This window comes from Lathyrus oleraceus, chromosome 7 (assembly GCF_024323335.1).
Source record: "Lathyrus oleraceus cultivar Zhongwan6 chromosome 7, CAAS_Psat_ZW6_1.0, whole genome shotgun sequence".
Taxonomy (NCBI): Eukaryota; Viridiplantae; Streptophyta; class Magnoliopsida; order Fabales; family Fabaceae; genus Lathyrus; species Lathyrus oleraceus.
Window position 1 is genome coordinate 489,762,806 of NC_066585.1, and position 64,664 is coordinate 489,827,469.

The 64,664-nt window shown below is 37.7% G+C and overlaps 2 protein-coding genes across 4 annotated transcripts; both read left to right on the forward strand.

Annotated features, from left to right (window-relative positions):
- The first annotated feature begins 41,236 nt into the window (after positions 1–41,236).
- On the forward strand, positions 41,237–51,256 carry LOC127104497 (uncharacterized). The gene is made up of 4 exons (XM_051041682.1): positions 41,237–41,350; positions 41,831–41,924; positions 48,355–49,547; positions 51,206–51,256. Exons 1-4 carry the CDS (start codon positions 41,237–41,239, stop codon positions 51,254–51,256), a joined length of 1,452 nt encoding a protein of 483 aa, XP_050897639.1.
- On the forward strand, positions 51,203–57,700 carry LOC127106407 (DNA repair protein RAD51 homolog 4). Of its 3 annotated transcripts, none has more exons than XR_007795381.1 (10): positions 51,203–51,398; positions 51,492–51,571; positions 51,663–51,778; positions 52,387–52,468; positions 54,315–54,449; positions 54,539–54,652; positions 54,744–54,834; positions 55,777–55,851; positions 56,016–56,086; positions 57,102–57,179. XR_007795381.1 is itself a non-coding variant. In XM_051043700.1 (10 exons), exons 1-10 carry the CDS (start codon positions 51,311–51,313, stop codon positions 57,441–57,443), a joined length of 969 nt encoding a protein of 322 aa, XP_050899657.1. In that variant the 5' UTR covers positions 51,205–51,310; the 3' UTR covers positions 57,444–57,700. The 3 variants fall into 3 exon arrangements, 1 of the variants encoding a protein (XP_050899657.1); XM_051043700.1 differs by lacking the exon at positions 55,777–55,851 and adding an exon at positions 57,402–57,700 and having other exon boundaries at positions 51,205–51,398; positions 57,102–57,251; XR_007795382.1 differs by lacking the exon at positions 55,777–55,851 and having other exon boundaries at positions 54,744–54,866; positions 57,102–57,251.
- Positions 57,701–64,664: the final 6,964 nt, after the last annotated feature.

Genomic DNA, 64,664 nt, shown 5'->3' on the forward strand with positions numbered 1-64,664 from the left:
AGACCTTTTTGAGTTTCTTCTTCTGAGGAGGAGGGGGGATTAGCTCTGGAGATTCGTCACCAGATTCTTCATTAGGAACATTATCCTTTTCTTTCTCCTCTTCACTCTTTCTCTTTTGGACTGTTGGGGGTTTTCGACTTACCTAGTCATGCAGACCAAAGCCAGTTAGTTTTAAAAGGAAAAAATAAATGAGAAGAAAAAAGGATTGTACCTTTGTCGAATGTTTCTTAGCAGCACTTGGTGATGTTTCAAAAGAAGTTTTCTTGGCAGGAATCCTCACGGCCAAGGAAAGAAAGAAGATTCAGAAACAGATATAAGAAACACATGATAATACAGTTAGAATAACAAAAGAAAATTCATGTTTTCTGTGAACACCTTCAAGAATGGGATCTTCCACGCGAACGTGTTCTATTCCAATATGAAGGTGTCCTGGGTATTCGCTCAGATGATACTTAGTCGGAACCACATGCTCAGCAGGTTTTTTGTACTGTTGATGAAGAATTTTCATGAAATCCCCACAAACGAACCAATCTGGAAATGAAGGGCTAAATGCCATGCAAAATTTAGCAGTTGGTAAAGGAGGAAACTTTGGTGGATGACAACTGAAAGCCAGATTATAGCGCGCCTCTGGTCGAATATTTGAAGGCAATGACAATTTTTCAAACTTCTCCGTCAATTTACATTTTAATTCTGCTGCTGCTTCGTGTATGGTTCGACTAAGATCATCAGGTCTATACGCAGTTTCGAAATATTTTTGAAATTTTTGTATCTCCCTAATGTGTCTTTGAATACCTTTTTTGGTCCGATCCTGCACAAAAGCGAAAGCATTTGTTAATTGTGTAGCAAAGGCAGCTACGTCGAAAAATCGGTTGGAATAATAATCTTTCCACCATTCATCGAACTCAGGAGTACATAGGAATGATGGTCGAAAGATCATTGGTCGGATGTCGAGAGAGTCATCAGTCAGTTTCTTCGACAGTTCTTTGCCCTCACCTTCAGTATGAAGGGAGTTGTAGAAGATGATGGATCCTTTCTTGGGGAATATAGGTCGAGGTTTTATCTGGATCAGGCCAAACTATCTAGAAACAAGGTTGGGTTGATAAACTATCAAAGCAATTTGGGTTTTAGTGGCGTTACGGTAAGAAAAAAGGAGCCTAGGGGTTAAGAATGATTCCCAAACATTCAGAAATATATTTTCATCCTTCTGCATTTCCAAAGGCAGTTGTTGGGTAAACCATTTAGGTCCAATTTTTCTATCAGCAAAAGGTGCCATGGTCGAAGTAAACTGATACCTCTTGGCAAACATCATGACATAGCTTTTGAAAGCTTGTCGAAGGCTAATCCCTTCATCAGTTGGCGTTATTTGCACCAACCTTGGTCATTCGACAGTCCTATTTTTCACTTCTTCTTCTTCTACCTCTGGCTCTACAGGGAGAGAAGCTTCAAATGTGGCATTGAGCCATAATTGCAAGAGCCAGAAAGGTCTTGATAAGTTGATTTTACCTTGGGTTTTGGCGTTTTTCAAAAGATGTACGCTCTCACTCAGAGATTCATAAAGGTTCGCCAGAATCATTTCGCTCAAGCATAGTTTTGTGCCTGCATGAAGCTGATTGGCTATGGTGATGAATCTCTTGGCAACTTGGAGGGAGCGAGAGCAGAACACATATTTGGATAGCCACAGAGTCAAAAAGGCTATGTGTTCGACATCTGAGACTTCCGTGGTGCTCTTGTCATGATAATAGGACGTAAATAAAGAGTACGGGGCGAGGCTAGTTTCGAAAGCGATGGTATCTTCGTTCAGGATAGTGGGATCGAAATCTATACCGTTGGGGTGAAGGCCAACGATGGCTGCTGTGTCGAAGAGAGTAGTCGTAACCATCCCACAGGGAAGGTGAAAGGTATTATAAGTACTGTCCCAGAAGTAGAGAGAAGCCAAAAGCATATTTGGGCAGATATTGGGTCCTACTCTCGACAACTGAATAAGGTCGAAAATGCCTACTTCTTTCCAAAAATCCCCTTTAACCTTTTCGATTTTATCTAACCAAGATAAGTAGTCAGAAGGGTCTTTCAACCATGGACAGGTTCTAAATATCCTATTATAATTCAAATAGTTTAAGTTCAACTCTCCAGCATCCGTCGAACTCGATGGGTCATTTTGGTCTACAATTTTCTCCTTAGGCTGAGGTTTCACTCCAGCGCCTATGGGTTTTGTATGGAAATAAGATGGAAAAAATTCTCTTAAACGATCTGGTTTAATTTCTGGATTTGGAAGAGGACCTAACATAGCGTGATAGTTTCCAGAAATAAGAACAAGAATTAATACCTGGGATTTATAGATGCTTTCTTTCTCTTTCTCATTTGGAGGTTCAGGAACATACTGTTGATTTCCAATAGTCATTGGTCCTTTCAAATCGTGCACAGGAGAGAAAGTTGGATCCTGTTTCTTCTTGGAATCTTTGCTGCTTGAAGGTTTTTGAGGAGCCAACAAAGGATTTTTCTCAGGAAATATGAAGGTTTAAGAAATGGGTATGAAGAAAGGAGATTCTGAAGCGTAAAAAGAGTTCAGAGGAAAAAAGGTTTATGGGTATTTATAGGAGGAAGATGATGAAAAACGTTTTAAAATGTTAATGATGATAGTGGGACACGTGGCCGATTTTCATGGTGATGTTGAAGAGGTGGAAGTTGAAAAGAAACCATGATGTGAGGAAATGATGGAAGTAGACTCTGAACGTGGGTTAAACGTGACATTTTGGAGAAAGTGTAATGATGAAATTTGTATTGGAAATTGAGATTACAAAAACTTGGGAATAATGAAATTAAATGACATGACATCAAAACACTGGTTGACAACAAATGACTGTTTCTCCAAAAAACGGTCGAAACATCTTTGCTGGGGGGCAATTTGTATACATGTGTTTTTGACGCCATAGGATTAGTATGCAAAATGGTTCCTTCGACGAAGGACGCCATAAGAGTTGTTCGACATTTCGACAAAATGATGGTTCGACATTTCGACAGGATAATTGCAGATGGAAAAACATCTTTGACAAACACGGATGATGCTATAATATTTCAACAATTCGACAGAGTCTGGAGAAAGACGTCATTTCGACGTGAGGTGTAAATTCGAATTCAAAAGAGTTGTGACGTTTGGCAGAAGACGCGTGGAAGCATCTGGCGAAAGGAAGATAGCCAAGTGTCACAGTTTTAGGATTTGTTCGTTAGTAACAATTGTTTTATTTGTATATAAATAGGATAGTTGTTATCTGAAAAAGTGTGTGAAAATTTACTTGTACAAAATTCCTGCAAACACTCAAAGTACCCGTGTGAGAGAAAAGAGTCAGATTTGGAACATGTATGTGTAAACAAACACCAATTTTTTTGAGGTTTTATTTTATAAAGTTTAAAGTTCTTTACCAATTTCTCTTTACATCTACTAGTCAAGTATCTTTCTGCATTTCTTCTTTCGACACTTTATATTTTGTCAGTTATTTTCTGCCATTTATCTTATCTTGTCAAATTTACATCTATTTAAACGTTTCTAATCAACACCTTTCGACATAAAAAACTTTATAAAGCCAAATGAAAAGTACAAAAAAACCGTTCTAGAGATTTACGAAGTTATTTAGATTTGCACATGTCCTAGGACTTGTGTGGTTGATCCTGCAAGTAACCCAATTCTACAAGTTTTGGTAAATCAGAGGTTGTTCGCCAAAATTCACAGCGAACACATAGTCGGAGCGAAGTGGGCTATTGCAGCAGGTACAGTTGTAGTAGCTATCTCAAATATGACCGTCCTCCCAGGAGGAGTTGCAGGAGTTGGCGAAGCTTGGCTCTATGCGGCCAGGACTGACTCCATCATGGCAGTCAGCCTAGCAATCTCTTCCTTTAAGTCCTTGTTTTCTTACTCGATATGTTCCATTATCTTCGGATGATTTGCCCTGGTATCCACAAATGCAGTAAAGTTGTCCATTGCCTTCCCATCCATTATTTGTGGTATTATCCTGAGCCAACAACCAGGCATTCTGAGTACTAATGACATTCCAAGCAGAAGAAAGCCCCCACTATCCATTCATTATAAGCTGTTGAAAGAGAATTGGGAAAAGAGGTTGTTGAAGTAAAGGAAGTCATGGAGTTAATTAAGGTTGCTGGTCTTATGAAAACTGTTGTTGGTTTACCCCAATGCTATGAGGGCTTAGTAAAAGAGTTCATTGTGAATATCCCTGAGGATATTTATGAAAAGAGCAGCAGGGAATTTTGCAAAGTTTTTGTAAGGGGTAGGTGTGTGAGATTCTCTCCAACTATTATCAATAAGTTCCTAGGGAGAGGAACTGATGGAGGAGTGGATTTAGAGACTACAGACAATGAGGTCTGTAGAACTATCATAGCTGCCCAAGTTAAGGAATGGCCTAGTAGGAATCACCTATCAGCTGGCAAGCTAACTGTCAAGTATGCCATCTTACACAAGATTGGTTCAGCCAACTGGGTGCCTACTAATCATGTCTCTACCATCTCCATTGGTCTTGGAAGAATCATTCATGCAATTGGAACCAGGATAAACTATGACTTTGGAAGGTTTATGTTTGATCAAATTGTCAGACATGCCTCCACAAATGCAGTAAAGCTGCCCATTGCCTTCCCATCCATTATTTGTGGTATTATCCTGAGCCAACAACCAGGCATTCTGAGTACAAATGACATTCCAAGCAGAAGAAAGCCCCTACTATCCATTCATTATAAGCTGTTTGAGGGAAGTCATGTTAATGATGTTGTCATGACATCTGCCAGAGAGGAGTCTGCATCTCAAGGGAGTTTAATTGATCAGTTGAAGGAAACCTGCAAGGAACTGGAAAATGGTATAAGGGTGGCCAAGGCAAGAAAAGAAGCCTTGGAGAGTCTTATTAGGAGCCTAGAAAAGGAAGAAATGGAGAAGGCAGATTCAGATGCAAAAACCTCAAGTGAGAGGTCAAATGATCAGTCTAGTGACAACTCTGAAGGCTTTGAAGGTGAAGATGATACTTCTTCCTCTGATTAGTGGTTCCCCCTTTTGTGTTGAAGTCTGGTATGTAGACGGTGTGAGGTATGTTGTGGTGAAGTTGTGATGGGTGTGTTGTGTTTGAAGACTGTTCTAGTGTTGCTGTTTGGAAGCTGAAGTTTTTATTGTTTTCTGTTTAATTGTGTAATTTGTGGCAGTCTTCATTGATGCCTGTTTGTAATATGTTGGGCTCTTAATGAGTTCCTTGGATTTGTTCATTATCTCAGCTATCACAGTTCTGTGTGATGATGGTTTGTATCTCCTGAATAATTATGTTTTAACATTTTTAATGTTATAACATCTGATCTGACATTCTCTACTAGGCTAATTGACATTTATTTTATCTAATTGGTCACCTTTGGTCTATTTTGACTAAAAATGGGGAAAGTGTTTATGTGGAGCTGGAGTTGTGAGGAGATGTATGTGGTTGGACAGATGGACAACTATTGTTAAACAGAATGTTGTTCTGTTTACAGATGTCAAAGGGGATGTCACAGGTGGTGATGTTGAAGCAGATGTCAGAATGACATTCTGATTGTTACAGGTATTGTGGTTACAGGTGTTATTATTATCAAAGGAGATGAATGCACAGATTTAGGGGGAGAAGAAGTACCCTTGTGCATTTGTGTGTCTTACTAGTTGCATCCATAACTAGTAATTCTGTTTGTGTTGCACAGATTTAGGGGGAGGAGAAGTACCCTTGTGCATGTGTGTATTACTAGTAGCTATAACTAGTAATTGTATTTGCTTCTACTGCTGATTAAACTACTGTTATGTTGTTTAACTGCTGATAGTTTTCTTGTGAACAAAAAGGACAGATATATGGTTTAGCCAAAATTTGCCAAAGGGAGAGTTTGTTGGTTCTAAGTGTTGGCAACAATTTTGGTAAAACAAAGAGTGTTCACAAGATGTTATGTGAGATGTCTTAATATGAGATATCTTATGTACCTGTTGGAGTTCAAGAACATGATCATGCAGGATTGTATCAGAATGTCATAATGACATTGCATCTGATGATATGTACCTGCTGGAGTTCAAATGGGAGACATGATCATGCAGGATTGTTTCAGAATGTCATAATGACATGACATCTGATATGGTTGTACCTGCTGGAAGTTATAAATGGAATTATGGAGTTATGCAGGAATTGTTCCAGGATGTCAGACCCGATGTCATGACATCATGTACACAGAACATTCAGTATGAATGTCTGGTGTTTTGTGATTGCACAATTAATGGCAATCTATGTATGATTGAAGATCTGATTTGCAGGCGCATTCAATCATGGATTACAACCTGATTTATTTATTTTCCAAGGAGATCTAACCAGCTGTCATGAGAAGATTTGATTGGAAAATAGATTTAGGGTTTTCAAGATGTCCAAGCCCAGCTGAAAGTTTCTATAAAAAGGGACTTGGAAAACCTGTTTTTACACACAACCAGTACTGAGCGAAATACTGAGAGAGAGCTAGGGTTTGTGTCTTGTTTAGTCGTAAGACTTGTAAGCCATTCAAGTCATCCATTGATGATTGAATTGGTCTGATTTGTGGTTGTAATTTGTCACTCTAAAGCTGCTAAGCAAGAGTGTGTGTCTACTTGATCAAAGTTGTGAAGCAAGATCAAGTGTGTGTCTTCTTGATCAAAGCTATTAAGCAAGATCAAGAGTGTGTCTTCTTGATTGAAACTGTGAAGGAAAATCAAGAGTGTGTTATTGAAAAGTGATTTCTTTTCTCAAGGGATTGTTGTTTAAAGTCACAGGTGTGATTGTAAGGAAGTGAGTGGGTTCTCATATCTAAGAGTGCTTAGGTAGAAATTGCATGGGTAGAGATTAGGTGAGAAAGACTGTAACTTGTTGAAGTATACGGAGAGTCTTTAAACTGATTCTATTTTAGTGAATTTCCTTCCTGGCTTGGTAGCCCCCAGATGTAGGTGAGTTGGACCGAACTGGGTTAACAATTTCTTGTGTATCTTACATTACTATTCTCTATCTTTATTCTGTTTGCATTACTCAGATATTAGTGTCATGACATTACCTTCGACATCTCATATCTGATACCAGAATTTCAATTGGTATCAGAGCAAGCATCCTGCTCTGGTTCTGGGTGAGATCTAGGGGAAATACTTTCTAGTACAACGGAGAGAGATGGAGGATCTGTTCACAGGCCACCAATTTTGGATGGATCTAACTATGACTATTGGAAACCTCGAATGGTAGCCTTCTTAAAATCTCTGGATAATAAGGCTTGGAAGGCTATGTTAACAGGACGGGTTCATCCAGTAATTACTAAGGAAGGAGCAACAACAACTAACAAGAAGCCTGAAGAACAATGGTCCAAGGAGGAGGATGATCTAGCCCTTGGAAATTCTAAAGCATTAAATGCCATATTCAATGGACTAGACAAGAACATCTTCAGGTTGATAAACAATTGTGAAGTGGCTAAAGATGCTTGGGACATTCTCAAAACCACTCATGAAGGCATAACTAGGGTTAAAATGTCTAGACTACAGCTGCTCACCTCCAAGTTTGAAAATCTAAGGATGGAAGAAGATGAAAACATACATGAATTTCTAATGAGCATTCTTGAAATTGCTAATGCCTCAGGAGCCCTGGGAGAGAAGATGTCAGATGAGAAGCTGGTAAGGAAAATACTCAGGTCACTCCCTAAGAGATTTGCTATGAAAGTAACAGCCATAGAAGAATCGCAAGACATCTCCAACATGAGAGTTGATGAGCTAATTGGTTCCCACCAAACATTTGAGATGGGATTAAATGATGGTTCTGAAAAGAAAACCAAAAGCATGACCTTCATGTCAAACACAGAAGATGAAAACAGTCAGGATATTAATGAAGACTTGTCAAAAGAAGTAGCAATGTTGGGAAGACAGTTCAACAGACTGTTAAAAAAGATGGATGTAAGGTCCAAGGCTAATGTCAATAACATCTCACCTGACATTAGTAGATCCAACAATGCTGAAAAAAGAGCAAGGTCGGATGATAAGCCCAAAGAAGGAAAAGAAGTACAGTGCTATGAATGTGATGGGTATGGACACATTAGAACTGAATGTGGAACCTACCTCAAGAAGCAAAAGATGAGTCTTGCTGCCACTTGGTCTGATGAGAGTGAAACAGATGAAGCTGCAAATCTGGTAACTGCCTTGACAGGAAGATGGGGTTCTGATGAAGACTCAAGTGATAATGAAGTAATCTTTGAAGAGTTGGCCTATACCTACAGAAAGTTGTGTCACAAACGTGTAGAGCTATGTAAACAGGTTGAAAGCCAGAAGAAGGAAAGAATTCAACTTGAGAATGAGAAGGTAGAACACTTGGAAACCATCTCTAAATTAAGAACAGAAGCAGTGGTTCTGAATGCCAAGCTAAAAGTTGAAAGTCAGAAGATAGTACAGCTGGAGAATGAAAAGGCAGACCATGTGGAAACCATCTCCAAGTTAAAAACTGAAGTTGTGTTCTTAAATTCAAAACTAGAAGAGATGACCAAGTATGTAAGGATGTTAAACAATGGATCTGACTCCTAAGATAAAATTCTCCAAACTGCATTAATAACAGGAGACAAATATGGCATTGGGTATAATAAATCTAAGCCTGAGAGCAGTTACACTGGTTGCAAACCTCAAGCCAAACCTAAGTGCAGCCATAGTAAAAGAAAACCTGTGATGTCACATCATATGTCACAACATTAGAGGAGAAGACAGCAGAAAGGGAAACATCAAAGATGGAGATGCCATTACTATGGGAAATTTGGTCACCTGAATCCCTTCTGTTATAAGCTGTATGGTTATCCTAGCCCTATTCATCATCAGATTCACTATCAACCTAGACCCAAGCAGCACAGGCCTATCAACAAGAAGCTATGGGTTCCTAAGACTAATATTACAAGTCTAATAGCTCACATTCCCCTCAGAATATTAGCCAAAGAAGAGTGGTATTTTGATAGTGGATGTTCTAGACATATGACTGGAAACATAGACTTGATAACTGATCTTCATCCTCATGCCATAAGCCATGTAACCTTTGGTGATGGAGCAAAGGGTGAAATAAAGGGGATAAGCAAGCTTAACTGTCCTGGAGTTCCTAAACTTGACAATATCCTACTTGTTAAGGGCTTGACTGCAAAGCTAATAAGCATCAGTCAACTATGTGACCAAGGTCTGAATGTTAACTTCACCAAATCTGAATGTCTAATTTCTAACAAAGACAGTGAAGTAATTATGAAAGGAATCAGGACCAAAGACAACTGTTACATGTGGATCTCTCAAATTGATTATTCCTCAAAGTGTACCAATGTCAAAGAAGAATGGATGAAGATGAGTATAGCTGCTAGAGGAACTCTCAAGAGTGATGAAAGACAAGTCTGTGGGAAATGTCAGACAAGGATGTCACACCAGAAGCTCAGACTTAAACTCACTTTTCAAAGGAGAAAAGGTCATGATGACCCAAATAGTTGAGAAGTTAGATCAAATAAGTAGACATGTGACTAGTCATATGCAGTCTGAATTTGGAAAGAGCTTTGTTGGAATTGGGCTACCTGACAAGCAGATAGAAGGGCCTATGTATCTCTCTAAAATAAAAAGTGCCAAGGGCAAAGTTGAGAAAATTGAGATGGAGAGTGAAAGGACACGTGCTCCTGCATATTTGAGAGATGAAAATGGAGTTTATGCTGAAGATATAGCAGATAGTAGCAGCTGTTCTCAATAAGGATGGTTGAAACTACTAATGATTGCATACAATGTCACACACGATGTCATGACATTGTATTATGACAACCAGAATGCTACAACTACGTCCAAAAATTCTATTCAGCATAGTTGGACCAAACACATCATTTGCTGTCATCACTCCATTAGAAAATCTGTGGAAAACAAATTCATAACTCTAAAGCATGAAATGCATTCAGGTGACAAGCTTGCAAGAGATTTGAATGATAATCAACTTGAATATGTAAGAAGGAAATTAGGGATTTTGATTCTTAAGAAATTATGGCAATTAATGTGGAGTGGAAAAGATAACAAAAATATTGTCTGCCCAATTAAAAGAAAGAGCCACATTAATGATGAATCATTCCCTAACATTGGAAATAGTACCTATGTCATTTGTACACGCTACATGAACACAACTCTTTCCATCTTCATAAAACTTCTCAGAGAACCTCTGCTAGGGCAAAGAATTTTCTCTCAAAAATCCAACAATATGTCTTAACATCCTTCATCGTCTGGATCAAAACCCACTCAGCATGCAAGGACTCCCTCCATGTAGTTTCTAGATGATGACGTGATAGGTGTTATTCCTCTCAGCGTGATACCAGGTGACGCCCCAGATTCTTCTTACATGGCTGGAAGTAAGCAAGGTAACACTCCTAAAAATTCTCCTCATAAAGATGACATACACTTTACTGGTCGTACTATTAGAAACCTAGTTACTAGGATTCTAAATGAAGAACAAGCAGAAAAGGGTGCTTCTACCCTTTTATCCAGAAGGGACCCCTCCCCTGAGGTGAAAACCCAAGCTGAGAAAGACGATGACTCATCCAAGTCAAAAAAGGAAGTAGCTGCTGAGGGATTATGTTCTCTTGGTAAAAACTTACCTAAAAAAAACCAGCAAGAATGTCTCATGAAACTGTTGAGGAGATTATTGATTTGGAGGAAGAAAGTTCTAAAGAAGAGGATGACACTTTGGTCAATCTTGTAAAACCAAGTGTAGCTAAGAAACTGAGAACCAGAAAAGGGAAGACTATGGCTGAGATGAGGACAACAAGAAGAGAGAAAAAGGTGGCTGGTGTAGGACCCTCCAAGTCTTGGAGTAAAGTTGAGGTTAGAAAGAGGAAAGAAAGAGAGAGTTCTGACTCTGAAGAGGATGTCGAAGAGGATGTCTCAGACATCACCCCTGCTAAAAAGTAAGCTGTTAAGAAGTCTCCAGGCAAAATTGTTGCTGTCCACTTAGACAATATCTCCTTTCACTTAGAAGATGGTGCTGCCAAATGGAAGTTTGTCATTCAGAGGAGGGTAGCTGTTGAAAGAGAATTGGGAAAATAGGCTGTTGAAGTAAATGAAGTCATGGAGTTAATTAAGGTTACTGGTCTTATGAAAAGTGTTGTTGGTTTACCCCAATGCTATGAGGGGTTAGTAAAAGAGTTCATTGTGAATATCCCTGAGGATATTTATGAAAAGAGCAGCAGGGAATTTTGCAAAGTTTTTGTAAGGGGTAGGTGTGTGAGATTCTCTCCAACCATTATCAACAAGTTCCTAGGGAGAGGAACTGATGGAGGAGTGGATTTAGAGACTACAGACAATGAGGTCTGTAGAACTATCACAGTTGGCCAAGTTAAGGAATGGCCTAGTAGGAATCACCTATCAGCTGGCAAGCTAACTGTCAAGTATGCCATCTTACACAAGATTGGTTCAGCCAACTGGGTGCCTACTAATCATGTCTCTACCACATCCATTGGTCTTGGAAGAATCATTCATGCAATTGGAACCAGGATAAACTATGACTTTGGAAGGTTTATGTTTGATCAAATTGTCAGACATGCCTCCACAAATGCAGTAAAGTTGTCCATTGCCTTCCCATCCATTATTTGTGGTATTATCCTGAGCCAACAACCAGGCATTCTGAGTACTAATGACATTCCAAGCAGAAGAAAGCCCCCACTATCCATTCATTATAAGCTGTTGAAAGAGAATTGGGAAAAGAGGTTGTTGAAGTAAAGGAAGTCATGGAGTTAATTAAGGCTGCTGGTCTTATGAAAACTGTTGTTGGTTTACCCCAATGCTATGAGGGGTTAGTAAAAGAGTTCATTGTGAATATCCCTGAGGATATTTATGAAAAGAGCAGCAGGGAATTTTGCAAAGTTTTTGTAAGGGGTAGGTGTGTGAGATTCTCTCCAACTATTATCAACAAGTTCCTAGGGAGAGGAACTGATGGAGGAGTGGATTTAGAGACTACAGACAATGAGGTCTGTAGAACTATCATAGCTGCCCAAGTTAAGGAATGGCCTAGTAGGAATCACCTATCAGCTGGCAAGCTAACTGTCAAGTATGCCATCTTACACAAGATTGGTTCAGCCAACTGGGTGCCTACTAATCATGTCTCTACCATCTCCATTGGTCTTGGAAGAATCATTCATGCAATTGGAACCAGGATAAACTATGACTTTGGAAGGTTTATGTTTGATCAAATTGTCAGACATGCCTCCACAAATGCAGTAAAGCTGCCCATTGCCTTCCCATCCATTATTTGTGGTATTATCCTGAGCCAACAACCAGGCATTCTGAGTACTAATGACATTCCAAGAAGAAGAAAGCCCCCTACTATCCATTCATTATAAGCTGTTTGAGGGAAGTCATGTCAATGATGTTGTCATGACATCTGCCAGAGAGGAGTCTGCATCTCAAGGGAGTTTAATTGATCAGTTGAAGGAAACCTGCAAGGAACTGGAAAATGGTATAAGGGTGGCCAAGGCAAGAAAAGAAGCCTTGGAGAGTCTTATTAGGAGCCTAGAAAAGGAAGAAATGGAGAAGGCAGATTCAGATGCAAAAACCTCAAGTGAGAGGTCAAATGATCAGTCTAGTGACAACTCTGAAGGCTTTGAAGGTGAAGATGATACTTCTTCCTCTGATTAGTGGTTCCCCCTTTTGTGTTGAAGTCTGGTATGTAGACGGTGTGAGGTATGTTGTGGTGAAGTTGTGATGGGTGTGTTGTGTTTGAAGACTGTTCTGGTGTTGCTGTTTGGAAGCTGAAGTTTTTATTGTTTTCTGTTTAATTGTGTAATTTGTGGCAGTCTTCATTGATGCCTGTTTGTAATATGTTGGGCTCTTAATGAGTTCCTTGGATTTGTTCATTATCTCAGCTATCACAGTTGTGTGTGATGATGGTTTGTATCTCCTGAATAATTATGTTTTAACATTTTTAATGTTATAACATCTGATCTGACATTCTCTGCTAGGCTAATTGACATTTATTTTGTCTAATTGGTCACCTTTGGTCAATTTTGACTAAAAAGGGGGAGAAGTGTTTATGTGGAGCTGGAGCTGTGAGGAGATGTATGTGGCTGGACAGATGGACAACTATTGTTAAACAAAATGTTATTCTGTTTACAAATGTCAAAGGGGATGTCACGGGTGGTGATGTTGAAACAGATGTCAGAATGACATTCTGATTGTTACAGGTGTTGTGGTTACAGGTGCTGTTATTATCAAAGGAGATGAATGCACAGATTTAGGGGGAGAAGAAGTACCCTTGTACATTTGTGTGTCTTACTAGTTGCATCCATAACTAGTAATTCTGTTTGTGTTGCACAAATTTAGGGAGAGGAGAAGTACCCTTGTGCATGTGTGTATTACTAGTAGCTATAACTAGTAATTGTATTTGCTTCTGCTGCTGATTAAACTACTGTTATGTTGTTTAACTGCTGATAGTTTTCTTGTGAACAAAAAGGACAGATATATATTTTAGCCAAAATTTGCCAAAGGGGGAGTTTGTTGGTTCTAAGTGTTGGCAGCAATTTTGGTAAAACAAAGAGTGTTCACAAGATGTTATATGAGATGTCTTAACATGAGATATCCTATGTACCTGCTGGAGTTCAAGAATATGATCATGCAGGATTGTATCAGAATGTCATAATGACATGGCATCTGATGATGTGTACCTGCTGGAGTTCAAATGGAAGACATGATCATGCAGGATTGTTTCAGAATGTCATAATGACATGACATCTGATATGGTTGTACCTGCTGGAAGTTATAAATGGAATTATGGAGTTATGCAGGAATTGTTCCAGGATGTCAGACCCGATGTCATGACATCATGTACACAGAACATTCAGTATGAATGTCTGGTGTTTTGTGATTGCACAATTAATGGCAATCTATGTATGATTGAAGATCTGATTTGTAGGCACATTCAATCATGGATTACAACCTGATTTACTTATTTTCCAAGGAGATCTAACCAACTGTCATGAGAAGATTTGATTGGAAAATAGATTTAGGGTTTTCAAGATGTCCAAGCCCAACTGAAAGTTTCTATAAAAAGGGACTTGGAAAACCTATTTTTACACACAACCAGTACTGAGCGAAATACTGAGAGAGAGCTAGGGTTCGTGTCTTGTTTAGTCGTAAGACTTGTAAGCCATTCAAGTCATCCATTGATGATTGAATTGGTCTGATTTGTGGTTGTAGTTTGTCACTCTAAAGCTGCTAAGCAAGAGTGTGTGTCTACTTGATCAAAGTTGTGAAGCAAGATCAAGTGTGTGTGTCTTCTTGATCAAAGTTGTTAAGCAAGATCAAGAGTGTGTCTTCTTGATTGAAACTGTGAAGTAAAATCAAGAGTGTGTTATTGAAAAGTGATTTCTTTTCTCAAGGGATTGTTGTTTAAAATCACAGGTGTGATTGTAAGGAAGTGAGTGGGTTCTCATATCTAAGAGTGCTTAGGTAGAAATTGCACGGGTAGAGATTAGGTGAGAAAGACTGTAACTTGTTAAAATTTACGGAGAGTCTTTGAACTGATTCTATTTTAGTGAATTTCCTTCCTAGCTTGGTAGGCCCTAGATGTAGGTGAGTTGGACCGAACTGGGTTAACAATTGCTTGTGTATCTTGCATTACTATTCTCTATCTTTATTCTGTTTGCATTACTTAGATATTAGTGTCGTGACATTACCTTCGACATCTCATATCTGATACCAGAATTTCAGATATTGAGAATGTACGAGAACGGATCAACCGCGAATCAAGGGTTTGTTGTAAATCACGAGCATGGAGTCTCAGTTAAGAACCACCCAAATGAGAGTGTACTATGGTTAAACCTGACAATCATGTTCTAAAAAAGGGTCCCCATAGTCATCATCTCATCTTTCGGATATTATCGGATAAAACGACTACTCGTTCTCCAAAAATATTCTCAAGAGGGACTCTTATGAGTGTAGCATCGCGTAACAATCATATCAAATCTTACACTTGAACGACCTTCACACTTCGTCCTAAAATAGGCCAAGATGGGCTAGGTATCTAAGGTCCTTGGCTTCTAAGGTTTATATTGGAAAAAGTAATGCCAAACCACGACTACTCGTGTGACATTATTAATCCCAATAAGACCTCCACCAAGTGAATCGGCTTGCAAGTCAACTTGATAAGGAATAACTCCACACAAGTCAACAAGACTATGTCATTCTCCTATCACAAGTTCACTCAAGTTCGGGTATAGAACTCATCTCACAAGAAACCACCAAGCATACAAGCAATTTATATCAAGCAATTCATACATTACAAACAATACAGTCATCCCAAATTTGCACAAAAATATGTCACCAATAAATATAAACATACAACACACATAAGCAAAAAGTAGGCTAAACCCACTAGAGAATCTTCCCCAGCAGAGTCGCCACTTTTCTGTAGCGGGGTTTTCGTTACCTTTAGGTTTATTGACTAAACCAAAAGTAAACATACAATTCGAGTCGCCACCGCACTTTTATTTGTCCAAAGGAAAGGCTAAAAAGCGAACAAAAGCCAAGGTAAGAAGTTTTATCAAATCAAAAACTAATAAAAATGTCAGAGATCTAGGTAAGGGGATTGGTTATGAAATGGGAAGGTTTTACGCACCCAAAACATCCTTAGTACTCTAAGGGAGCCCTTTTTGCAAAATATGTGTTGTAGGTTGGTATTTGTGAAAATATTTGTGCAAAAGATTGGAGGGATGAGAAGAGAATAGATTATATTTACAAATTTGATTGTTTGAATGGATGAACCCATTGCCTACATACCATCACAAAGGAGGACCAAAACCTCGTAGTTCGGGGTAAAAATCACAAAGATTGGTGAATTGATTTAATCAAAAGCCTTAAGGTCTTTTGTTATCAAAGGGAGAAAACTCAACCTAAACCAATAATCCACCATGTGAGGAAGGCTTCAACATACTAGTGAGGGGTTAACCCTATAATAAGCATGGAAGACTTATAATCCAATCACTAAGGATGAGGTGAGATTTACATCAACCACTATGATAACTCAAACCTATGACTAATGTTTATGAAAAGTTTTAACAAAGGTGGCCTTTGGAACCACAAAAACAACTTGAAGTGAGCTGTATTTACAAGTTAGAGGTATTTACAAAATGAAGTCAAAGTTGGATTAAGATTCATTCATAATAAGTACTAATGAAAAGATTTTGAAAAGTCAAAGGCATAAGGCCTAGGTTTCTAGTTTGAAACAAAGTCAAAGTTTGCAAGAAAAGATTTTGGCTTGGTTAGAGTGAGGAGAATAAGAGAAGGGCTAGTCCTGAAGCATATAAAGATAAAGGGAGAAAGATAAACCCTTGGAGTTCCTTTTCTTGAAGTCATAGAGATGACTCAAGATGCTCCTTTCCTTTGGACTTAGCAAACAAACAAGCAATCGCATAATTTGGATTCAAGCTCCTAGGATCTCCATTTGGCTTGTCTCCCTTAACTTGGCTACTCATGACAATGGTCCTTTTACACAATCTCAAAGTGGAATCCCTATCACACAAGAGCAAACATCAAAAAGTTCACAACACCATAAGAGGAATAGACAAAGAATAAGTTTGGATGAGAAGTCTTTTAAAGTCAACTTTGAAATTTAGCATTCTAAAGACACGAGGCCTAGTTGCTCTTCAACAAGTCTAGCATTCTAAAGGCATGAGGCCTAGTTGCTCTTGAACTCCTTTAAGCATGGGTATGTCCTAATTCTAAGTCTTTTCTCCTTTTTGCATTGGGTTCACACAAAACAAAGACAAAACAATCACAAGACAACAATATATTTATATACAATAATGAGCTCAAATGAGCAAAAGAAAAATGGCATAAACATAAAATATGTGCTCAAGTGAGCAAAATGAAAAGCAATATGAATAAATGAGCAAGAAATAAATGGCATTAAAAGTAAAGGGCAAGAAATTAAATGCTCAAATTAAAGTTAGTAATTAGTGAAGTTATGTTAGTTTGTCATAAGACAATGTAGCGCTATGTTAAGCAATCGTAAGTAGACTAATGTAGTAGTCACACCTATCTGTGGCCGGTCAATAAAACTATAGGCAAATAAACACAAGTTAGAGGTTATGACTAGTAAGCCAAGCTCCACAAACTTGCCATGCCAAAATAAAAGGGGGACGGACCTTGTATGGACTTTAGGTTTTTTGCTTGACCAAGAAGCAACCTATCTTGGACACAAAGCAACTCACTTGATCTTGGATCAAGTTGAGTTTGGTTTGGATCAAAGAAGGTTAAACCTCTCATTTGTCAAGACCAACCAAAAGACATTAACTCATTGGCTAAATTATGAAAAGAAATGGGATGAAGATGAAATGGATGGAAAGAGAATTCAAATGTCAAACTCAATTGATCAAATGTGAACCAAGTCATCATCAATCAATGCCAAACACAAAAGAAATGAAGATTACAAGTCAACAAGTCAACCATAATTTTTTTTGGTAATTTTTGAATTAAAAATAAATGCAAAATAAAATAAACAAAATATGGTCAAACCTCAAATTTAATTCAAATCAACTTCAACAAGTCCAATTAAATTCTCATAGGTCTAACATGGTTAAACATACTTTGACAAATTTTCTCAATAATTTTTTAAATCAGAAACTATTTTAAAATAATTAAAAACAATAAAAATAACACAATATGAATTAAAATCTCAAATAAATCTCAAATCAAATAAGAAATTGATGAGACTATTTTTCATTGACTTGTCATGATCCATAGGTGTTAGAAAAATATTTTTTTGGATTTTTCAAATATCAGAAAGTAATTAAAAATGAATTAAAACTATTAAAAACCAAATAATTCACAAAAAATATTAAATGAAGTCACAAAAATAATTAAAAATCAAAATATGAAACTAGATTTTTCAAGAATTTTTTTGGCATTGGTCTCATATTTTTGTGACTTCAAATAAAATATTTATGAATTTTTGAAAATAAAAGGAATTAACTGAAATTAAAAGAAAATAGGAATAATAGAAAAATCCAGCGCCACAGGATCAATTCATTAATTGACGTGGCAAGGGATCAAAGGCTCAGAGGTGCGGATGCATGGTGAACTCAAGTCAAGCGCGCAACACATTGCATTAAAATAAGTAAACACATTGGATGGTCAAGATTATAACGTTGAGACACGATCCAAAGGCTGGGAAGCATACACGTGGGGATGGTGGTGGAAACCACCATCTTCTCCGGTGATCCAACAAGTTCCGGCCACCACGCGCAGGGAAAAAGTTTGTAATAAAAATGAAATTTAAGGACATCAAAATGAAGCTCAAGTGATGTACATCACCACTGTAACCATGGATCATCCTCACTCTTCCTATTTAGAGAGAAATGTGAGATGGAAGATCATGGTATGTCAACTGGAATGGCACAATTTGAACAATTAAAACCACCACTGGCCTGCCTCAAGTGAGAGGACTTCAGAAAACCACACAAACCAAAGAAAATCACATTGAATTGCAAGATCTAGATCAAAAAAGTTTGAGGTTCTACCTCTGAAATGGAGCTTCAAATGCCACGAATTCCTCAAGATCTTGATCTGCTTTTGCTCTGGAAGTGTGATGGAGATGATAGGTTAAGGAATTGAGCTTTGAAAATCAACTAATGATGTTGAATTTCAAGCTTGAAAAAGAGAATGAAAACTGAAAATTCCTTTAGTGAGGGTTGGGATTTCAATTTTGCAGCACTTCAGGTCTCCACTTGGTTGAAAACTGAATAGGATTGAGCTCTTATTTATAGCTGAAATGTGGCTGAGATCATGCTTCCCTCGTGTGCATGGGATTTGAATTCTCCTTGCATGGGCCTGTACAGGCACATGTAAGGCCCAATGATGGGTGATACACCATGTTGAGATCAACTGGAATTGAATTGTCCATGCAATTGTGATGGAAATAGCTTGCACATGAAGTTACAACATGAAAAATGCAAAAATGACCATAAAGAGAAAGCTCTTTGAAACTCACACATGGAAAGTCCAAAAAAGTAATATGAGCAATGGTTGGAAAGCCCTTGAAATAAGGAACAAAAGTCATGTTGGGCAAAAATTCATTTGGCATTTGGAAATTAGTGAAAACTGGCTGTGAAAGTTTGGGCACAAAACATGTCTAGGTCACCCTTTGAAAATTTTCACCAAAAGCAAACCTCTTCAAGCCCCTCTGTTTCTATGATGCAAGATTTAAATGGAAAAACTTCCAACATCAAAGTTGTATATATTTTCAAGATGATAAATTTAGACTCAAAATTTGCATCATTTGGATTTTTCATGAGAAAGTTATGGTCACTTGAAGTTGGGAACTTTTTCAAATTCAATGACTTAGGTCCAAAGTGACCTATAATGTTTTGTATTATTACATGTATTTATTTTAGGATTATGAAATTTTGTCCAACATAGCATTTGAATTAGATATCTTAAGATTTACAATGCATTTGGTCTCACATTAAAATTATAAAAATTAAGGAAGCTAGGTCCTTGGGAAGTTGACCTAAAATTAGGGTTTCAGTCAAAATGACCTATAATGTTTTGAAATGAATGATGACCTTAAAAGTTCCAAATGTACTTTTGATGAACATGAAAGTTGTTCATATGGTTCTTAAGAAGATTGTTTATCTTGGGGTCATCTTCATTTGACAAATATATTAAAATTTGTATCTCAGTGACCTTCAGTTTAGTCAGATGACTTGACTGGTCAACCTTTCAAGGCCAAACTTCCAATCTTGATGAATAAATGACTGAGGGGCCTCACATAGGCTCATATATGCATAAAATAATGAATGAAAGAACTTACCTTGATTAAATTTGATCATAGGTTGAGATTGCTTCATGAGTAAGGCTCAGTCAAAGCATAGTTGAATTAGGGTTTCCTTGGGAAACAATCCTCAAGCCCTTTGGGTTATCTTGATCAAATTGGAAAATTGCGATACTTGGGAGACATATATGATAATTAAGAGCTTTGTGGACCATTTTCATGCTTGCTTTCATCTTCATCTAGCCATTTCATTGAGCTTAGGAGCCTCCTAGGAGCATGGGAGCACATGATCACTTGAGCTTCAAAACAAAAAGAGTTAGTGACATATTTTTGTGCTTTTGGTTAGTAAACAAATAGGAAAAGAAATAATATATAATACAAGCATGCTTGGTGGTCTCAACACACTCAAATAAGTCCCAACCCTAGGGTTAAGAAGCCAAACATGTTATGATCCTTGAGGCAATGCACTTGTGCAATAACATGATGCCATGAGGGATCTTAGGGTCAAAATTAGGGTCTTACAATTTGCATCTTAAAGGAATGAAGAGGATCATATCTGTTGAAGTTGTCAGAGGAATCCCAAAATTAAAGAGTGATGAAGGAATATTTCTGGGCTACTCAACAAACAGCAGAACCTTTGGAATTTTTAATTCCAGAATAAAAGTTATGATGGAATCTATCAATGTTGTTATTGATGATCAAGAGACTGATGTCACAGACGACGTTGAAACATTTCTGAATGATGCCCCAGCTGATCTCCTGGACAAAAGTAATGAGAGTGAGTTCACTAAAGCTGAACCTGAAGCTAATAAAGTTAACAAGGGACCCTTTATCAGAATTCAGAAGGATCATCTTAAAGATCTCATTATAGGAGACCCAAATAAAGGGGTCACCACTAGATCAAGGGAAGTGATCTCAGATGCCTGTTTTGTGTCCAAGATTGAGCCTAAGAATGTCAAAGAAGCCTTAACTGATGAATTCTGGATCAATGCCATGCAGGAAGAGTTAGGCCAATTCAAGAGAAATGAAGTGTGGGAATTGGTTCCAAGACCTGAAGGAATAAATGTTATTGGAACAAAGTGGGTTTACAAGAATAAATCTGATGAAAAAGGCGTGGTGTTACCACGAAAAATCTCTAAGGCATACTGAAAGCATAATTAATGAAGGAGTCCTGGGAATTTGGGGGTTATACCCCATCAAAGGATGAAGAGGTATGGGAGGAAAATGTAGCGGGGTATTCGTTACCATTAGAGATATTGACTAAATCCAAGGTAAATCATACAAGTCGAGTCGCCACCGCACTTCTATTTATCCAAAGAATGGTTAGAAAGCGAACAAAAACCTAAAAGTTTTAACAAAAACTAGTAAAAGAGAAACAGAGATCTGGGTAAGGGGGTTGGTTATGTAATGGGAAGGTGTTAGGCACCCAAAACATCCTAGGTACTCCTAGGGAGCCCTTTTCACACTTGTTGTAAGGTTGTTGTTTTGTGAAAAATTTGTTTGTGCAAACATGATTGGAGAGATGAGAAAAGAATGTACAAGTTATTTACATTTTGTGTTTGGATGGATAAACCCATTGCCTACGTACCATCTTGAAAAAGATTAGGATCAAAACCTCGTAGTTCGGGGTAAAAATCTCAAATGAGTTGGTGAATTGATTGGTCCAAAAGCCTTAAGGTCTTTTTTTATCAAAGGGAGAAAACTCAACCAAACCACAAATCCACCATGTGAGGATAGCTTCAACATGCTAGTGAGGGGTTAACCCTATAATAAGCATGGAAGACTCATTGTCCATCACTAACGATATATGTGAGTATTACATCTACCACAAGGATAACTCAAACCTAATAGCTAAAGGTTATGGAAAATTTGATCAAGAAAGTGGCCATTGGAACCACAAAAATACATTTGAATGGGTTATATTTACCAATTAGAAGCATATACAAAAATGGTCAAAGTTGACTTAAAAATTCAATTCAGAATAAGTGTTATGAAAAGAAGGTTTGAAAATCAAAAGCATAAGGCTTAGGTTTCTAATGTTTGAAAATAATGGTTGAATGTTTGCACAAAGAGTTTTGGCTTGGGTTAGAGTGGAGAGAAGAAGAAGAAGAGCTAAAGTCCTAAGCAAAGTAAAAAGAGGAAGGATAAAGAAACAAAACCACAATGGAGTTCCTTTCTTGAGATCATATAGATGATCCAAGTAGCTCCCATCCTTTGGAATAAGCAATCACACAAAGCATAAGCAATCATTAAACAAGCCTCTTAAGAGATCCTCAATGTGTCTTGTATCTTTCACTTTGGATGAACATGGCAATGGTCCTCCAATTTGAGCTCTCATAGAATTCCCTAGCACAAAAGCACACACATCAAAAGTTTCATGAAGTAAACCAAGGATGGACAAGAGTGAGTTTAGAGATTTGGTCCATATTCATCATTAAGGTCCTTTTACTCCAATTTTGCATAGGGAATGTCCTAGAATCTAAGTCCATTTCTCCATTCTTTGCATAGGGTATGTCCTAGAATCTAAGTCCATTTCTTTGCATTTGGTTCTCAACAATCAAAACAAAACACAACCATAAAAAATATATACACAATTATGTGCTCAAGTGAGCAAAAGGCAAATGGCATTAACATAAACATGGGCTCAAGTGAGCAAAGAGAAAAGCAAATGGATAATATGTGCAAGAATAGTAAATTGCATAAAAGTAAAGAGCAAGAAGTAAATGTTAATTGTTAATGGTTAGTGTTAGTAGTTAGTGTGCCATAAGGCAAATTTAGCGTTATGTTAAGCAATCGTAATTGGACTTATGTAGAAGTCACAACTATCTGAGGCCGGTCAATAATAATGTAGGCAACAACACAAGTTAGAAGTCTTGATTAGTGAACCAAGTTCCAACAACTTGTCATGCCAAAAAGAAAATGAGAATTGATATTGTATTGGTTTAAGCCTTTTGCATGATTTAGAAAACAACCTATCCTTAATGCAAAGCCATTCACTTGATCAATTGATCAAGATGAATTAGATTTGAATCAAGGAAGATTAAGTCTCCCTAATCAATGCTAACTTATCAACCCTCAACTCATTGATAAAAAAGGAAGAAGAAAGAAGAAGAAGAAGATGAAGAATGGATAAGGAAATGGAAAGATCAAAATGCATAAAATGAAACAACATGTACCAATCCATATGTATTGACCAAATGACATTGAAAGTCAAAGTCAAACAATGATAAATCAGAAATGAGATGAAGATTGGAGATCAAACAATAAGCAAAATATTTTTGGCATTTTTTATATTAAAATAAACTTGAATTAAAATAAAAGAAAGGTCAAACTTCAAAATTACTTCAAATCAACCTTGAAAGGTCCAAGTAATTTATCCCAAGTTCAACAAGGTCAAACAAAGTTTGACAAAAAATTTCAGCATTTTTAAAAGTCAGAAACTAATTTTAATCAATTAAAAATGAATAAAAATAGCCTAATTAAACTAAAATCTCAAATAAATCTCAAATCAATTAAAAAATTGATGAGAATATTTTTCATAGATCCATCATCATTCAAATAGGTTAGGAAAATATTTTTGTATTTTTTGAGTATCAAAAACTATTTAAAATGAATTAAAAATAACCAAAAAAGAGAAAATTCACAAAAAATATCAAATGACAAAATAAAAAAAATAAAAAATCAGAAATAGAAACTAGAATCTATTTGGAGACTAATGCAATTGGTCCCATAATTTTTGGATAAAAAATGAGAGAGTTATGAATTTTGGAAATAAAAAGGAATTAAAGAAAATAAAATCAGAAATTAGAAAATATGGAAAATCAGGAAGCGTTGGATCACGTTCATTAATTGACGTGGTCAATCTGATGGTCCTGAAGCGCGCGCTCATGGTGAACCTTGGTCAACCGCGTCACACAAAGAATTAAAAAAAGTCATAACAAACAAAGGCTGAGATTGAATCTGGAAATGAGATCCAACGGTCCAGATTCAAACTGGCAATGGGCGGCCACCGGAGCCACCTTCTTCTCCGGTGAGCTTCCAAATTCCTGCCAGATTTGCAGGTTTTCAAACCTTCACCATTTTGCACGATCTTTATACCAAAATGAAGTTGGGGTGATGTACATCACCCCTGTAACCTTGAATCACACTCAAGATTCCTATAGGTTGAGAAATCTGAGGTGGAAGATTCAGGTATGAAAAATGCAGATCAAAGGAAAACAAAATTGAAGCTACCACTAGCTTGCCTCTCAAGTGAGGACTTCAGAAAACACTTTGGTCAGGCAAATAGATCAAAGAGATGAGAGATTCGAAGCAAATACCAGTTGAAGAACAAACTTGAATTCTGGAAACTTGAGCTTGATTCCTTACTTTCTTTGCCAAAATAGAAGATCAATGAGATGCAGGATGAAGGTTTAGAAGCTTTAGATCCAAGGATTCAACCAGATGTAGTTGAATTTTGGATCTGAAAAATTTGGAAAAAAATGAACTAGCTTCTTTGGTAATGGTTATGGATTCAATTGTGCAGCATCTTAGGCGCCATTAGGTTGAGAATTGAATGAAGAGGAGCATGTATTTATAGCTGAGCTTGAAGCAATGCAAGGCAATACTCGTGTGCATGGAATTTGGACCCTTCATGCATGGGCCTGTACAGGCGCGTGCAAAGCCCAAAAGCTTATGCAAATGAATGTTGAACACAAACCAAGTTGAATTAGACGTGTAGTTTGAATGGCATTTGCTTGTGTATCAAGATTTCATGTGAATTCCATATTTGAACCTAAACATTCACCTCTTCGAAAATGCCAATTAGAAAATCCAAACATAAGCATGTGGGTAATGGTTGGAAAGGTCTTGATGTAAGGAACAATTGTTATGTTGGGAAAAAATCCATTTGAAGTGTGGAAATTGGTGAATTTTGAGTTTAAAGTGTAATGTGCAAAACATGTTAATGCAAGGTTTCCAAATTTGGCCAATGTTCAAGCCCTTCTGTTTTGATGATGCAAGCCTCAAATGAAAAAACCTCCAACATAAAAGTTGTAGATCTTTTCAAGACAATCAAAATGGACTTAAATGTTTCATCATTTGGATTTTTTATGAAAGAGTTATGGGCACTTGAAGTTGGACTTTTTTGCCTTTTAATGCATTTGGTCCAAAAGGACCTATAATGTCTTGCATTATCACATGTATTTCCTTTGATATTTTGAAATTTTTTTCAACATAACATTTGAAGTATACATCTTAAGATTTCCAATTCATTTTATCCCACCTCAAAATCATAAAAAATGAATGAGTTATGTCCTTGGGAAGTTGACCCAAAATTAGGGTTTCAGTCAAAATGACCTATAATGTCTTGGAATGAGAGATGACCTTACAAGCTTCAAATCAATTTTTGATGAACATTAAAGTTGTTCATATTGTCCTTAAGAACATTTTTTCTTTTGTAATCATCTCCATTTGACCAACACATAAAACGTTAAATCTCAGTGCATTTCAAAATAGTCAGATGAATTGACTGATCAACTTCTCAAGTCCATGACTCATATCTTGATGAATTGATGATTGAGGACACTCAAATAAGTTCAAATATGCATTAAATGATGAATTAAAGAACTTCCCTTGATTGTATTTGACCATGGGCCGAGGTTGCTTCAAGAGCAAGGCATTGTGGTGCACAAATGAATTAGGGTTTCCTTGGGGCACAAACCTCAAACCCTTTGACTTGCTTTGATCAAAATGGTGAATTTAGATGCTAGGGAGGCATATTTGATGGATGATAGCTTTGGGAACCATTACCATGCTTGCTATCATCTCCTCTTTGTCTTATCATTGCACAAAGGATCTCCTTGAAGCTCTTGACCTTGTGATTGCTTAAGCTACAAACAAAAGATGTTAGTGGCATATTTTTTTGCTTTTGGTTAGTAAACAAAATAAGAAAAGCAATGATATACAATTCAAGCATGCTTGGTGATCTCAAACCACTCACAAGAAGTCCTACCCAAAGGCAAAGGGAACCAAGATGCTAATGATCCTTGAGGCAATGCAAATGCCATGTTATGATGCCATGAGGGATCTTAGGGACAAAATTGGGGTCTTACAGAAAGCAAGAGTGGAAAAAACACAAATCAAAGGATGAAGTCGACAGGGGTAGCTGGCCTGGTCGACAGGTCATTTATGTCGACTAACATGAAGTTTAGGACTTAGAGAATTAGAGCCAAATATGCAGAAGACAACCTCGCACTAACGTATGTGCGGGAGAAATTTGAAATAACCAGCAGTTACAAAAAGAATAAGAGCGCCAGAATTTAGAGCAGTTAGCAAGACATGGGTGCAACGGTTATGTAGATCGTGTGCTAGTTTCTAGGAGTTTTTAGTTTATGAATAGTTCCTTTAGTATTAGTATAAATAGAGTGTCCCACGAGAAGCTCCAGGTGTTCACCTTGTACTAAAAAATCACTTGTAAGAAAACTTCACATTCCCACCATATTTATTTCAATGCAACTTCCTTACTTTTCAATTGTTCCCGTTGAACAGTTTATCTTAATTTCATTTACTTTTGAGTTATCATTTTACGTTGTTGTTTACACTGTCGACACTGATTCTATTACGATAATAGAGTTTACCAAAAGCGTGTTCGTCATATACATCTTTTAAATGCTATAAGCGTTATCGGTCACGAGTCACCTATAGGCTGTAGCATTGTCTAAACCGTCGTGTGGAAAATCCTACGCTTGTTCGACACTTTGTTAGGAGTCGTTCCTCACAAAGTTATTTCGTCGAACTTGGACAAGCCTCACTTGCACTAGCACATCTCCTAGGATCAACTGGTCGATCCTGCAAGTAACCCTTCGTTTTAAGGCCTAGGAAGGACTAGCGGTTGTTTACCAATTTCCATAGTAAACAAAATGGCACGCCCAGTGGGACGGTGCTAGAGCAGTTATGAAATTGCATGAAACTTAGAAGTGGCAAACTATATAGTAAGCCACGAAATATTGAGAATATGTCAGAAACTAACACTGATGAAGTTCCACGAGGAACTTTATTCACTACGGAAACAGTAGTCTCACAGGTTGCCACTTTGCCACCGATGACAAGTGCAGCCTTAACCATGTCGACTACGGGTGCGGTTGGAACATCAATTCCTCAGCCTCCACCGGGGGGTTCAGGATCAATGATAGCGACGTTCAGACCTTATGTGCCTAGCTTTGGCACCACAGATCCTCTTTATGGAAGGTTGTATTCTTTAATGCCAGGATATCAGTCGACATCCAGTGCAACACTATTTTCAGATACAAATCCTCCCTTGCAAGGGTCAGCGCAAGGGGGCAACATAAGGAATACTACTCAAAACATAACCATGCCGCTGTCGAACACTTCAGTAGCGGTGTTGAGACAACAAATGGACGATAGTAACCATGAATTGGTTAACATGTTGACCAACCAGATGGGCACAATCTTTAATCCACTAATACAAGAATCTGTCGAAACAAATAGGCAGGTGGCGAACCAATTGACGCGCTTGTGCAATTTTCTGGGGGCACCAGCTCGACAGATGACGCCAATGATTAGACCAACTGTTCCTGTGCAGATAGAGATAGGGGCAGCAGAGGAGGAGACAGTCCACGAAAGACAAATCATTAGACCCCTTCAAAATCAAGGCGTCGAATCAGGAGTCACAAGACGTAACTAGATGATAATGGTTAACCGACACCAAGATGCTGATCAAATTGTCGATCAACATCGACAAGAAGACTTGGCAGTGGAAAATAATTTGACAACTATTGTCGAAAGGATTATGGCTAGAAATGGCATGGGTGCTACATTGCAAAGGCCATTATATGCCTCCCCGTTAGCTGAATTTATTCTCCAAGCCGAGGCGCCCAGGAGGATGAAAGTGCCTAAGTACACTAAATTTGGGGGAGAGTCTGGTGAATCAACAATAGAGCACGTTGCCAGATACTTAATAGAGTCAGGGGATCTATCTCATAATGAATGTTTGAGAGTAAAGAACTTCCCCTCCTCTCTGACCAAGGCTGCCTTCACGTGGTTTACTTCGTTGGACCCAAGTTCAATCGATTCATGGGCCAAATTAGAAAAGAAATTCCATGAACAGTTTTACGAAGGACACTCCAAAATTAGTTTGGCAGAATTGTCTAGTATCAAAAGAAGGTTTGCTGAGAGTATCGATGATTATCTGAATCGTTTTAGGTCCTTAAAGGCTAGGTGCTTTACGCAAGTGTCGGAGCATGAACTAGTTCAAATGGCCGCAGGAGGTTTAGATTATTCCATTAGGAAAAAGATAGATCCAACTTTTGTGAAAAGCATGTCACAACTGGCTGATAGAGTTCGACATCTAGAACGGCTAAGGTTAGAAAAAGTTAGGCATAATAAGTCCAAGAAAGAAAAGGTAGCGTTTGTCGAATACGACGCGACAGATCCAATACGTGAGGCTGATTATGCTTTATCGACCGAATTAGAAATCGACGTGGCTGAACTAAAGCCAGGGTCCGCCTATGAGTGTCGATCATTGTTGCTTGCGCAAGGAAAAAATCCTGTCGAAAACAACCCAAAATTCCCTTCGAAAACTTATACTTTCGACGTGTCGAAATGTGAGGAAATTTTTGACTTATTGGTCAAAGATAGGCAAATGGTGGTACCGCCTGGTACTAAAATACCACCGTTGGAACAAAGACAGAAAATAGGGTTTTGTATGTATCATAACTATCTTGGTCATAATACCTCTAATTGTTACCTTTTCAGGGATTTGGTTCAGAAAGCGATTCAAGAAGGCAGGCTGAAATTTGTTGGCCGTAGAATGAAGATCGACGCTGATCCTCTTCACCGGGAGGAAGCCCTGTTCGTGGAGCCAGTCGAGATCAACATGGTCGAGATCACCGAATATGATGAGGCCAGCATGCTGGAGCAAACTAGGGAAAGCCCAGATGTCGATATAACTGAAGTTTATCCGAGGGCTGATGAAGACTTGGTGGATTTTCTGTATCGCTGCAAGAACAAGGGTTCACAAGTGTGCTTGTGCCCAAGGTGTGGTGCTGTCACCGACAAAATAGCAGCGAAGAATTTCTAGAAGCTGCAACTAGGTAAAAGCAAAAGGAACGTGCCAACCAAGGGTTACCAGAATGAAAGAGGCTCAAAAAAGGCTGTGGGAAATAACCAGGCAAGGCCTAAAAGCTTTGTCCCGTCGGCAAGTGCCCCTAGAGGTACTTGGATCAAGCCTCAGGAAGGACAAGACACCCCACATGGGGTTGCTGCTGCTGCTAGAGGAGGTTTAGCAATTAACTACAGGTGTGAATTTAAGTCTGAAAAGAGGACTCATATCTCTGAAAACTATTTGGGAAAGAATCCCATGTCGAGGACTCAATGGAGATGTTTTCAGAGGCGAAAACAGGCCAAAAGAGAAGCTGCAAGAGCCATGACCAGCGAGGCGAACGATGGGAAGAAAATTGTTGTGAAAGTCGACACAGCCGCGAAGGAACGAATAAGGGAATACGTCTGTCGACCAACTGAAAGGTGTTCTGAAGAAGTGACTGATGATTTCAATTCAGAATCTGAAGCAAGTCTGAACATCTTGGTCAACGCGGTGTCAATCCTGCCACAAGAATACAAGTGTGTGACTGAAGTCGAAGGGTCGGTGGACAATGTTGACGCTGAAGAAATGGCCTTGCACTAACCAAGATGCTATTTTATGTTGAACGATGGCTCTGCTGAAAGCCATGAGGTAGTGTTCGAAAGACCAACGATGAACATGAAAAACCATTTGAAACCACTGCTGATAAGGGCAAAAGTGGAAGGCGTAACTGTCAACAAAGTTTTGGTCGATTGTGGTGCCACAATCAACATCATGCCACACCATATTCTGAGGAAGATTGGCAAGTATGATACCGACATCAGGTCTAATAACGTGGTTTTGTCGGACTACGGAGGAAAGACGAAAAGCACCATGGGAGTGATTATGGTGAACATCACAGTGGGTTCAGTAACCAGGCCGACACTATTCATGGTGATAGACGCTAAGCCAAGTTATAACTTGCTATTTGGCAGGGAATGGATACATGGCGTCGGAGCTGTACCATCTTCAGCACACCAAAGGCTGGTGATTTGGAGAGAGGATGGGGTGGCCGAAAATATCGAAGCCGACCAAGGATACTTTATGGCCGACGTGAATAATGTCGGCAAGAAGGAGTTTGAAAGAAAGCTGGCCAACGTCTCTCCTTGCTTTCCAGCTGAGGATGTATATGCTAATCTAAGTGAAACTTTTGTCTCTCTAACTCTACATGAGACTCACGACTTCATTTGGGATGTGGAACGCCTAAATGATCCACCCTACACAGGTATCCGACCGACAGGCTGGGGAGATGTCGCTGATGATGTCTGGGTTAGAAGCTCTAAGAAAGATTTCGGCATATGTTGCCGAGAACAAAATAAAATCGGCTCTGGAAGCTAAAGAAAACATGGCCGCTGAAGCCTGTGCGTTAAATAAAGAAGAACGTATGGCTATTAGGCCAGAAACCCCAGATAAGCCAATTTTGGCTAAAAGGAACATCGACATGCAGCGTCTGGACTGCATTTATGACAATGAACCTTTAGGGTTTGAAAAAGACCCAAAGGCACCAGAGAAAATCCGACCAAAAGACCCCTTGGAAGAAGTCGACCTTGGGGAGAATGGCGAGAAAAGGCCAACATATATAAGCGTCAACATCGACAAAGAACTAAAGTCTGAGGTAATATCCATACTTAAAGAATTTAGAGACTGTTTTGCTTGGGATTATAACGAAATGCCTTGTTTAAGTAGATATTTGGTCGAGTTAAAGCTGCCAATAAAAGCTGGAAGAAAGCCAGTGAAGCAGACGCCCAGGCGTTTCGCCCTAGAGATCATGGCAAAGATAAAAACAGAAGTAGAAAGACTCTTGAAAAGCAAGTTTATTCAAACTGCAAGGTATGTCGAATGGTTGGCCAATATTGTGCCAGTCATAAAGAAAAATGGGTCTTTAAGAGTATGTATTGATTTTAGGGATCTAAATACTGCCACCCCAAAAGATGAATATGCCATGTCCGTGGCTGAAATATTGGTCGATTCGGCCGCTGGTTTTGAATATTTAAGCATGTTAGATGGTTATGCTGGATATAACCAAACTTTTATTGCAGAAGAAGACGTGCCGAAGACGGCGTTTCGATGTCCAAGAGCCTTAGGGACATATGAGTGGGTTGTCATGCCGTTCGGTTTGAAAAACGCCGGAGCAACATACCAGAGGGTAATGAAATCAATGTTCCATGATTTCATTGAAGATTTCATGCAAGTCTACATTGATGATATTGTGATAAAATCCAATGGTCAACATACTCACGTCGAACATCTTCGAAAAGCCTTTCTGAGGATGAGGAAATATGGATTAAAAATGAATCTATTAAAGTGCGCTTTTTGTGTGCAGGCAGGCGACTTCCTTGGTTTTGTGGTGCATAAAAAGGGTATTGAAGTAAACCAAAGCAAAACAAAAGCCATTATGGACGTCAAGCCTCCGTCGACCAAAAAGGAGTTGCAATCTTTTCTAGGAAAAATAAATTTTCTTAGAAGATTTATATCGAATCTAAGTGGCAATACAAAAGCGTTCTCCCCACTACTTCGACTGAAGAACGAGGATTTCAAGTGGCAGGATGAACACCAAGAGGCTTTCGACAAAATAAAAGAGTATTTGACTAGGCCTCCAGTATTGGCCCCTCATGTTAGGCATAGGCCAATGAGACTGTATATTGCAGCCTCAGAATCGACTATAGGAAGTATGTTAGTCCAAGAGGATGAAAAATATGTTGAAAGACCTATGTATTACCTTAGTCGGATACTTAATGATCCTGAAACTAGGTATAGTGATATAGAAAAACTATGTCTATGCCTGTATTTCTCTTGTATGAAATTAAAGCAATATATCAAGCCTGTTGATGTGTACATATATTCCCACTTTGATATTATTAAACACATGTTATCTAAACTAATTTTGCACAGTCGAATTGGAAAATGGGCTTTAGCGTTGACAGAATACTCCCTGACATACGTGCCTTTGAAAGCAATGAAGGGGCAGGTAGTAGCGGATTTTCTTGTCGACCATTCAATGGTCAAAATGGCGCAGAATTACGTAGATTTAGCACCATGGAGGCTATACTTTGACGGGTCAAGACATAAGCATGGATCTGGGATAGGAGGAGTCATAATTTCTCCAGATGGAATTCCAGCAGAGTTCAAATACAGAATCGAAGGGGTATGCACCAATAATGAAGCAGAATATGAGTCACTGATCACCGGACTTGAACTACTGCTAGAATTGGGGGCAAGGAATGTCGAAATTATGGGAGACTCGGAGTTAGTGATTAAACAAGCATCAAAGGAGTATAGGTGTGTTAAAGAAAATTTAATCATGTATTTTGTGGCCACTATTAGATTACTCAAGAGGTTTGAGCAAGTCAATCTCCAACACATCCCATGACAAGAAAACCAAAGAGCAAATGATTTGGCGCAGGAGGCCTCAGGGTATAAAGCATCGAAAGACCAGGATGAAGAGGTCCAAGTAAGAGAGAAAGTACGAGCCACAGTGTTGTCACCGTCAGATCTGGCGATCGTGAAGTTGGGAGCAGTAGATAAAAATCATTTTGAAATTCTGGCTGTCGATGACGAGGGGGGAAGTGATTGGCGTAAACCGCTAGTTGATTACTTACGTAATCCCGTGGGGTCGACAGACCGAAAGATAAAATATAGGGCCCTTATCTACGTCTTGGTAAATGATGAATTATTCAAAAAGACAGTCGAAGGAGTGTTATTAAAATGCATGGGAGAAAGTGAGGCATACATGGCTGTGTCAAGCATACATAACGGGGCGTGTGGGGCACATCAAGCAGGTTTGAAGATGAAATGGCTCTTGATGCGCTCAGGAGTTTATTGGCCTTCAATGCTGAAAGATTGCATTGAATTTGCTAAAGGCTGTCAAGAATGCCAATTGCATGGGGGCATACAGCATGTGCCTGCAAGCGAGCTGCATACAATTGTGAAGCCCTGGCCATTTCGAGGATGGGCTTTGGACGTTATAGGAGAAATAAAGCCAGCCTCGTCGAAACAACAAAGTTATGTGTTAGTCGGTATCGACTATTTCACAAAATGGGTTAAAGTCGTAGCATTAACAAATGTTGACCAAGAATCCGTGATAGACTTTGTCTAGAGTTACATCATCTGCAAATTTGGCATCCCAGAAACTATCACAACCGACTAGGGGTCAGTTTTCACTGGTCGAAAAGTGCAAGAATTTGCAAGAGAAATCAGAATCAAATTACTGACCTCTACCCCCTATTACGCACAGGCGAATGGCCAAGTCGAAGCTGCTAATAAGGTGATCATTAGCCTAATAAAGAAACACATAGGAAAGAAGCCAAGAAATTGGCATAAGACGCTGGACCAAGCTTTGTGGGCATGTCGAACGTCACCAAAAGAAGCAACTGGAACAACCCCATTTCGACTGGCTTATGGGCATGACGCAGTATTTCCAGTAGAGATTCAGGTCCAGGCGGTCAGAACCCAAAGGCAGTATGAACTACCTTCTGAAGATTACTGGAGTATGATGATAGACGAATTAGTCGACGTAGATGAAGAAAGAATGTTAGCATTGGAATCTCTACAAAGACAGAAAGAGAAAGTCACCCGAGCCTACAATAAAAAGGTGAGAGGGAAAGTGTTTGCTGTCGACGACCTGGTTTTGAGGGTGATCCTACCTATGGACAGAAATGATAGAGTTTTGGGTAAGTGGTCCCCTAATTGGGAGGGACCGTTTAAGGTTTTGCAGGATTTTTCTAACAACGCCTACGAGGTCGAAGAGTTGGCACCAGACAGGCGGATTTTAAGAGTGAACAGAAAGTACTTGAAAAAATATAGGCCTCTCCTTCAAGAGGTCAAAATTTTGGCAGACTAAAATAACTGTCGAAAGAATAAGGTTGGAGATAACTATGTTAGAAACCAGCTGCAAAGGCACAGAAAATAAATATACAGTGCTAAAAAGTAAGAAAGATAGCATTAATGTGGCAAGAAGCCATTGTTTAAATATTACAAAAAACTTGTACAATCAATAAAAACGGTCAAAGCTGGCCGAACTTGGATTGGAAAGATTTAAGTTCAAAATTATAGTGCAAAGACGCAGGCTCCAAGGTGTCGGCATGGGCTTTGAGCTCTTCAAGCTTCCCTTCGACGGCCATAAGCTCTTCAGCAACCGCTAAAGCATCACTGGTGGTTTGCTCCACAGTGGCCTGGGCAGTTTTTAACACCTCGTCGACAAAACGTGACTCCTCCTGGGCAATTGACTCCAATTCACCGTCCAAAGTGGCAATTTGACGCCGAAGGGCATAAATTTGTTGACGTATCTTTGTGGCCCGTGTTTGTTTGGAGGTCAATTCTTTCTTCTGCTCCTCCATAGCCCCCAACATACTGGTGACTTCCGTGTCGCCATGCGTCACCAACTCCCATTTCTCCTTAACAGAGGCCTCAGTAGCAGCAATCTGGCGCTCAGTGTCCCGGACGCTGTCGATGTGGTGCAACATGGGAACCAAAATTTGTTCTAGAGCCGCCATTGCACGTTTGGCATAATCAGAGAGTTGGAGATCCTTTAGTTGGGCAAGCACGCTCAGGATCTCTAGACCGACAGCAGGTTCATGCATGAGCACGAAAGGAAGGTCAGGGCCCATTTTGCCAGAATGGAATTGCTCAGAGTCTGAAGAAACATCACGCGATTTCACCAGATTACGGAGCCTGGCAATTGCTTCTAAAGCAGAAGGCTTGATCGTCAGCCCCGGGAAGGTCGAAGGAGAAGCTGCTGACGGAGAAATAATCTGAGGAGAAGCAGTCGACAAAGGAGTAGTCTGAGAGGATTGTTGTTTGTTGCTATTGACACCTACTGGCCCCCGTGGATCCTGCAAGGAAGCTGAAGAGAGACTCGAGTCAGAACTAGTCGAACTGGAGTCCGGATGCGTCACAGGACTAGTGACTGAGTCAGAGTCACTGTCACTAATTTGGAGAGGAAATTCAATGGACTCACCAGCGGTGTCGACAGATTGAAAGGGGCGAGCTCGGGAAGAAACCGGCGACGCGGGAGTGTAGTCAGCAACAGGTTGAGTCGGCTCAGTAGAGGCATCAGCCTGCAAAAAGAAAAATGTGTAAGAGAAGCACAACAAAAATCCAAAGGAGTAAACAGGAAAATGGGTAAATACCTATGGCGATGCAGGAGAGATTACATCCTGATTTGCTTTCCCCAAGGCAGCAGCAGGAGAGATGCCAGTCGACGGTGAAGCGCCCACAGCTGGATCAGGGACCAGTTTGAGGATGGAAGTGTCGACCACAATGGTGTCGACGTCTTCAACAGGAACCTCCGAAGGAGGCATTGTATGATGCCTTTTCTTCTTGGCCTCGCTACTCTTGGAGGGAGAGTTATGTTTTTTCCTCTTATGGCCATGGTGGCTTTTGAGTTTCTGCTGGGAGGTGTGCTGGAAGCACGAAGAGAGGTTATAAGCAAAGATGCTAGCCAGAAGAGTAGACAAACCGACAAGAAATACCTCAGAGCCTGTGGGGGCAGAGCGTTTGTGTTTCTTGGATTTTTTGGAGGGAGAGGAGACAGTAGGTTCTGTCGAACGTGGTTGACCTTGCACATAAGTGAGACATTAGTGACCACATAATATTTCCCTTAAGAAGGCACAAGAGCGAATAGAAATGCTTCAGAGAGGAGCATACAGAAGAACTGGGTTTCCTCAAGACTTGAGCAATAGGGCGCCCATCATCGTCAGAAGATTGCTCAAGAGCAGCCTGCAAGAAGAGAAAGGATGGTTAAGAATGAAAACAAAAGATCAAAGGAAATAGTAATTCAGCCAGAGTCGAACCTGAGCCTCCTGTGTCGAAGGAGTAGGTTGATTAGCAGATGCAGAAACTGCAGGATTTAGAGGGATCGCTGCAAATAAACAAAAGAAACGCAAGTAAATGACGAGATTCAGCTAAAAGGGAGTGTTAAAATTTCCAGAGAAGTGTTACCAAGTTGCGTGGTTTCGAACACGCTAACATATTGAGGATCAATATGAAGCGGCCCTGACTAGTCAGGCAGATAATACTTCGTTGGGACCATTCTGTCGGCCTTCTTCTTCTTAGAGGCGTTTTGTACGTATGAAATGGGACAATAGAACCACACCGGAACCAAATGACCAAAGGTCAAGGCCAAAGGGCTAGATGGCAGAGGAGGGAACTTGAGTTTTCCGAAGTGAAGGGCATAAAGATATTTGTCTTTCACGTAATCAGGGATTTTGAGTTTTGAAAGTTGGTCGGTTACTTTCGCTTTTAGTTCGACCGCAACCTCCCAGATGGTCCCACGAAGATTATCTGGTCGATACACAACTTAGAAATAATTCTGGAAAGCACGAATCTGTTTGACATGAAGAGCCTTACACTTGGTCGACTTCGCCTGCAAACAAACAAAAGCCTCAGTTAATTCAGATAGTTTGGCATTAGGAGTGCCAACGTAAAGGGTAAAATATGATTTCCACCAATCGTGAAATTCTTTGGTACAATAGTAGGCTGGTTGAAAAGGAAGAGAAGGGAGACGCGGTCGGTTTTTCCAAATGGTCTCCAGTTCTTTTTCGATCTCGCTCCAAGGTTGACCACAGAGAATAGGTAAGCAATTATTGGGAGGAGAATAAAGGCTTGGGAATGAATTGGCAAAGGCCAAATTGCCTGGCTACAAGGTTAGGCTGATAAGCCACTAAACCAGGATTGCTGTTGGAAGTCTCAGCCGACAGGAATCGAGGGACCAGAAAATGCCTTCAAATAAGAAAAGATTCATCTCTGTGTTCCCCGTCAATCGGAGGGAAAGGTTTGGTGAGCCACTCAGGACCCTTAGTGCGACGACTGAACGGGGCCATGTAAGGTAGGAAATCGACACGAGTCAACATGATGTTGAATAAGAGTCGAAACACTTGAAGGTCTGGGAAGTTTTTGTCAATAGGCGTTAGAGGGATCAACCGTTTCCAGATAAGATGACGTTCCTCTGGGGGACATGCAACCCTCCTCATTCCATAGAGGGCTACATCTTTGGAGAAAGGGGCATTGAGCCACAATTGCAGAAACCAGAAAGGGCCATGGACCAACACGTTTTTCTTTCTGGAGTTCTCAGGGTCGAAGAGCCTAATCTGGAAGATGACCTTAGATAGAGACTCTTAGAGAGAAGCTAATATCAGTTGGCCCAAAGAAACGTCACGCTCTTAGTGCAATTGGGTTGCCAGAAGAGAAAAGTGTTTGGTTACCTGCATAGATCTAGAGCAGAAGACAAAGTGGGATAGCCAAAGGGTCAAGAAAGCCATGTGTTCCTCGTTGGTCACAGGGCCTGCAGAGGTGGCATGATGATCAATAAAGTTGTTGTAAGTTGGCTTGCGAGAGTCACCAACGTCGAACCTCAAGGAAATTGGCGCTACAACTTCGCAGTCGAAGACTTCGCCAGTCGGTTTCAAGCTAGTGATGGCAACAATGTCTAGAAGTGTCGGCGTGATCATGCCACACTTAGTATGGAAGGAGTTGGTCGAACTCTCCCAGAATTGAAGGGCATCTAATAACAGGCCACAAGACTGGGGAGGGCCACAACGGGCAATTTGCAAAAGGGTATAGATGCCTGTTCGTTTCCAGTGGTCGATTTTTTCTGATGCCAATCGGTCCATCCAGGTGTAAAACTTAGGACAATTTCTGGGAGGAGCAGTCCTAAAGTTCCTGTCGACGTAGCGAAGGGAGAAGGGTTGTTGAGCGGAAATCGCAGGTTCAGAAATGTGACTGGCAGGGAAGAGGGAAGAGTCGTTTCTGGTAATATCGGGGTGTCGGTTTTCTGGGAGAGGACCTAAGAACGCTAAGGGTTCATTAGCCAGAGAAAGAGGAATCAATACCTGAGAACGCCAGATCTTCTCCTTTTCTTCCGCCAATGGAGGCTCAGGAACATACTCCCTACCATCAATGCTGATGGGACGTGTGAGTTTAGCAGCAGAAGGTTTGTTAGAGCTTGCCATGGAGAGAACAGAAGATTTTTTCGTTGTGGAGTAGAAAAGTTTTCACAAAAAGAATAAGACAAGTGAATGCTGAAACAAGAGGGAGAAAAAAGAGAAGAAGAAGAAAGAATGAGGATTTTATAGAGCTTAAAACCTGAGCAGAGAAGAGTGAGCGGTTGGACTTCCGTTTTCGACACGTATGCCTACGTTCCCACGCCTACAGACACGTGGTAGAGAGAGGGCAAGCGAAAAGACAAACACGTTTCAGTCATAAAGTTGCGAAATGACGTAGACGTGATTTTGTGCGTCTCGAGAGGAAAAGGAAATGTCCGCCATGATTACATGATGTCATCAACGTGGGGTAAACAGAGGTCCCACTAAGTAGAAGTGGAAACAGTAAGGGGTAAATCGACGTTTTAGAGATGCCATCATCTCACCAACTTCGACAGTCGACCATGGCATCTCTGGGGGGCATTTTGTTACCACGAAAAATATCTAAGGCATACTGAAAGCATAATTAATAAAGGAGTCCTGGGAATTTGGGGGTTATACCCCATCAAAGGATGAAGAGGTATGGGAGGCAAGCAAGAGTGGAAAAAACACAAATCAAAGGATGAAGTCGACAGGGGTAGCTGGCCTGGTCGACAGGCCATTTATATCGACCAACATGAAGTTTAGGACTTAGACAATTAGAGCCAAATGTGCAGAAGACAGTCTCGCACTAACGTATGGGCGGGAGAAATTTGAAATAACCAGCAGTTACAAAAAGAATAAGAGCGCCAGAATTTAGAGCAGTTAGCAAGACATGGGTGCAACGGTTATGCAGATCGTGTGCTAGTTTCTAGGAGTTTTTAGTTTATGAACAGTTCCTTTAGTATTAGTATAAATAGAGTGTACCACGATAAGCTCCAGGTGTTCACCTTGTACTAAAAAATCACTTGTAAGAAAACTTCACATTCCTAGCGCGAGGAAGCAAGAGTTTTTTGAGAGTGCTATGTACGTGAATCACCATATTTATTTCAATGCAACTTCCTTACTTTTCAATTGTTCCCGTTGAACAGTTTATCTTAATTTCATTTACTTTTGAGTTATCATTTTACGTTGTTGTTTATGTTGTCGACACTGATTCTATTACGATAATAGAGTTTACCAAAAGCGTGTTCGTCATATATATCTTTTAAATGCTATAACACTGTCGGTCACGAGTCACCTATAGGCTGTAGCATTGTCTAAACCGTCGTGTGGAAAACCCTATGCTTGTTCGACACTTTGTTAGGAGCCGTTCCTCACAAAGTTATTTCGTCGAAGTTGGAAAAGCCTCACTTGCACTAGCACATGTCCTAGGATCAACTGGTCGATCCTCCAAGTAACCCTTCGTTTTAAGGCCTAGGGAGGACCAGCGGTTGTTTACCAATTTCCACAGTAAACACGTGGTTACTAAAAATAAAGCAAGATTGGTAGCACAAGGATACACTCAAGTTGAAGGAGTTGACTTTGATGAAACATTTGCTTCTGTAGCTCGCCTGGAGTCCATTAGATTATTGTTATGAGTGACATGTATTCTAAAGTTTAAACTGTTCCAAATGAATGTGAAAAGTGCCTTCTTAAATGGCTACTTGAATGAGGAAGTATATGTTGAACAACCAAAGGGATTCACATACTTAAATCTTCCAAAGCATGTGTATAAGTTGAGGAAAGCTCTTTATGGGTTGAAACAAGCTCCTAGAGCTTGGTATGAGAGACTCACAGTGTTTCTCATTGACAATGGATACAAAAAGGGAGGTATTGATAAGACTTTATTTGTCAAAGATGAAGGAGTAAATCTCATGGTGGCTCAGATATATGTGGATGATATTGTGTTTGGTGGGATGTCAAGTAAGATGGTTCAATATTTTGTTGAGCAAATGCAGTCTGAATTTGGAATGAGCCTTGTTGGAGAACTAACCTATTTTCTTGGCCTGCAAGTCAAGCAGATGGAATATTCTATTTTTCTATCTCAAAGTAAATATGCAAAAAATATTGTTAAGAAGTTTGGCATGGAGAATGCAAGCCACAAGAGGACACCTGCTCCTACTCATCTGAAAGTGTCTAAAGATGAAAATGGTGTAAGAGTGGATCAAAGTCTCTACAGAAGCATGATAGGGAGTCTACTATATCTCACAGCAAGCAGACCTGACATTGCTTTTGTTGTAGGTGTATGTGCTAGATATCAAGTTGAACCAAAGGTGAGCCACATAAACCAAGTGAAAAGGATCCTGAAATATGTCAATGGCACTATTGACTATGGGAGGCTATACACTCATGGATCTGAATCTGTGTTGTCTGGATATTGTGATAGGAAAAGCACATCAGGAGGATGCTTCTTCTTGGGGAACAATTTAATATTGTGGTTTAGTAAGAAGCAAAATTGTGTGTCTCTGTCTACTGCTGAAGCTGAATACATAGCAACTGGAAGTAGTTGTTCTTAACTGGTGTGGATGAAACAAATGCTGACTAAATATAATGTCACGCAAGATGTCATGACATTGTACTGTGACAACCTGAGTGTTATAAACATTTCTAAGAATCCTATTCAGCACAGCAGGACAAAACATATTGATATCCGTCACCATTTTATTAGAGAACTCGTGGAGGATAAGATTGTAGCCTTAGAGCATGTTGCTACTGAGATGCAGTTAGCTGATATTTTTACAAAGGCGTTGGATGCAAATCAGTTTGAAGTCCTGAGACGAAAATTAGGGTTTTGCATTTATGAAGACTTGTAGCAATTAATATGGAGTGGGAAAAGTAAGCAAAGTAGTGTCTATGTGGCTAAAATAAAGCGCCCCAATTATGGTAAATCATCACCTAGTTTTGGAAATACCATCTATTACCTTTTCACACGTTACCCCCACAACCTCACTACCTACTCCAACTCTTCCAATTTCCTGCTTCTTCCTCATACTCCTCTGCTAGGGCAACTGTAATTTTTCCACAGAAACTTCAAGATGTCACAACATCAAACTACTTTTGATTCAAAGACTACTAAGTCTACTCAAAAGGCTAGCGCTCCTTCCATGGACACTCACGATGATGAGATTTTGGATGTGGTTCCTCTATCTGTTATTCCCTACGAAGACCTTGATTTAAACCATCCCATGGATGCCTCAACTTCTGCATGCCCCAATCAAGGTAACATCTTTAGTATCCCTTATAGCTCAACTTATGCCACTAGTTCTAAGGAAGATATACACCACACTGATCGTGTCATAAGAAACTTAGTCACTAGAATCCTTAATGAAGGACATTCTATGAAGGGAGTCTCTACTCCCCTGTCTAAAATGTACCCCTCTCCTGAGGTTGAACATCATAGTGAGAAGGATGACGATTCCTCTAGATCTGAGAAGGACATGGCTGCTGAAGGTTTGTGCTCTCTAGGGAAAACTGTGTCTGGTAAAGGAAAATTTGTGGCATCTAAAACTGCCAATGCTTCCCATTCTGAGAAGCATGATGTTGCAAACGATGTGATTGACCTAGAGGATGACAGGTCTGATGATCAAGAGGATAACTTACTTCATCACTTAAAGCCAAGTGTGACCAAGCGTATGAAGATCAGAAAAGGAAGAGTTGTGGCTGAATTGATGACAGCTAGAACAGCAAAGAAGACTGCTGGTGTTGGTCCTTCCAAATCTTGGAGCAAGGTTGAAGCGAAGAAGAGGAAGGTTAGAGAAGTTTCTGAGTCTGAAGAGGATGTTGAGGAAGATGTCCCTGACATCTCTCCTGTGAAGAAGACCATTCTAAGGAAGCCCCCTGTGAAAGTTGTTGATGTGCATTTGGATAATATCTCTTTCCATCTTGAGGATGGAGCTGCCAAATGGAAATTTGTGATTCAGAGAAGGGTGGTTGTGGAAAGGGAGTTAGGAAAGGATGTTGTTGAAGTCAAGGAGGTCATGGACCTAATAAAGACTGCTGGGTTGATGAAGACTGTGGTTGGATTCTCTTAGTGCTATGAGGGTTTAGTTAAGGAATTCATTGTCAAAATTCCTGAGGATATTGGTGATAAGAATAACAAGGAATTTTGCAAAGTGTTTGTGAGAGGTAAGTGTATCACATTCTCTCCCACTGTCATTAACAATTTTTTGAGAAGAAGAGTTAAGGGTGCAGGTGAATTGGAAGCTACAGACAATGAGGTCTATAGAGAAATTACAGCAAGGCAGGTGAAATGGTGGCCTATTAAAAAGCATCTTCCTGCTGGGAACTTGACTGTCAAGTATGCTATATTGCATAAAATAGGATCTGCAAATTGGGTGCCTACCAACCACATTTCCACAGTTGCTAATACCATTGGAAGATTTATCTTTGCTGTTGGAACCAAACTGAATTTTGACTATGGTAGATTTATGTTTAAACAAATCATCAAGCAAGCATCTACTAACGCAGTTAAGCTGCCTATTGCCTTTCCCTCTATGATTTGTGGGATTATCCTGAAGCAACACGCTGGTATTTTGAGTTCTAATGATTTACCAAGTAGAAGAAAACCTACTCTGTCAGTGCACTATAAACTGTTTGAAGGCAGTCATGTCGAAGACATTATCATGACATCTGCCATGAAAAAGCCAGCCTCAAAAGTTGGAACTATTGCTGAGCTGAAGGAGACTTGTAAAGAGCTGGGTGAAGGGATAAGGGTAGCAACATCTAGGAAAAAATCGTTGGAAGCCCTGATTGCAAGCTTGGAGAAAGCTGAAGGTGAAAGTATTGAACATGCTAAGGAAGCTGAAGCCCACACCTCTAGTGAGAGGTCTGTAAATAATGATGAGACAAGTGGCAATTCTGTTTCTGGTGCTGATAAGGCTGCAAGCTCAAGCTCCTCTGACTAACTCCTTTGACTATGGTCCCTATTGATGTGATGGTTGTTATTGGTGTGATGGATTTTCTTGATTTTGGAAATTCTGTTTTGCTGTTTTGTTGGTTTGTATCTCAGCTTGCTTAAAGCTGATTATGTACTTGGTTTGTAACCCTTAACTTTTGACATTTTGGTTTATGACTGAATAAACATTTATTTTGTCTCTTTGGTCTCTTTTGGCTAAAAAGGGGGAGAAGTGTAGTTATAGCCATATCTGATGTTTGATGGAATAGCTATATCTATAGATGATGTTTAATGTTATGTTTGATACAAAGAGGGAGAAGTGTTATGTCTATGTGAAGCAGATTGGTGCTTGGTGTGGACTAGCTGAAGGGGGAGGTGGTGTGTTCTGAGCACAAGCGCATGTGTGTTTACAAGTTGCTTTTTCTGCTAGTAATATGTGTATGTTTACTTCTGCTGCTGAACTGATACTTTATTTGATTTCTTGTGAACATATGATCTGATGTATGTTTTAGCCAAAATTTTCCAAAGGGGGAATTTGTTGGTTCTATGTGTTGGCATCAATTTTGGTAAAACTTAGAGTTATCACAAGTTGTCACGCGTGTTGTCTTGACATGTGATATCAGCTTCCTGCAGGGTGTTTAAATATGGTTGTGCAGGATTCGGTCAAGATGTCAGACCCGATGTTAAGACATGTGCATACAGAACATTCAGTCTGAATGTTATGTGTTTTGTTGTTGCACTTTTCATGCAAATCTTTGTGTGCTTATGTGGAGATTGCATGCGTTATTCAATGAGTAATTCTATTTAAAACCAGAATGTTCTTTTTCCCTAAAAGGAATGATTAGTTGCTATTTCTTAGGGAATATACATTAAATAGAATTAGGGTTTCATGTTTCCCAGGCCCATTCAGAAAGCTTTTATATAAAGACTTTGTAAACCCTGTTTTAGATATACAAGATACGAACGATAAAGAGAGAGAGTTTCTTTTAGGGTTTTAGCCTTGGGTGAGCTTGTGTATTGTGAGCCATTCATTCATCTTATTGATGTATGAATTGGATTGACTTTTGTGTTGTATTTTGTCCACTCTAAGCTTTGAAGTACGAGTGTATTTGTTTACTTGATTGAAGCTTTTAAGCAAGATCAAGTATGTGTCCTTGAAGTGTGTCTTCTTTCTTTTGTATTTGTTTTTATATCAATGTTGTGATTGAGGGGGAGTGAGTAGGGTCTCATATATAAGAGTTCTTAAATAGAAGTCACACGGGTAGAGATTAGGTGAAAAGACTATAACTTGAAGTTGTTTATTGAGAGTCTTTGAACTAATTATGTTTAGTGGATTTCCTTCCTGGCTTGGTAGCCCTCAGACGTAGGTGAGTTTACACCGAACTGGGTTAACAACTGCTTGTGTCACTTGTTCAATTGTTTCTTTGTTTTTAACCTGTTTATAGTTTATTTGTTGTTCATATATTAGTGTCATGACATTACCTTCGACATCTCATATCTGATACCAGAATTTTAATCTTCATGGGACCAGTTGTTATCTTGTCTCCCTCTGTTCCTTTGTTTCTTTTCCAAGCAGAGATTTGTCCTGTATAGGCAGTGATAGCAGAGCAGCAGCTTAACACATTTACAAGACACAAACACCAATAAAAAGAGTCAAATTAAAAAGGTTGAGGAGCAGTTTGTTAACAAATATAGGTGGTGATAGAGTTTATACCAAAATAACAAAAAAAGTTTATCTCTTGGAAAGTTGGATCAGATGCATCATTTTATGCATCAACATCAAACCTTAAAAAAAATCTAACATAAATACAGGAGAGGATCGGCGGGGCACTAAAAGAAAAAACCACCAAGAAATAACCTAGCAGCGATCTCACAACAATAGAAAATTTTATCAACCACCAAACCCTAACATTTTGAGCAAGCAGAAAGCAACTTACACACACTGAGAGAATGAACATTTCACTAAAATACAAAACAAAACTGTATAAATAAATTCACAAGAAGTTTTGGACTTCTGAACAACCACAACAACCAAGACAACAAGCATACCAGGAAGAAGAGGAAGTTGTGAAGATTAGGTTACCTGGAACTCGCTTAGATCTGCTTCGTGTGGGTATTAATCTTTTTCCTTATACTGTTGAAACTTACTAATCTTTTTCCTTGTACCGTTGAAACTTATATTATTTTTTTTGTTACTCTATTTCCTTCCACTATGATTGTAACTGATAAGAGCATGAATGAACGAATGTTGGGGTATCGATTTGTTCGGGGGCTAGGGTGCCATTGTGAAATTTTGATGTTCGATTTTGCTTTGATTGGCGTTGTGTAATCGATTTTTGATTTGAGCATGTTTGATGTTGCACGGTTTGTTTGGTTTGGTATGTTAAAATCAGAGGGACTTGTGTTTTTTTTTCAGGAACAGTTTTCTTGAGAGTTTATTTGCGTTCATAGAAATCTCAGGTCTTGGTTTGACCGATTTTCTTTTGAAGGAGAACGATTAGGAGAGGTTGAGAGAAAGACTGATTGAGAGGTAGAGTGAGTGTTGATTCAAAAGTAAAGACGAAGGTTTTAAATCACGACCATGGCAGAGAGAGTTTTTGTTTTGGACGGTAAGGAGTAACCAAGTCACGGCCATGGCGGAGGGAAAGGTTATCGTGAGAATGGAAGGGATTGATTTGGATCATGTTTTCTCTGGAAGAATGGAGGGTGGCCGCATTTCCACAAGAAGAATAAGAAACAACCATGTTAGATTTTAGGGTTTACTCTTGCCTTATTAGGTTAGTGGCCAAACTGGGTCGGATCCAACCCGATCCGCCTCTCCAAGCCCACTCGTCCGCCCTTTTGGGCCCAACTTTTTTTTTATTTAAATTTTTTTGGATAGTTTTTATACTTATATTAGCGTATGGATACATCTTCCAGCTAGTTTCCTGTGGCATAATGGTTGATGCATCCGCTGCTTCCCACCAAGCCCTTGGTTCAATCCCTGGCCTTGGCAATTTCTGGTTTCATTAATTTATTTTCTTAGAATCGTCATTCTTTATTTTATTTTCCTTTCGTAATTATTTGATTTAGATTAATCTTTTTTTTTCGTATCCCCTATTTAATTTAAAAAAGAAAACATTGTTGTTTTATTCTATTTTTGTTTATTTTTATTTTTATTTTTAAATGCGTAAAAAAAAAGGAAACTTATTTTTTTGTTTATATATTTATTTATTTATTTATAATCGACTTATTCTGGGTCCTTTTATGTCAAGTCTTTGTGAGGGTATCCATTCAACTTCCTTTGATTTCAAACTTCCATACTTCGATCATTTTAATCTCAAACCTTCATATTAACCTTTTCTTTTAAATCTTTTCTCATTAAAATCTGAAGAAAATGATTACCTGGATGAAATGTTCAGTCGTAATCTGGAATATTAGGCCTAAGCTGTAAGAGCTTGCAAGCCATAAGCATTCGTCTTCTTTTCAAAATGCTCCAAGATTCAAATCATTTTCATAAGTGAATCCGAAGAAAAAGATTACCCTGGATGAAATATTCAGTCGTAATCCCGAATGTTAAGCCCAAGCTGTAAGAGCTTGTAAGCCCTATGTATTCGTCTTCTCTTCAAAATGCTCCAAGATTCAAATCATTTTCATAAGTGAATCAGAAGAAAAAGATTACCTGGATGAAATATCCAGTCATAATCCCGAATATTAGGCCCAAGCTGTAAGAGCTTGTAAGCCCTATGTATTCGTCTTCTCTTCAAAACGCTCCAAGATTCAAATCATTTTCATAAGTGAATCCGAAGAAAAAGATTACCTGGATGAAATATCTAGTCGTAATCCCGAATATTAGGCCTAAGTTGTAAGAGCTTGTAAGCCCTATGTATTCGTCTTCTCTTTCAAACGCTTCAATATTCAAACCACTTTCTTAAATAAAATTAGAAGAAAAAGATTATCTGGATGAAAGGTCCAGATGTAGTTTCGAATGCTAGGCCCAAGTTGTAAGAGCTTGTAAACCATAAGTGCTTGTCTTCTCTTCAAAACACTTGTAATTATTCAAACTTCTTTTCTCAAGAAAATTGAAAGAAAAAGATTACCTGGGTGAAAGGTCCAGACGTAGTCCCGAGTATTATACCTAAGTTGTAAGAGCTTGCAAGTCATAAATACCCGTCTTTCAAGCCCAAAAATGCATTTAACCAATCAAACTCTTTTTTCGCTGTCGTGCAGTTGATCAGAAAAACCTTTTTTATAAATGAAAGAAATCTTTCCTTAAGGTGATGTAAAGCAATGCTTCGCCCATAATTGTTGAGTTAAGATAAGTGACGTTTTTCTGAATGTTGATTTGTAAATCCATTCGATGTGATGTATACGTTCGCTCCTCATCTGTTTTGGGTAAAACAATGTTCTCGTCGATTAATACAAGATGGCTTTCGTTAAAATCGACCAGTAAACAAACATTTTCTACCTAGAACTACGTAAGCCTTGAGTTCTCTATTGAGATACGTAGGAGCAGGATTGCGAAATCTTGTCAGGCCCATTAATAAAAAACTTGGGTTTAGTCCCCTTCGTTGCAAAAAATCCAAAAACATCTTCTCTTTTATTTTGATCCTATTATTCTTTCCCTCATAATATCTTGAGAAGCCTAATATTTCAAACTAACACTAACATGCACAACTAACCTAATGGTTCCCGTTGAGTACAACAGACGTGAGGGGTGCTAATACCTTCCCCTTGCATAATCGACTCCTAAACCCTGATTTGGTTGCGACGACCATAATCATTATCGTTATTTCTTGGGTTTTATCGATATTTCCCCTTTCATTTTTAGGAATAAATAAAGTTTGATGGCGACTCTGTTCAATCCATCATGCGAGCGTGCGATTGTGCTTCGCTAGGTCGTGTTCTCATTTTTCGAGGTACGACAGATGGCGACTCTGTTGGGGAGTAACTGGATCTCCATAAGTGAGTCAAGCCTAGTTAGGTCATTTGTGTGCCTTTGTTTATTTACTTGTGTGACTTTTCTTTATTGCTTTTGCTATCTTTATTGTCATATTGATATAAATCTGTTGTATTGGTTCCGTTATGCTTTGGTACTTGGATACTCTGATTGCAAATCTTGTGGGAAAGACTTTTTACCCGAGTCTCGAGTAAAAACATAAGATAGGACGAGGTTGAGTAGTGCGGGTCCGCGAGATGAATTTCTCGTTGGGTCAGTGCGAGAACCTTACTTAGAGTAGATGCTTGGGAGGATGTTGTCGCCCGACAAGTAAGTCTCCGTAAGCTTTGATATTTTCTTTAGGATCCATGACTCTGAGGACCATTTGTAGAAACTTAATCCTTTGTCCAACTAGGAAAGATGGTCGCATAACATGGGTCTGCGAGATGAATTTCTCGTTGGATCGATGCGAGAATCTCACTTAGAGTAGATTCTTTGGATGAAGTTGATGCCCGACAAGTAAGTTGTCGCAGGCAGCAAACAGTCTAATGGATCCATGACTCTAGGAACTTTTTTTGAAACCTTAGACCATACCTGGTGAGAACCCTGTTCTATACGAAGCAATCAGACTTATCCATACCTCGAGCCTATTGAACTTATACAAAAAATGCATCACATTCATCCACATACATTGCATCAACATCATAAAAAGCAAACTCTTATTTGTCTCTTATTTGTTTCAGGAATTGAGAATTTGAAAATGACAACTCCAAGAAGAAACACTTTCTCACTTAAGTACAAGGAACCTAAGCTTGACAGTCTGAAAGGATTGATCTCTGATTTGATTCTCAATAAGCGTGATGACTTCAGAAAAGACTATGGGAAAATTTTGAGCCTTTTGACTAAGAAAGTTGACTATGGGATTATCAGCTCTTTGACACAATATTATGATCCGCCTCTACGCTGTTTCACATTCGCTGATTTCCAACTAGCTCCTACTTTGGAAGAAGTTGAGAGAATTGTGGGTCTAAAGTTGAAAGATTTCAATCCATTTCCAAAGCTCGAAGAGGAAGTGGGCCCAAAGAAGATAGCTTTAGCCCTAAGTATCAATGTCCCAATTGTTCTAGCCAATTGGGTCGAGAAAGGGGGTTTCAAAGGTTTTGCCACGAGGTTCTTGGAAGAATTAGCTCTGAAGTTCAAGAAAGAAGGAAATTGGAACGCATTCTATGCTGTGTTGGCTTTATTGATCCATGGGATTATGCTCTTCCCAAATGTTGAAAAGTTTGTGGATCATGTAGCGCTAGAAGTCTTTCTCTCTAGAAATCCTGTACCATTTCTCTTAGTTGACATTTACCATGCCCTTCACGCTCGACATGAAAAGAGGGGTGAAACTTTGTTATGCTGTGCTCCTTTGCTTTATACTTGGTTCATGCAACATATGCCTGAAAAAGGCCCTTTTGTGGCAAAGGAACTTAAATCTCCTCAAAGACCAGCTTCTCTCACTGGAAGTTCTATCAGATGGTATATCCGAGAGTGGGAAACCCCAGACATCATTGTCAGTTGTGGGGAATTTCCTAATGTGCCATTGTTAGGTACTAAGGGTTGCATCAATTATAACCATATGTTATCTCGAATGCAACACGGCTACTCCATGGATGGTCCTCCTAAAGCAAAGGACTTACAACCATTTGTGCTCTTTGACATTCAAGCAAGTAATCCTGATGTAAGAGTGATCCGAAAGGCCTGGTTGAAGATTGTTAGGAAGGGTAAAGAGTTTGGAAAAAGGAACACTCTTGTCAAAGAACCTTACATTAGACGGGTGAAAGAAAGATTTGAAGAATTCCATTTGCCATTTATCTTTAATGGTACAACTTTCCCTAAAAATCCTGAGCCAAAACCTATACTTCCCGAGGACATGGAGAAACTCACTGCAAAGGTTAAAGAGCTCGAATTGGAGAATACTGAATTACGGATTCAGATGAACCGAGCTATCTTGGAAAATCTCTCTCCCTCATTCTCTCTCTCTCTCTCTCTCTCTCTCTCTCTCTCTCTCTCTCTTCGCTCCCCTCCCACACACCACTCAACACTCTCTCTCTTTCTCTCTCTCTCACACACACACACACACACACTCTCTCTCTTTATATATATATATATATATAATATATATATATATATATATATATATATATATTATATATATATATATATATAATATATAATATATATATATATATATATATATATATATATTATATATAAGAGAGAGAGAGAGAGAGAGAGAGAGAGAGAGAGAGAGAAGAGAGAGAGGAGAGGAGAGAGGAGAGAGAGAGAGAGAGAGAGAGAGAGAGAGAGATTTTTCAAGAGCTGTTAAATTTTCTTCTAATGTCGATTAAATCTGTCTCTCTCTCTCTCTATATATATATATAATAAATATATATATATATATAAATATATATATATATATATCAATATATAATATATATATCTCTATATATATATATTTAATATATATATATATAATATTAGATATTATATTCTATATATATTATATTATATAATATCTATTATTATATATCTAATAATATATATATATATATATATAGATATATATATCTCTATTATATTGTTTTTCAGGAGTTGTTAAATTTTCTTCAAATGTCGATTAAATCTCTCTCACACACACACACACACACACACACACATATATATATATATATATATATATATATATATATATATTAAAAAGGTTATTTTAAATATTTTAGTATATAATTAAAAAAATTGATTATTTAAAAAAAATCCAAGACATAAGTTGGAGTTGAGACATTTAAGGGTCTGTTTGAAACACTTTTCAATTTTAGTTCTTAAAATTTGTTTTTCAAATCTATTTTAAAAAACTATTTTTAAGAAGAAAATTAACAAAAAATTTGTTTGATAAACTAATTTTGAAAAACTGTTTTGAAAATATGAAAATGAAAAAAATTGTTTGATAATCTAATATTTTAAAAGTATTTTAAGAAGAGAATAAAAATGTATATTTTGTCATTTACTTTTAAAATCTATTTTATTGTATAAAATATTACAAACTTAAGAAAATTAATTGATATTTGGTCGAATACAAATAATTGGGTTAAATAAATTTTTAATTTTACAAATCACATAATACTTGTTTGCAATAATAATAAGAAAAAAACAAGTAAAAAATGGGATTCCACGTTTAATAGAAAAAAAATTATATAGTGAAAATAATTAAGAAACACAAAAAAAATTAAGTAAAATAAATAAACATATTTAAAAAGGTTACTTATACATAAAAAAAACATAAATAAAAGAAATAACATATTCTTTCAAATATTTTTCTCTATTTTATTTTTAAAATATAAAAATTATTAAAATTGCATTAATGCTATTAATGAAAATTATAAATTGATTCACTTTTTGCTTTTAAAAATTAAAAAATAAAAAAAAGTTTTTAAAAACACTTTTACGAAATATTATATTCAAACAAATTTTTAAATTTTAAATTTTCAAAAACTAAAAAAGAGTTTTTAAGATGCATTTCAAATCTGCCATAAATTCTCACGTTTGCTTCAGGTTGCAAAGGGTCAAATTGTGATTCATGAAAAGCTAAAAGCTCTTTTTTGAACTTACCAAACAGACCTATAGACTCTCCCTTGGTCTTGGCAGCATCAGAAGAAAATGGCGCCATTGAACTCTCTGGAGAACGAGTACCCACTCATTGATTCTAACTTCCAAACCTTTTGCGCTTCGCACGCCATTTACTCCGGTTCTTTTCCTCTTATTCTCTTCCCCACCTTTTCCAATTCTATCTTTCAAATTTTATTTATTCAGTGCCATCACTATTCCTTTTTCTCCTCAGTCGAAGATTTCCTCCTGCATGATCTCGACGCATTACTAACTTCCGCGGCCAAGCATTCCACTTCCCAGAGATTGAAGCAGGTTAGGGTTACCTATATAATCGATTATCTGATTATTCTGTTATTAAAATCACTAATACGCGTGATTCTACTTTGAATGTGTAACTGTTTAGGGTATTCATCAGCTTCTGTCTATTGTTGATGCTCTACATCCGCCATTGATAAATGGTTTGCAGCTTCTGGAAGATTTTGAACGGAATAAAGAGTTTTTGTCCACTGGTTGTGAAGGGTACTCTCTTGCTCAACTCAACCTATAGTTCATGTTATTATTTATTAATATTATGTTTGGTTCTGCGGTGAGGAGAATTGATTCTCTGAGTGAACCGATTGTCTAGAATTGATTTTGGAGACAGAATCAATTCTATTTTAGAAAACCAAACACTTCAAAATAATTACATAATCAATTCTACATCTCTAGAATTGCTTTTGACTCTTCGTAAAGCTAAAGCAAACATACACTTAATATGCTTGCCTAGGATGTAGCATTTTGGAATTTGCACATAGCATTTATGCACAAATATTCTACTCCTACTTATGATGTGCATTTAAGTGTTATAAAAGGAATCTGGGAATGTTGAAAGTGAAATGCAACTAATTTACCTTCCACCCTAAAATTTTTAGCCAGTCTTTGCCACTTGAGTGATTTTCCACCGGTTTCATTGTCATCTTTGATATCGATTTTCGGCAACTAGGATAGTGCTTTATATTGTCTATGATGTTCAAAACTTTTGCAGTTTATAATACTGAGTTTTTGATAAATGTTATGTATGGCTTTTAATAAGGTGTAACTGTGGCTTGACAGTAGCACTTCTCAGTGTTTGAATCTGTTTAATTTAGGATTGATGCATTTCTTGGAGGTGGATTACGTGAAGGACAATTAACTGAACTTGTTGGACCATCCTCTTCCGGCAAGACACAGGTTAGAGCTTAATTTCTTTTTTGTGTAAATCATATTTTGAGTAGGAATATTAAATGGACAGGGGCAGTTCTTCCTCATCCCTGTTGGGGATACTCATTTCTAATCATTGGAGAAAGATGCTTATTTAGGGCCGGGGTGGGTATATACCATGCACCGCCCAATTTTGTAGTAATGCAAATGTTATGCAATTAGTTATTTGTGGTAAAAAAACTTCATGATGCTCATGCTTGCCCCCCATCAATTCATATTTGTTAAGGTTGCCCCCTCACATTGTGTTTATCAATGCATATCTGCGGGTATTTAATAACTTTAACATTTCACAACAAGGGTATTTAATAACTTAAAATTTAACATCATTTGTATCGATGCTGTCTAGCAGTAATTCAAAATAAAAAATACCAACATAAAATTATATGCAAAAAACTTGCTTTTTAAATTTTCTTTTTGTAATAATTAATCCACACAGTTGATTATTTTTGGAAGGGTATAGATTTAGTCTAGAATTATGTTATTTTGATGGATGGCTATTAGTATCTCATGATACATGCGAGCTGTATCACGATATAAAACAAAACTGAACTTAATCGATTCAAATGACTGTGCTTTTCTATTTTGGACATGAATTGCTACTGGAATCTTGGTATGAGAGAATCCAAATTTGCCCTTGAATTCCACATTTCACATTCTGACGCTGCGGAGGCAACCCTGAGTCCGACTGGGTCATGCCAGTCGGTCTCAGAGTCCAAGCTCACTGCATTCTTGTTCTCAACTCCATTGTACAATTCATTTTTTTATTCTTCTTGCCTACAGTGTGTTTGCACCCTCTCTTCTCGATTATTATCTGGTTTTAGGTCCCCATTTGGCCCCCTTGTCTTGTTCAAAAAGATAGGTGTAAGAAACTTAAAAGCCAATGTCGATATGAAAGGAGGTAAAATTGAAGAGATAGTTGGAGATACATAGGAAGATGATGAAATGTCAGTGAAAGAAGATGAACTAAATCATTTTGGGGACGATGAATAAACCTTAGTGAAGTTAGTAGGTTACATTTTTTGAGGGGTTGAACATTGTACAGTCTGCTACTTTTTTTGTCATTTGGTTTGTGACTTTGAATTTTGAAGTATGCATATGATGTACTCTCTCTGATCACTATTATAAGCAAAATTGATTCTTTTGGTTAATTGTATAACTGATGTATTTGGCCTATATATAGAGACCAGATACATGAGTTGTACAATGAACTAAACAAAGTCAATTTTGCTTGTAAGAGTGACCAGAGAAGGTATCAGTCTATGGTTTTTGCTCATGTCACTTGTTATTTGGCCTATATTGATCATGTATATTATAAATTTTGATTCACGATTTGGAATATATGTCCTCCTATTCAAAATTTCAATGTTGTTTCAATAATCATGTTATACTGATTTGGCAAAAAACAAGAAAAATACAAAAGAATATGAAATTTATGTTCTTATCATCCGAGATAAGAGAAAAAAAATCTCAATATAAATACAAGTACAAAAATGTATTTCTTGGGTACTTGCATGGCTATGATCTCTTTTCCTACTTCTTGTTTATTAGATTGGTACGGTCAACATCTCACTTGCTCTATCAAGGCATTTATTTCATCCATAATCCTGGATGTCTTAAGAAGAAGTGTATCAAACTAAAATGGTTTACTTTGGTTATGTTGTTAATCTTTCTGCTACCACAGGTCTCCATCTATATCGTCATTGACACACACTTGCATAATCTTTTATTTGGTTGACATAAGATAAATTGTTTTCTTCTATTTCTTCATATCTGTTATGTTCAAGTATAACTTGGCTTGTTTATGGATAATTATTAGGTTTGCTTGATGTCTGCCTCAACTGTTGCAAAGCATAAGTGTTCAGTTATATATTTAGATACTGGCAACTCTTTTTCACCTCAGCGTATTGCACATTTTGTTGGCCAGTCTTCTGATTATTTCTCAGGCAATCAGGTTACTCTGGATTCAGACTTACTGCCCATTGTTTGGTCCTTGTTTGATAACTGGTCTTACAATTGTTTTTTAAATTATCCATCTTTTAGGCTGATCGTAGACTTCTACAGAACGTATTAGACAGGATAATTTGCTACCCAGTGTTTGATGTGTATCAGATGTTTGATCTGCTGCATCAACTGAAGATTAATTTGAGATCCAAGGTTCTCATTGGCTTGCATATTTGTAACTGATGCAACAAAATTGGTTTTTCATTTTTTTCTATCAAATATTGACTACTCTATACTGTCACAGATTGCCAAATCAGATCGTCTTGTACAACTGCTTATTGTTGATTCAATCTCTTCACTGATTACTCCCATCCTTAGGGGAAGTGGTCCTCAGGGTATAGTACATATTTGCATGCTAAGTTCCTTGGTATGCTTACCATTTATTCCCTTTGTATACCTTTCGATATTTTTCTATTGTCCTGGCTTTCTTGACAAGCTCAGAACTAAATGATACTGTTGGGTAATTGGTAAATAATAATCTGTTATTCATAATCATGGATCATCGTTGTTGTTCTAGATTCCCAGTCAAATTACATAATCAGTAATGTAGTGTCAATTCTTAAAGGTTTGAGCTTGGGTGAACTTGGATGATAAAGGGTGAAGGGAGCAAATGAAGTACACTCAAAGGTTTTGTTTTGGGGCTTTTTGTGTGCTGTCATTAGATTTGCCGGCTTAGTAAATTCGTGAGTAGAGTGGGGATATAAGGTTGACTCGGTGGTTAGGGTGAGAGAGTCAAGTAGTGGAGTGATAAAAAGGTTGAGAGTTCTATCCCCATCCAAAACATAACAATAATTTATAGTAGCATTTTTCATTCTAAAAATACAAACTCGTGAGTTTGAGCTAGTTTACCCGAGTTTACACAAAGCAAGTTTGCTGGGAGTTAACCTGTGTCTGATGCCTAGACATGTAAAATTTTCGAGTTAACTTGTTAGTTAGAAAACCATATGGGTTTGAGGTACGTCTTGTTTACTTACTATTCCAAAACGACAGTTTTGAAGACCAGGCTTAAGTTATTATGCTCTGATAAGCTCATCCTCATAACTCGAAACTGAGTTATGTTTTATATTCAAGCATACCCATGTGAGTCGTCTGATATCTGGTATTCACATATATCACTTTATTCACATATGTCACTTGACAAGCATGCATCGAGTCAAGTATTTCACCATAGTTTCAAAGTTGAATCACCAGTTACTATTTCTATTTCTTTGAAAAACATAAAAAGAAGAGATTAGATATTCCCTAATAAAAGTATATATATTTTTCCATCAAGGTAGATAAATTGATTGGACTGTTCTATAATGAGGAGTCTGGTTATATGGATCATAAGCCATTCTGCAAATTGTTTTGAGGTTGAGGTCTTGTCTATTATGTCTTGCTACATTTTAGTTTTGTTCTGATCAATTTTTTTGTTCCAGTTTTTCTAGGGTAATCATGCTTTTCCTTATTTATTATTTTTTGGTTAAGTCTTATATATACAGAAACTTAGAAATGTGCATTTTATGGGTCATTTCAGGACACGCTTTAATGGTATCTGTTGGGTTTTTATTGAAGAAGCTAGCACATGAGCATAATATTGCAGTGTTGGTAAGTCTTACTTTTGTTTTGCCTTCATCTTTCTTTCTTGCCAATGATAATCCTTTCAATGATTGTGAGAAAATTCTTCTAGTTCAAAGGAATTTTTCTTGGCTCATCTTATCTAACTCTAGTTGATATGGAAATATAAATATAAATATTGTTTTGTTTTTTCAATCTAATCTGTCTGAAAAAATATGATATTTCAGTAAAAGGTCTGTCCTGTATCCTGTATCTTTGATACGAATGAGAAACAATAGATTGATCCCTACACAAGAGCTCATATGACAAATTGATCCCTACTCAAGAGCTCCTCATCACGGGAATAGCCTACTGTCTAAATCATAATCTCTGACCTAATGCTTTGTAGTCGCACATCTCATCCTTGTTTCTTCTTCATACCTTATTTTCTGAGATGTTATTCTGATATTTATTTAAAACCATGTTTCTAGCAATGGTAAATTCTATAGTTTTTTTCTTTATGTTAATAGTTTCTACAATAGGTTAGTGCCAACGAAACTTTTTGTTTTTTATTTTGTAGTTACTTTTATTACATTTTACGTTAGGAACCTCAACCTGGTATACATTATCAGATAACACAAGGGATACCCCCTCTTAATTAATTACATTGATATGTTGCATAATCTTAAGGGTCCACCCATGTTATCAATTTCGGTAGCCTTCCCTAAAAGGGAACGTAAGGAGGAGCAGAGAGTTAATACTAATGAACACATAGTTGTTAAAATTTAAAATAAATTAATCAAAATTGATGAAGTATTCATATTTAGAAATAAAAACCATAAGTTTCAACTTTTAAACAAAACATACTTCCAAATGCCAATAAAATTCAATAAAATAACTTTGCTATTCCTAAAAACAAGAAGGCAGAGGTAGCAAGAGAAGTGGAAAGCCAGACAACTGTTGAGTCATATCCAACCGGGCTCTATATATTTGGAAAATTTCAAACATAATGGCAATGATCTGTCTTGGCATGGCAGGTTTACCAAATTTAAGACAAATTTTGCAGGTGACAAATCATGTGGTGGGTGGGGAAGACGGTAATTCTAAACCAGCACTTGGAGAGAGTTGGAAGAGTGTCCCTCATGTACGGCTTTTACTCTCACGTGAATGTGGTGGCAATGCCTGCAATATTTCAATAATCAAACATCCAGCTATGGTATGTGCTTGATAAGACATTTCTTTTGGGCACCATTAGGATTCTAATTATTTTCTCTAGTGTCTGTCATTATCTTTGTCATTAAAAAAAGATTTGAATCAGCTTTTGAAAATGGAAATTAATCAGTATGAACTTGCTGTTCTGTTTCAGGCTTCTGGTAGGACTGCAACTTCCACCCGTCTGTTCGTTTGAAATTATTCTCACCGCAAAATGGCCATTCATCAAAGGAATGTTACTTTTCATACAAAGTGTATTGAGAAACTTATTTTGTTAGTGATATCTGGCAGAAAATATGAAGCAAAGCAAACTTGTTAATATTTAAATTTTTTGTAACAATTTTTTAATGATTTAATTAAGATCATTTATGATCTAGTCACTTTATGTTAATTTAGTGACGATGATTAATAAATTGGAAATGTAGCATTGATATTAGGAATTTTTATTTTTAATTATGGATCTAGTCACTTTAAGTTAAGTATAATAGCTACGACACTCCATCATGTTAAGTGAGTGAGTAGGTATTTGAATTCTTATTATCAATTATCTATCCATTAAAATAAACTATCATTAAATTTTTTAATATATCATTTTCTTTTAAAAAATTTATACTAATAAAAAAATATATTTGTAATTAACAAATATTAGAAAATTTGAAATTATGTTCTTTTACCACCTTATTCATTTTGCATTTTTTACTTTTAATTTTCTCTTTCTTTTCTTATCTCAATTTAAATTTCAAATTTCCTTCATATTTCTTTTTCTCACACTTTCTCATTTTAATTTTTTCTTTTTTCATAATTTTTTTTCCTATTTTATTTTTTTAAATATAAATAAAAAAATTTAAATCTTTTTTTAATTTAATGAAGAAGAATACAATATTATAATTTATATGATTATTGTTCGTTTTATAATTAAGTAACTCATTTGAAATTGATATGTGTCTCTAAATACATTTTATACGGTATTAAATTGAATAACACTCGATATCAATGCACACAATTAATTTTCTATTTCACGGGTCACTATCAGGACAATATCTATTTTATTTTAATCAATAGTTGTCTTTATTTGAGAGATAAATTTTTTATTTTCAAATATGAATTTCTTTCTTTCTCCATCTCACATGTCTCTTTTTTTATATGATTATTTAATACAATTGAGTTTATATGATCATTGTTCATTTTACAATTAAGTAATACATTATAAATTAACATGTGTATCTAAAAATATTTTATATTGTATCAAATTGAATATCGCTCAATAATGATGCACATCACTAACTTTCTATTTCACTGATCACTATCAGGACAATATCAATTTTATTTTAACTAACAATTGTCTTTAATTGATAGATGAATTATTTATTTTTATTTGTGAAAATTTTCTTTTTTTATTTAAATTATTATTTTTCATTTCAAATTTACAATGTATCTAAATATATTTTATACTAATATAAGACAAGTAGAAAATGCCCTATTCTAAAGGGTGCACTCATCACTTATGGAAATGTTAAAAATGCTCTTCTTGTGTCTAAAAATGCATTTTTGAACACACCTTAAATCACACTAGCCTTCGTAATTCAATCACTATTAGTTGAGATTTTCGACAAAGACACTCAACAAAAGGCAAAACTACATGTACACAGAGGATGTGTACCTAAGAGGAGTCTTGGGTCAAAGAGAATTGAGACTTAGTAGTTTTGAAATGTCACATGAATATTTTGATCGCGTGAAGTTTCGACAGCATCAGGAGCGTCAAAAAAGCAGTTGTTTGGGCGTGCAGATGTTACGTTCAAATATGAATAACTGCATGACAGTTTCTTTCTGAAGGACACGTGGAGAGAGCGCAGAGACATGATGCACACAAGTCTTCACGTGGTGAATACTGAAGATAGGAACGTTAGGAGCATTTGTTTTCGACTAGTATATATAAGAGTTCATTTGTAGAATTAAGAGTGTGTTCGTTTTACTACAAAAATTTCACTTAAAACTCGAAGTACCAACGTCCAGAGAAAAGAGTCATGGCTGAAAGAATGTATGAACAACGAAACACCATATTTTATCTTCAATACAAAGTCTATAAAATTCACTTTACTTTGCCTTAGCAGTTTTAGTTTCATTTAATTGTTTACTTTTATGCTTTCAATTCTTGTTACTGTCGTTATTTTTCTTTACAATTTCAACACTAGCGAAGTTACATCTTTCACACACTTTAAGTCACTAATTCGACCGAGTCGAAAGTATGATGTTTATAAAAGGAAAAATATAAAGCAAGTTTTTCTGGAACTATGTCCTAAGATTCAATAGTTGATCCTGCAAGTAAACTTTTATTAAGAGACTAACACTTTGGCACGCCCAGTGGGACACATGCTAAATTACATATCTTTCATAGATATCCATAGTTTTCTCTTATAAACTTGTTCTATATTCATGAATTTGTCTAGTTAGTTTGCATGCGATTAAGAAGTGGAAAATCTTTATCTAGAATGCTGTGTCCTCCTATAGATAATGTCAATCCCCAGAATAATCCTTAAAAAGTAGTACATCAACCGGTTGTGTCAACGGTTGAAGAGCCCCTTGCCTCAACGCCTGTTAGGACAACAACTCCGGTGGTGTCAACGACGCCAATCACATCAAATATTATCACAAGGAGTAACTCCCCCAATGTAATCAGGGAATCCCCTTATTAACCCTGTAATTGCGAGACCTTTATTCAGGTTTTCAATGCCACCAAGTGGTAGAGACTATCTATGGGATGCCAACTTCGGTGATGGCTAACCTTCAGATGAACATGTCAATCTTTAGTGACAATGCAGTGGCCACAACGCCACTATACAATCCCTATAATGCATCAACGTCAACCATTAACAATATGGCGCGACCACCAGGAATAAGTTACATGCCTCAAAGTACACCATCTTTAAATACAACCTCTATGATGGCTATGAGGCAACAAATGGACAATAACTTAGAACTAGTCAATACTCTTACCCAACAAATGATAACCATTTTCAACCCTTTGATTGCAAATACAAATCAGATCTATGAAGTATTGGCAAATCAAATGGGGCGAATTGTTGAATTCTTTGGCACGCCTCCAATACATGTGCGACCTACCCCTCAAATATCGAACATTAGGCAAGTCGAAATCCCCGAGAATGGGATAACACAAGCCACTATAGGCCAAAGCTAATGGTTTCAACTACCTGATCCTCCTCATAGGGAAAAGTTAGAACAAAATAACCCTAGGCCTTTGATGGTCCATAGAAATCAAAATGCCGACCAAATGCTGAGGCATGTTCAGCAAAACAATTTTGGGGGACATAACAACATAGTAAACGTGGTCGAGTAAATTTTGGCCCAGAACGACCTCAATGTGGGACTCCACAAATCCAATTTTATATCCCCTTTGTCAGAATATATTTGACATATGGAGTTACCAAAGGGACCGGAAATTCATTTTTTTTAAAATTCGCCGGAGACACCAATAAGTCGATAGTTAAGCATGTCTCCCGATACCAAACTAAGGCGGACGATATTGCTAACAATGAGAATCTAAAGATGAAATATTTCCTTACCTATCTAACTAAGAATAGTTGGTTCACAACTCTTCCTTCACAACCTTTCCAATCATGAAGTCAGTTAGAGAGACTGTTCCACAAACAGTTTTACATGGGACAGTCGAAAATCAGTTTGAACGAGTTGGCTAGTGTTAGGCGAAAAGTCCCTGAGTCGATAGATGACTATTTGAATAGATTTAGACCTTTTAAGGCAAGGTGTTTCACCCAGGTTCCTGAACATGAGTTAGTTGAAATGTCCGATGGTGGCCTGGACTATTCAATTAGGAAGAAATTAGATTCTCAATATCTTAGGAACATGGCATAATTGACAGGTAGGGTTCACCAAGTCGAACACTTGAAAGCGGAAAAAGCTAGAACAAATAAATACCATAAAAAGGAAAAAGTAGCTTATATAGAAGTATATGATTACATCTCTGATATAGGAGATGATTGTTCGAAGAGGATGAGGTCAACATGGCTGAACTTAAGCCAAGACCCCCTTATGTATGGTTAAATTACTGGAACCACGCAGTGGAAAAAAAATCCCATTGAGACCAACAAAAATGATAAGTTCACAACTAGAACTTATACGTTTGATATTACAAAATGTGAAAAAATATTTGACTTGTTGATTACAGATGGACATATTATAGTGCCTCATGGCCTAAAAACTTATCCTTTGGAACAAAGGAAGAAGAGAAGTTTTTGTAAGTACCATAATTTTCTAGGTCATAAAACTTCTCAATGTGTGCATTTCAAGGATTTGGTGCAGCAAGCTCTGAAAGATGGAAGGTTATAATTTGGAGAAAAACCAAAGTCGTCAATGAAGGTGGACTTGGATCCGATGTAGATAGAAAATGCTCACTATGTTGAGCCTGTGGAGATTCTGATGGTTGAAGTTGTTGAGGGCTCCAATATGGAAGTTGACAAGGGTGAACAAATCTCCATTGTTGCCAATTCTGACACGCAAACAGTGCACCCCTAGTCTGAAGAGAGGTTGATTGATTTCCTTGAGCGCTGTAAGCTCAACGATTCCAAGATGATGCTTTGTCCATACTGTAGTGCCATGTTTGATGAAGATGCGGTAAATAAGCTAAATGAGTGAAACCTTAAAATCGGAAAGGGGTAAATCACCCCAAATGGAAGGAGGTCGATCACAAGGTGGGGATTCCGAATCACAATGGGTAGAAAGTGTCGAAGGGGAAATCTCATGTCCCTCATACCTACGAGGGAAACAATCCCATGATGCTCACCCAATGGAGGCGTCATCAACGAAAAGAGAAGGCTGAAAGGGAAAGCTCACAACAAAGCGCGATGCCCCATAGGCGAAACACAATACAACTGCATCGAAGGCTCAAAGGAAGCCTTGCTTGAAGATATTCAACAAGGAGGACAAGCTGACAATCACTCAAAGGCCATCTTTGAAGGAAGCCTACATGGTTAAATGGGCACGAAGGGTGAGGGCGAAGATGCCCGAATACTCTCCACAGTCTGAGGACGAAACTCTAGAATACACTCCCCAGGCTGAGGAGAGGGAGCCCCACTATATTTTCCTCACCCAGAGGATAAAGAGACGGAGTACACACCCCAATCAAATGAAGAAATGTTCAAATACAACTTCGAAGAAGGGTCTGAGGATGACTTACAAATTAACAGTGGCATAGTCTTAGTGCTGACAGTTGAATACAACAAGGTATCTGAAGTGTCCGAGGCTGAAGAGGACTTCGTACAGGACCAAGTTGATAACTAAAAGCCTCTTTTTTACTATTTCATGAATAATTGGATGGTCGAAGAACAACATACTGTGTTTGAAAGGCTTGATCCAGGAATGATGTATCACATGAAGCCGCTATTTATTAAGGAAAAGGTAGACTGCATGCCCATCTACAAGTGTTCATAGATGGAGGCACGATAGTTAATTTAATGCCACATTTACTATTCAAGAAAATGGGGAAGACCGATGAAGATCTTAGGCCCCATAATATGGTGTTGTCAAATTATGAAGGTGCCATACCCTAAATCTTACCCTAGGTTTTCTGCTTGCATCATCATAGCATAATCAATCCATTTTGTCGTGTATTTCGTCAGTTAAAAGCATTCATCAGGGTTTAAATGAAAAGTCAGAAGTTCTGCCATTTCATCTGGTCTTGATGTCATTCGTTCAGTCATCTATTGTTTAAGAAGTCAAAAGACTTGATTTTTTAACCTTAGTGCATCGCTCATTCCATTGCATCATGTTTTCAGAGGTTCAGAGGGTGACAGTCAAAAGTATTGTCGTCATCTAAATCTTTGTAGGGTATAGTTATGATTAAGAATCAGAAATAAATGGTCCAAGAGCGATTCGTTTACATCTGATTGTATGTTCATGATTATTCAGCCAGTAATTCAGTTTATTTACAAGATGTTTGCATTTTTATACTTGTCACAACATGTATTTTGTTTTGCATAACATTTAAAATGTCACTCGAAATAATTTTTCGGATCTACAGACAGACTGGTCAAAATTGAACTTGCGGACGTCAATTTTATTAATCTACGGTTCGTGTAGTTTAACATGGCTTGCTCGTTAATTTTTCAACTATTTTTTCAGCCGCATTTCAAACAGTCTGAGCCTTTTAACCGATCATTTTTATTTTAAAATCTGATTAAAACCTATATATTTTCGAGAAGTTTATTCCGCGCTGATCACTTTGGCGAATTCAGATTATTTTTTCGGGCATTTTTGCGCTCGATTTTTGTTTATATTTTTATCCGATTTTTATTTTTTATTTTTTAGCCAATTTAATTAGTAAGATTATTTAGAATTAATTATGTTTTTTTAAATATAATTGTATTTTTATCTTTTAATTTTATTGTTTTTTTTAATTTATTGTTTTAAAGTTTTTTTATTTTATTTTAATTTTTAGAGGGTCAAATTTTAATCAAGAAAAAGTATGATTTCCTCGAGTCTCATAACATTCGACAACTTATGAGTATATATAACCATCACTCTTAATCTTTTTAAACAAATCAACATCATCATCCTTTTATAATCTTTTTCCATGTCAATACTTATAAGAATCTACACATATCGGAAGAGGTTCATAAAAAAAAATGATGTAATTCAATTAATATAAACCATTGTTGCCAAATATTAGCCATGGAAACACCATGGGGGATTGTGGTAGCTGGTTTTTTTACAATACCTTGTTTGACTACATACAAAACAAAATGAAAGGTAATAATACCTTGTTTAAAAAATCAATTGTAATATAATTTTTCATATGGTGAAAAAAGCAACAAAAATTTATGTATTCATCAAGCTTTTTCACACTGCAAAGGTCATACAAAATGAACATAACACCCACAAATTCAAATGAGAAAAGTCAATTTCTATCTATCTCCATCTATGCTTTCATATAACATTTCATGAGACACAATATGGTCTTGTAATGATCTTTTACAACTTATATAAGTAGATTTATGAACACATGATTAGCAAACAAATCCACAAAAAAATCCATAACTTAGTAGTGAATCACATGAGTTTTGATTGCGGTGCTTAAATTGTTTCAACCTAAAATGAAACTAGAATAAAAGTGATGGAGTGTTTATGCAAAAATCAGAAAAACTAGAAGAAAAAGATATGGAGGAAAAGAAGGAACTTAGGGGTTTGATTGACTAACCTCTTGAGAGTTTGTGGTTCCACGCTTCCGGTTGAGAGCTACGTTCCCTTCTGGGTTTTAATATAGGTTTTGTGTTTTCCTCTTCTGCGTTTTTTTTGCTTTCCCCTATTTTGCGCTTGTGTTTTCCTCTTCTGCATTTTTCATTTATTGTTTCCCCCTTCTGCATTTCACTTTTCCTTTTCCCCTTAT

Bases quoted from the DNA above. Each gene is read 5' to 3' on its own strand.
- LOC127104497 (XM_051041682.1), top strand. From the start codon at position 41,237: ATGGCTGCTGAAGGTTTGTGCTCTCTAGGGAAAACTGTGTCTGGTAAA. The intron at 41,351-41,830 runs GTGATTGACCTA...GGATTCTCTTAG, and splicing joins AGCATGATGTTGCAAACGAT to TGCTATGAGGGTTTAGTTAA. The intron at 49,548-51,205 runs GTTAAAGAGCTC...CGTTTGCTTCAG, and splicing joins TGGAGAAACTCACTGCAAAG to GTTGCAAAGGGTCAAATTGT.
- LOC127106407 (XM_051043700.1), top strand. From the start codon at position 51,311: ATGGCGCCATTGAACTCTCTGGAGAACGAGTACCCACTCATTGATTCT. The intron at 51,399-51,491 runs GTTCTTTTCCTC...TTTTCTCCTCAG, and splicing joins TTCGCACGCCATTTACTCCG to TCGAAGATTTCCTCCTGCAT. The intron at 51,572-51,662 runs GTTAGGGTTACC...GTAACTGTTTAG, and splicing joins CTTCCCAGAGATTGAAGCAG to GGTATTCATCAGCTTCTGTC.